Source organism: Macrotis lagotis, chromosome 8 (assembly GCF_037893015.1).
Source record: "Macrotis lagotis isolate mMagLag1 chromosome 8, bilby.v1.9.chrom.fasta, whole genome shotgun sequence".
Classification (NCBI taxonomy): domain Eukaryota; kingdom Metazoa; phylum Chordata; class Mammalia; order Peramelemorphia; family Peramelidae; genus Macrotis; species Macrotis lagotis.
Window position 1 is genome coordinate 116,593,552 of NC_133665.1, and position 70,424 is coordinate 116,663,975.

At 36.7% G+C, this 70,424-nt stretch overlaps 1 protein-coding gene and 1 long non-coding RNA gene across 4 annotated transcripts; one reads left to right on the forward strand and one right to left on the reverse strand.

Annotated features, from left to right (window-relative positions):
- Window positions 1-17,909: 17,909 nt before the first annotated feature.
- On the forward strand, window positions 17,910-51,154 carry C8H7orf57 (chromosome 8 C7orf57 homolog). Of its 3 annotated transcripts, none has more exons than XM_074198254.1 (8): window positions 17,910-17,991; window positions 18,560-18,624; window positions 24,635-24,826; window positions 32,058-32,166; window positions 33,113-33,269; window positions 37,317-37,417; window positions 41,178-41,371; window positions 44,459-51,154. In XM_074198254.1, exons 2-8 carry the CDS (start codon window positions 18,570-18,572, stop codon window positions 44,503-44,505), a joined length of 855 nt encoding a protein of 284 aa, XP_074054355.1. In that variant the 5' UTR covers window positions 17,910-17,991; window positions 18,560-18,569; the 3' UTR covers window positions 44,506-51,154. The 3 variants fall into 3 exon arrangements, 2 of the variants coding, with proteins under 2 accessions (XP_074054355.1, XP_074054356.1); XM_074198255.1 differs by lacking the exon at window positions 17,910-17,991 and adding an exon at window positions 18,375-18,453; XR_012470936.1 differs by lacking the exon at window positions 17,910-17,991 and having other exon boundaries at window positions 18,462-18,624; window positions 44,459-45,869; window positions 46,310-51,154.
- LOC141496112 (uncharacterized) lies at window positions 28,502-40,575 on the reverse strand. The gene is made up of 3 exons (XR_012470937.1): window positions 40,496-40,575; window positions 37,548-37,639; window positions 28,502-28,773 (listed from the first exon to the last, which is right to left on the reverse strand). It is a non-coding gene; the product is annotated as an uncharacterized LOC141496112 (long non-coding RNA).
- Window positions 51,155-70,424: the final 19,270 nt, after the last annotated feature.

A 70,424-nucleotide genomic window follows, 5' to 3' on the forward strand; every position in this document is an offset into this window, starting at 1 on the left:
AAAAAAGACTTTGAAAAGCAAATAAGGGAAGTAGAGGAAAAATTTGGAAGAAAAACAAAAGCAATGCAGGAAAATAATTAAAACAAATCAACAGCTTGGTGAAGGAGATACAAAAAAAATATCAAAGAAAATAACATGTTAAAAGCAAGTTTAGGTCAAATGGAAAAAAAGCAGTCCAAAGGTTAATGAGGAGAAAAATATCTTAAAAAGCAGAATTGGCCAGGTGGAAAAGGAGATAAAAAAAATTCTGAAGAAAATAACACCTTTAAATGTAGAATGGAGCTGAGGGAAACTGATGATTGTGAGAAATTAAGAAATAGAAGAATGAAAAATTAAAAGAAAATGTGAAATATCTCATTGGGAAAAAAACTGACCCGGAAAACAGATGCAAGAGAGATAATTTTAAAATTATTGGACTATCTGAAAGTCATGACCAGAAAAAGAGCCTAAATTTCATTTTTCAAGAAATAATTCAGGAAAATTACCCTGATATCCTAGAAGCAGAGGATAAAATAGAAATTGAAGGAATCCACCAATCACCTCCTGAAAGAGAACCCCACCCCCAAAAAACTGCCAGGAATATTATAGTCAAATTCCAGAATTCCCAAGTCAAAGAGAAAATATTATAAGCATCCAGAAAGAAACAATTCAATTCCAGTCAGGATTATACAGAATTTAACAGTGTCTACCTTAAGGGCTCATAGGGTTTGGAATATGATATTCTGGAAGGCAAAGGAGTTTGGACTGCAACCAAAAATCAACTGCCCAGCAAACCTGAAACCTTTTTCTCAGACTTTCTTGTTGAAATGACCAGAGCTGAACAGAAAGTTTGATCTCCAAGTACAAGACTCAAGTGAAGCACAGAGAGAGTGGATGAGAAGGACTAATTATGAGGGATTTAATGATTTTGAACTGCTTGCATTCCTGCATGGGAAGAAGATACTGATAACTAATATAAACCTCATTTATTACAATAGTTAGAAGGAATACATATAGGCAAGGCACAGGAGAGAGCTGGATATGAAGGTATAATATATTATAAAGACGGAGTTAATGAATAAAGAAAAGAATGTACTTGGAGAAATGGAAAGAAGTATCATGTGCTTAGATATTTCATGTAAAAGAGGGAAGAAAAAACTTTTGCAATGGATTGGAAGAAGGGGAAGGTGATGGTGAATGAGTGAGCCTCATCAAAAATGGCTCTAAGAGGAAACAACATGCACATACAACAAAGTATAGAAATCTATCTTACCTTAGAGGAAAAAAGGAGAGGAAAGGGGTGGAAGAAAGGGGACGGGGGAGGGGGGATGTAGGTGATAGAAGAGAGAAAAGATCATGGGAGAGGGTAGTCAGATACAATATACTTTTGAGGAGCCACAGAGTGAAAGGAGAGAGAGAATAGAATAAATGGGGGTGGGGAAGAATAGAATGGAGGAAAATACAGTTAGCAATTGTAACTGTGGGAAAAATAATATTGAAGTAACTTCTCTGATGGACTTAAGATAAGGAATGCAACCCACCCCAGAGACAGAGCCAATGATATCTGAATATAGACTCAAGTATATTTTTCTCTCACTTTTTCTTGCGGTTTCTCTATCTTCGTGGGGGAGGGAGGTTTACATTTACATTCACAACAAGATTATTGTACTAATGTAAAAACAAATAAATTTTTAAAAAATGAATATGAAGCTTGCTAATCTATTAGATATTGTTGGAGTTTGATTTGAGAGGCCTTTAACAGATCAGTTTTCCAATGTTTTTGACAGATCAAAGTCTGGGAGCTCACATGAGTAATTGGGCATGATTGACCAAGATGAATATATTGTCGATGGTGAAGCTCTAGGGTGGGTGGATAAGCAAATTTTTTCAAGAGACCCTTGTATATCCTCAAGGGATCTCAGGAGGTCAAATTATTATAGACTATTATTAAATAATAAAAATGCTAACATATATATATACATGTGTATATATAAGTATATATATAAATTTAAAGTTTAGGGGAAGCTAGGTGGCACAGTGGATAGAGCACCAGGCCTGGAGTCAGGAGTAACTGAGTTCAGATCCAGCCTCAGACACCTAATAATTACCTAGTTGTGCGGCCTTAGGCAAGCCACTTAACCCCATTGCCTTGCAAAAACCTTAAAAAAAAGTGAATAAAAAGTAAATTTAAAGTTTGCAGGGCACTTATATATTATCTCAGTTGCTCCTCATACACCTGTGAAGTAGGTAAAATTATAGATGATACTGAGACTAAGTAATGTTAAGTGATTTGTTCAAAATTACAAGGTCACTAAATGACTCACAGAAGGGGTTTGAACTGGTCTTCTTCTACTATGTCATATTTCCTTATTCAGCTCATAGAACAACATTTTAAAGTTCTTTTAAGTGATTTTTTTAATGATGTAACTTATTGAATTGCAGAAAAGGGAATTTGATTTGAACTGGTAAATAAGGTTATTTGAGGGGATATTAACATGTAAATTGAAGTACTCTAATAGTTAGAAGTTGGAAGTATTAATTCTGTGAGAAAGAAGGGAGAATGACTTGGGGCCAGAGTAAGTTATTTGAAGTGAAGCTCAAAAAGAGGTTGGTGAGTGATTATGATGGGGATAAAATGGCAATATGGAGCAAGAAATATGCCCATTTTCCCTCCTGGATCAGCAAAAGAAAAAGGGGGAGTATGAGAATAATGGAGTATATATTCAGTAGAAAGGAAGGGGTAGCCCTACATAGTATCTTTTGGGTGAGTAGGTTTTCATGATTGCAAAAAGACAGAAGACATTTAAGAAGGAAAGGTCTAATATAAAAGGTAGTTAATAAAACAATTGAAATTCTATTTTTATTAAATACTCTTGGGGAGTTGGGGTGCTTAACTCAATTTTTTTTAAATCAAAAATTATTTCCATGGGGCAAAATGGAAGGGAAGATTGGGATAGGGACTCGGGAGGTCTAGACTTAATGTAGTTAGATATGAAGCGGTGAGATGTTTAAACTAGTGAAGGGAGCTTCTGTCTAAGCAGTCTATGTTGTTGAACCATCATAGGATAGTAGTTGTAATTTGTTTCCCAGTAGAAATGTCAATGCAGATTTATCATTCCCCACGCAAAGGCAAAAAAAAGCAGGTGTGATATGCATGGTCCCAAGTAGCCTTTGAAACTGGGGCTTGGCTGGCTATAGGGAACTGTTTAATCTACTCAATCTTCACTCATCAGTCAGGGAAGCTCTGCCCCTCAGCCAGCTCCAAGGCTGAGGAGTGGGGCCATGGAAATTCTTTTCTGTTAATGAGGGGAAGGTGTTGTTCTAGAAGAAAAATACAAAATGTCTGCACTGTCCTGGTGCTGATGGTCAAGGGTACAGTGGCTGGATGATGTGGAGGGATCCTGAGGCCCTCTGGCAATAGGGAAATTGAAAGAAAACTAGACTTCTTATCCAGATAATATGGATTAAAGGTAAAGATAAAGACAGAACTATTCATGTGCTCAGAGTGTGTGCTAAGTAGGAGAGGGATGTCTCATGGAGGTCCTAAATTAGATCAGAGATCCCAGTTTTCCGTTAGAGGGTGTCTTCAAGATAATGTTTATATATAAATGAAAACTTGAAGCCCAGAGGGATTGTAACATGGCCAAAGTGACACAGAAGAGTCATAATTAACACACAAATCTTCTAACTCCCAGTTCAATGTTTTTTTCAAAAAATACCACCTTATACTTTATGTGTAAGATTCAGAACAAGATGTTAGAGACAGGGGAAAAAATCAAAACTGTCCTTGCCTTTACATTTTACTGGAGGAGGGTTTTTCTACCATAGTACTTTGTCTCCATTGTTTTCGTTATAGGGAAGAGTAGAAAGATCTGAAATGCTTTGATCAAATATGAGCAAAACAAAGATGAGTTCTGGGCCAGAGGATTTATTAGACAAAAAGGGGGGAGGCTGTCAGATAATCAACAATTCTCATGAAATTCAATCTACATACTATATGAAGGAGAGGATTGCAAAGGAACACTATCAGTGATAGACTTTGTGTACCCTAAGACATGTGGGCTTGAATGAATATTGAAATGCTGGCAAAGTTGGGCCCTGGTGGAACCACTGATTGGCTTAGCACTTCAAATAATGTGATGAAAGTGCTTCCAAAAAAATGAAAGAAATAGATGGCGCATCATAAGGTTTCAAGCTGGCTCTATTGGAACAGTCACAATGAAAAGCCCAGCAGGGAAAACAGCAAAGCAGTTGGTGCTCTTTCATGTTCTCATACCACAAGAAAGAAAGATATAGAGGTACTACTACTCTTAACTTCTGGAAGTATTTCTATGTACTGGATATGTATTGGGAATATAAAAAAATCTCATTTGACCTCAAACTGACAAAGTAAGCCTGAACCTGAGCCCTAAGCAGGTTGGGAAATGATTAGGCTTGGGGAGAACTGGTCATTCTCTCAAGTATAAACAGTCTCTTCAAGTGTTTTCCAGATGTCCAGTTCCTGGGATCCTGTAAAAACCACCCAAAGCAGATCCCACAGCCTCCTTTGTTTGGAGCCTGATTTAAGCTGGGAGGCCAGGGGCCATTCTTTGGAGTCTTTCCTGAAGTTTGGATTCATGGCCCAGAATATTTGACCTTGTGAGACTTTGGAGGGCTGTTCCAGGAACTTTTCAGTTGTATGAATCCAGGTGATGACTGATTGTGATAAGATGATTTTAATGTGACTTGTGATTTTACTGAGATTTTTTCTTCACTGAAACTTACTATTTTATCCACTTAATAATCTGATATTTGTGGTCATTTCTCCTCTGATCTGAACCAAAATTAAATTACAACTGCAGTTATGTAGTGCTGAACTTTAGTGGGTAAACCATAAGTAAATGTTTTTGTTGTTTTAATTTTTTTTTTGATTAGTTAGGCAATTATCAAGTGTCCAAGGCTGAACCTGAACTCAGTTCCTCCTGACTCTAGGATTGATACTCTGCACCACCTAGCTGCCCCACCATAAGCAAATTTAAATTTACTGGTGTTATCAATGCTTTTGTTATGCATCAATATGATAACATCATAAAACTGGAAACATTTGTAATGGAATGTTTTTTCCAATAGTACTTTCAGCTCCATGCTACATATCACACTATCATCTTACATATCATGCTAAAGATCATTGTGGGGAAATTATAAAAAATAACTTCATCCCTAACCCCAAATTAGATGAAACGGGAACTAAAATCAAGGAATTACTAAAATCTTAAGTTGAGATTCTTGAGGTTGATGAAAATCTCTGCATAATACAAATTCTAATGTATTTTCCCACAATATACAGTATTATCATATAAAAATATGATAAGACCAGTATCTTACAGAACATGGTTCTCCTAGTGAGAACCAAAAGCTAAAAAGTGGAACTTATAAGGAATATCATTAAGGATAGGAATCAAATACCACCATGGCAGAAGTGCTTTGAGAGAGCTACTGAACAATTGTAGAAAGCACTGAAAAATTACATCAGTATCTCACTGGTAGAATGCATCGTATCGTACCAGATTAAAGGCAACAAAAAATAAAGTTAGACTTTAGAAAACAAAAATTTAACAAATTCTAGATTCCTTTATCCACAATTAAAATTGAAAGCCTAAAAGTTAAGGCCACATAAAACAAACAATTACATGTCAGGTTTATTTTTTTTTTATCTAAGGCAATGGGGTTAGGTAACTTGCCCAAGGTCTCACAGCTAGGCAATTATTATGGATCTGAAGTCACATTTGAACTCAGGTCCTCCTGACTCCAGGGCTGGGGTTCTATCTACTATATCACCTAGCTGCCTCTCGATGTCAGTTTTTTAAAAACTTGCTACTTTGGTCTTAGGAAGCAACAAATTTAGGGGAGAATGAAGAATCTTGGAAAAGGAAGATTTGTATTATTTCTAGACATTTTTGATTGCATGAAGTGTAATACAGCAAAAATATAAGTCAATAAAGCCACAGACAAAGCATATGGAAAGGGTAGGAAATTAAGTAAAATGTAACCATGGATGGCTATGTGGAGCAATAGAGGTAGGTATACTGATCAGGATGGGACATAGAGTCCAGAGCAGAATTCCAGATATTTTCTGATATGGGCGATAAGGTAGTTGGCAAGGCTATGGAGAAAGTAATAGGGGGGCAGGGGTGTAGCCAAGATGGCAGCTTGAAGGCAACATTTCCCGGGAACTCCTTCCCCCCAACCTCCAAAAAACAAACTAAGATGGCTCTAGCCAAAATATAGAGGGGCAGAAAGTAATCCCAAAATTTAAGGACATTTTATGTGCTGGATACTGCTCTTAGGCACTGGTAATAAAAATACAACAAATAAAATTCCTACTGGCAGGAATTTATATTTGAACAGAAGAGACAACAAGGACATCTACAAACTTATATAGAATATAAAAGAAAGTAGGTCAATATGGGTTTAAGAGGTTGGGCACTATCACTGTGGGAGTATTAGGAAAGTCTTCATGTAGAAAGGAATACTTAAGCTGAATTTTGAAGGGAAAAAGGGATTCTATGAGGTAGAGGAAGAGAAGGAAGGAACTCCAAGCACAGTAGAGAACCAGTGCAAAAACAAAAAGGAGGGGTGATGGGGTATCTTTTATGAGGAATTAAGAGGTAGCCAGTTTGATGATCATTGTTGGAAGGGTTCTGCTCATCTCACTCAGCATCAGTTCATGCAAATCCCTCCAGGTTTCCCTGAAATCCCGTCCCTCCTGGTTTCTAATAGAAAAATAGTGTTCCATGACATACATATACCACAGTTTACTAAGCCATTCCCCAATTGAAGGACATTTACTGGATTTCCAATTCTTTGCCACCACAAACAGGGCTGCTATAAATATTTTTGTACAAGTAATGTTTTTACCCTTTTTCCTCATCTCTTCAGGGTATAGACCCAGTAGTGGTATTGCTGGGTCAAAGGGTATGCACATTTTTGTTGCCCTTTGGGCATAGTTCCAAATAGCTCTCCAGAAGGGTTGGATGAGTTCACAGCTCCACCAACAGTGTAATAGTGTCCCAGATTTCCCACATCCCTTCCAACAATGATCATTATCCTTCCTGGTCATACTGGCCAATCTGAGAGGTGTGAGGTGGTACCTCAGAGAAGCTTTAATTTGCATTTCTCTAATAATTAATGATTTAAAGCATTTTTTCATATGACTATGGATTACTTTGATCTCCTCATCTGTAAATTTCCTTTGCATATCCTTTGACCATTTATGACATCAAATTCTTTAGTTCCATTAAAAAAAAAGACATGAAAATCAGCCTGAAGGAGCAGGAGACTATTTGCCTGATGCCTAACTACCAATCAAAACTGAGAACAACCACAGTTGGCTTCTAATACAATGGCTGACAACTCCAATGTCTTTACCATGAAAAAGTAGTTTAGCAGCACTAGATAGAAGATGATGGGTTTAAATGAAGAAAGGTTTCTCAAGTTCTTACCAATTCGAAACAGTTTTGCCTACAGAAATGTACAATGTTGACTGAAATATCTTTAGGGACAAATTCCTTAAATCCTCAAAAATGTATTCATGGTCAAATATTTCTTAAGTTACTTAGAAAGATCTTTTTTTTTTAAGGCAACTGGGGTTAAGTGGCTTGCCCAAGGCCACACAGCTAGGTAATTATTAAGTGTCCGAGACTGAATTTGAACCCAGGTACTCCTGACTCCAGGGCCGGTGCTTTATCCACTACGCCACCTAGCTGACCCTAAAAAGATCTTCTAACTCAGTTTTTTGTAAGTGGATCTATGCATGTGGTGTGATGGCTATTCAAAGATAGAATGCACAAATAGTCATTATAGTGCTATAGTTTTATAAATAGAGTCAAAATGTAGGAATTGAATTTTGCAAATTTTTAAAGAATTTGATTCCTAAGAAGTCATACAAAAACACAACTTTCCCCCCCTCCTGTGCAGGAATGGAAGGGAGTGTGTCTACGGACATAGAACATTACATGTGCTGATTTGTTGATTAGTTGATTTTTTTTTGTTTTCATCTTTTTTATTTTTTAATAGTTCTCAGGGAGAAGACAAAGGATAAAGCAGAAAATCTAGATGTAAAAACAGAAAATATCAATAAAATTATGAAAATACATATGTTATCAAAAATAGAAAATTAACTCAAATTGCAACTTTATAAAGAATATAGATGTTTTATCTCCTGACTGATCTTTTCAATTAATTATTAGATTTAACTCCTGGATATTCCAATGGCATCTCAAACTTAAATAGTTCTTAATTTAATCCTAAACAAAACTCATTGTTCCCCCCCAAAAAATTTTTTCCTTAACATTTCTAATTTCTTTTTCATGTTCAATTGATTTACCTCTCAAAATCATGTGAAACTGACAAAAAGAGAAAGAGGTAGATCAGACTAACAAGGGAGTATTTGAAGCAATAGAACTCAGTAACCCAGTGGATATAACTAGAAAATACAAATTACCAGTTAAAGAACTCCCTGTTTGATTAAAAACTGCTGGGAAAATTGGAAAACAGGCTGGCAGCAGTGAAGTTTAAACCTCTTTCTTATAACATTTTCCACAATATATTTTAAATGGATTTATATTCCTAATATTAAAGATCATACTATTTTTAAAAATTAGAAGAGAAGCAGATCAAATAACATTCAGAGCTATAAGTAGTTATTCATAACCAAATGATAGAGACAATTACAAAAGATAAAATACATCATTTCAATTATATGAATCTGAAAAGCTTCTATAAAGACAAAATTAATGCACCTAGGATAAGAAGTGGTCAAAATGAGGGGAAAATATGTATGTCAAATTTTTCTGACAAGAATTTTAGAAACTAAGATATACATACTCACTGTATAAAGATATACATGGATAGAGCACCGGCCTTGGAGTCAGAAGGACCTGAGTTCAAATCCGGCCTCAGACACTTAATAATTACCTAGCTATGTGGCCTTGGGCAAGTCACTTAACCCCATTGCCTTATCAAAAAATAGATATACATGCATTATATACCTACATATATGCATACATTAACAACCACATGGAAGAATGTTCAAAATCACTAAAAACAAAATGCAAATCAAAACAATTCCAAGATTTTTACCTCACAAGCTGCAAATTGGCAAATGTGACAAAAGATGACAGTTGTCCATGTTAGAGCAGTTGTGGGAAGAAAGGCACGCTGTTAGAGATTGCTGGTGGAGCTGTGAACAATAGTTTGGAAATTAGTTTGGAATTATACAAATAAAGTGACTAAAATATTCATATGCAAATAAAGTAACCTATAGATTCTAAAGGTAATCTTATAGCTCAAAGAGGCCATTGCTAAGAAGAAAGTCTCCATATACTATAAAATATCTGTAGCTGCAGTTTTAATGATAGCAAAGAATTAGATTGTGGAATGGCTAAACAAATTGGGGTTCTTTTTTTGTTTTTTAGTTTTTGCAAGGCAATGGGGTTAAGTGGCTTGCCCAAGACCACACAGCTAGGTAATTATTAAGTGTCTGAGGCCGAACTTGAACTCAGGTACTCCTGATTCCAGGGCTGATGCTCTATCCACTGCACAACCTAGCCGCCCCATGGAGTTCTTAAATGTAAAAAAAAATACTACTATGCTATAAGATATAACAAATGTGATGAATAGAGAGAATTGTGTAAAGACATGAACTGGTGTAACATAAAAAAAGCACAGCCAAGAAAACAATGTGCACAATAATGACAACAATGTAAACAAAAAGGCAATCACACATGCAAAAATATCAAAATTGAATCTTGAAAATTTATAATACAATTCAAAAAGATGAGATATGAGAAGACATTCCTACCCCATCTCTGTTTAGAAATGACAGGTCAACAAATAGTGCATATATTTTTAAACTTTTCTGATGCATGGATCAGTTTTTCCCTCTTTATCTTTTTTTTTGTCTTAAAAATACTATTTTTACATGGGGTGGCTTTCTAGGAGAGGCAAATGGAATGAATATTGGGGGAGACCATGGTGATGTACAAAAAAGATATTAAAAAAAATTCAAAAGACAGTCTCTTTAATCTGAAATTCTCAATGTCCATCTTCTGTTTTTCCCTTTCTCATCATCCTTCAAAATACATTTTAAAGTTGTTTTGAAAAACCAACAATTCATAAAATTCACCACTAATAGTACCTTAAACTTTGGGTACAATTTAAGATTCAAGGATTATTCTTACCCTAATTAATTTCACATCTGCTATATTCATAGGAGGTAAAGAAGAATTATCTAATTCTTCATACAGATTGCTCTAGAGCAGCAGGTCCTACCAGTCTCCAGATTCTATAAGTCCCTACTACTTTATGAAAGATACAAATCCGTTTTTCTGTACTTGTCTTTTAAGGATTCAGATTCATAGAAGAGTAAGGTGAATTAATAAGATCAACACATGAGGATGGACATTTATTTTGGTCAATAAAAGACCTTAAGAACTACGTGTCAAGGACCAAAGAGCCACCGATTGCCAGTTGAGCTATTTCACCCCAATTTATAAACTCAGCCTTTCCCCATAATCTGGGATCTGAGATGTGTAAAATCTAAGGAACCTTTTTTTCCCCCCATAATTTTGTGACTGAGAATCTGGCTTCCTTGTCTCATTATCTTGTTGTATTATAAAATTATCATAGTGGTATATACTTCTGTACTATAGTAATTATGTATTTCCTGTACTTTTAACAATCCAAGGAATACCATGAGTATTACAGCTCCTGCATGTTTTTAACACAGTCGAAACTTTCTTTCTTCTTTTTTTTTTTTTTTTGGCAAGGCAAACGGAGTTAAGTGGCTTGCCCAAGGCCACACAGCTAGGTAATTATCAAGTGTCTGAGGCCGGACTTGAACTCAGGTACTCCTGATTCCAGGGCTGATGCTCTGTCCACTGCACCACCCAGCCTCCCCCCAACGCTTTATTTCATAGCTTTATTCAGAATTTGTTAATTTGTTTTATGCTTATTTCTTATATTTGACAGAGTCTAACAACTTCAATTACTTAATTTTAGGGTCATAAAAAGAGTATAACCAGGCAAAACTGAACAGTATGAATACAACTAACTTTAGAAAAGAGAGCTAAAACCCTAATGAAGTCAGAAAACTACTAAATTATTGTCCAATATAATAAACAATATCCATAATGATTCTCTGTGTTAAGACAGTAATAAGGTATGTAATATAGTTTTGACTAATTTTAATCAAAACTGGTTCAGTGTTAAAGGGTTAATTTTTAGTGATATGGAAAATTCATTTGAACACCAAGGAGCTAGGATTTTGAAATCAGAAGCACAGATCTAAATCTCACCCGAGCCAGTTCCGTTATGATGCCGGCAAGTCACTTAATATCCCTGGGTCTTAGTCTCATCAGTAGCATAAGGGGGGACTATTTTACACTGACTCTAAAACCTCTCTTAGCTTTGTATTCTATGGCTCCTATGGTACTTCTTTCCCAGAGAATGCTGGATAAAGATAAAAGCTAACACTTTATTTACAATATTCAAATTGTTTTATATGTATCATCTCATTTAATCCTAACAGGCTTGGGAAATGGGTGCTATTATTATCCTGTTTTTGTGGATATAGAAGCGGAGGCTGAGATTAATTTAATTGATTTTCCCAAGGTCACATGGCTAGTAAGTGTCTGAGGCAGCATTTCAGCTCAGGTCTTTCTAATTTCAAGTCCAACTTTCTATCTACTATGCCACCTAATTGCCTAAATAAAAAGAGACAGTGAAGTAGACATGTAAAATGATTATTGCTGGATAGCCTTTGCCAGTGATGAGAGGTTAAGTTTAGTCATGAATATCATAAGTGACTCTTAGATTAATTGCTGGCTCTGGAACAGCACAGGATCTGAATGTGTATAACAGTTCCTCAAAATTCCTTAACTCAGGAAAACATAATCATACTATATGAACTTTTGATTCCTCCAGATATTCAAAATTCAGGACCACATAAAACAGCACAGGGAAAAATAGGAAGGAAATCGTGGCTCACTGTAGCAGAGCCAATTGTGCTTGTTTGGTTATTCACTTCTGAACTCTTCTGAACATCACAAGTTTAACTAAAATATAGAGGAGATGCAAGCCACACACACATACACATGCTATTTATAGAAGCACTTTTTGTGTTAGCAAAGTACTAGAAATAAAGAAGATAGTTACTGGTTGGGGAATGCCTATACAACCTGTGGAATGTGAATGCTATGGAATATGACTGTGCTGAAAGAGATGATGAAAAAAGATGAATAAGCACGGAGAAGATACTGTAAGTGAAGCAAAAGGAACTAGATTCAAGAAAAAAATGTATACCATGAATAAGAAGGTGTAAATGGGAAGAACAACAAAACTGTCAAATTTAAATGGTGAAGAATACTGATCAAAGTTCACCCCCCCAAAAAAGAGGTATAAGAAGATAAATATCTCTTCTTCCTTCTTTTCACATGTGTGGTTATATGGATGCAGAACATGTAATATAAATTCCATTTTTTTCTCTTTGCTAGTTTTTCTGAACTTTTTAATCTTCACTTTTTTAAACTTCTTGTTATAGGAGATAGATATCTATGGAGGGAGAAGGGATAGCAATAGAAAATATAGGTGATATATAAGAACAAGCAATGAATAAAATGTGTGTGTATTTGTATTATGGCAGTTCAATATGCATGTGCCAGCACTAAATGAACTGCAGTAAATCTGCTCTTTCTCAAACCACATATAAGTACAGCCTCTAAGGTTCATCTCTGTTATGTAATTCTGTGTTCCTCTACCCTCATTCCTCTTGGTAATAGAAGAGAATACTAGTCTTGAAGTCAGAAGACCTGAGATCACTTCTGCTACTTAAAAACTTTTGACTATGAACACATCACAATCAAGCCCATAAATGGGATAATTATTTAATTTCCCTGGAATCATTTCACTTTTATTGTTATATCACCATATAATATGTATTTTGAAAAAATATATAAATTGACTTTGCACTACCTTTTTTAGAGGGTAAAATACTTTAAAAGATATGTGACTCATATATGTATATAAAATTTATAGTCACATATATTTATTCATTTTGCCTCATATCTATACCTACATCTAACTATCTATTTATCATTTAGACTCAGAGATTCAAGAGAAGGATCCAGACTGGTCTACCAGAGACTTTTCTACAAGAGAACAAATATTGGCTAAATTGGCAAGTTATTGCCTAGATAGCAATTTGAATCAGAAGCCAATGGAGTAGGGCAGCTAGGTGGTGTAGTGGATAGAGCACCGGAGGAGTCAGGAGTACCTGGGTTCAAATCCGGTCTCAGACACTTAATAATTACCTAGCTGTGTGGCCTTGGGCAAGCCACTTAACCCCATTTGCCTTGAGAAAAAAAAAAGAAAATGTGAAAAAGAGAAGCCAATGGAGTGGACTTGATCCTCAAGACAAAAGAAAGTAAATTAATCCCTCGATGCCCTTGATCTCCTTCTTCATGGCTTCCTCTAGAACCTTGTTACTGTAGTCGTCTACTCTTTCAAGGATCTTCCATCTTCCCCTTATCAATGATTTCTTACCCATTTACTTCAGTTTCATTCAAATCTCCCTAATACTTAACAATGATTTTTAAAAAAATCCTTTCCTTGATCTTCCTTCTCATTCAACTATTATCCCAGCTTTCTCTTCCTTGCAAAACTTCTTGAAAGAAAACGCCTCTCCTCAAAGTCTCAGCACTTACCTTTCTAGTCTTCTTACACTTTATAATCCAGGGAATTGATCCTTGCTTCTTGCTTGCACTAAAGTCTCTGTCTCTCCTCTGGGTATTTTTATTTGTTGTTCCCTTCTACTTGGACCTCTCTCTCTCATTTCAACCTAGAAACTTTCCTGGCTTCCTTCAAATATCTGTTCATGTCTCACTTTTTTTTTCAAGAAGACTCTCACAATATCTCTCTATGCTAGTACTTTCCCCCTTTAATTATCTCCAATTTAGCCTTTATCTAGCTTATCTGTACATAGTTGTTTGTATGTCAGCTCCCTCATTAAACTGTGAGTCGCTTTAGAGCAGTAATGGTCTTTGCCTTTCTTTGTATACCAGCTCTTAGCAAAGTGCTCAGCATATAATGATTCTCAAGACCCTCCAAGCATTTATTAAATGCTTGTTGATTGATATACCACAGCTTTCTCAATTGTAAATAGGTGGACTAGCTAAGATCTATGGTTCTCCCAACTCTAAAATCTCTATTCCACATTCTCTTTTCAATCTTTTGTGATTAAGAATTCCACCTACAGTGTGTTACTGAAACTGCTTTCTCATGTGTATATATATATAACTGACCAAACCCATCAACTTTTTTTTAAATCAGTTTTCATCTTCTCTGAAAGCTTTGAAATGAATGGGGTTAAACTGAAGAGCTGAACTTGGACTCTGAAATGAAAGGGTTAACCATGATATTCTAGTATCTAGCTTTGGGTGGAAAGAGACCCCAGAGAATTACTGACCTAAGGCTGTTTTTGTAAACTGGCCCAAGCACATGAAACACCAAGGACAGATCTCATCCTTGCACCATGATCTCTAAGGCTCCTTGCTCCATCTCCCTTTCTGGGAACTTTGCAAATGGAAAATTCCCCAGCCTATGAGTACCTGGCTGAGGTTCAAGATTTTTCTAACTAGTGAACTTCAATTCTCTTAGACCTCTTATTTCTTGACACGGCTAGCTTTTTATTCATAATAAAGACTGACTGAAACAGATTATTATCTATCACATAATCTTCTACCAACCAAGAGGGGTCCCTCTAACCTTTGTGGGTCCCTTCCCTCAAGAAAACTGTTGACTATCCACCTCCTACCAAATATTATGCTTTCATTAGTTTCAGAAGCATCACCCTCTCCTGACTCTTATTTCTTCAAACCTCTCTATGTGGAAGGCCCATTGGAACCACAAATACCATGTTTTCTCTAGAGTAGTAACCTCTCTCTCTGATGTGACTATTTGTATCACCATTCACTCTATCTCCTGTGTTTATAACTCTAGGATTCTTTCCCTCTCCCACACCTTTTATATTTAAATTCTGTTGATTCCACCTCCACAAAATTCCATGCATACATGTCTCTTCCTTCCATCTCTTCCTTCTTCTAATCAAACTTGTATAGGATTTCATTTGCATTTTCCTAGACTGTTACAGTATATTCAGTAATTTATTCTAATAGATCTGTGTTCTAATAAATGTTGTTATATTCTCCAACAATACAAATCTCATTGGGACTGCTCTCATTTCCTCCTATAATCTTCCACATTATACTGTCCACCCAAAGTGCTGGTAGCCTACCTCTAAATTCCTTGGTATTATTTCATGTGACATACTATATATATATGAAGGAATACTGGAGCACCTACTTGTGAGCCTATCATTTTTTTTCCATCGTTCTGATGACCTCAGTAACTTAAACTGGAATAAATCTTATGGAATGTGTTTTAGCTGGACTGTAAAAGCCTTATATATAGTTTACTTAATAAACATACATGGAGCCACATAGAAGATCATAGTATTTAAGAGTTGGGAGAAACTTCTATAGCATCTAGTTTTAACAACTTCATTTTAATTGGATTGTCATCTATAGTTTCTTATAAAAGATACATCATTAACTGAACCTAGTGGTCTCCTTGCTAGAAATATATTCATTTAGAACACATTCACTGGTGCTCTAAGTTAGTAGAGTATTTTTTTTCTATGTGTGCCAAGCACTGTATGTGCTAGGGGGAAAAAATTCAAGTGATAGCCCCTAGTCTCCAGGAGAGAACATAAAGGAAAGCTGGGGATGAGAAGATAGTTTGTGGTACTACCTGAAGGGAAGGCAGTTGGTGGAGAACAGTTGACTCAGGAGTGAAAAATATACTTTAAAGTTATGTCCTGGAAGCATGGTCACAATTTATCTAATAACCCTTTTTCCAGAGGCATGTGAGGTCAAAAGCCCTGGAAAACTTCTAAAGACTTCTCAGTTTTCTAACTCAGTCTCCACCCAAGAAACTGTGGGAAAATTTTGGTCATTCAGTAGGCTGATACCAATTCACCACATAGGGGGACAGTACAGATGAAAAGGAAAGTTTTAAGGGAAAAACCAATAAAAATTAATCAGGGCCCTTGAAAAATAGGAACCTTCCAAAGAACACCCCTTTCCCAAGGAAACATGTAATTTCCTACCATTTAATTATTGATACTCTTGTGATAAATCCTTGCTCCCATTGGGAATTATCAAGTGATGCTCTCAGTTGTGGCTCATCCTATAGTTCCTTGTGGTTCTCAGCTGGCATTGCCAAGCATTACTCTCCATTACTGCCCCTTCCTCTGGTCCTTGGGACATATAAGGTCTATGAAATCATTTGGTTTGCCTCTGCCAGCAACCACAGGTAAGATATGAAATTCAATAAATCTAGTAGCTTTTTAAGGGTGAATGAATTAAATGCTTGACCAAATATACGAGGTTAATTTTTAAGTTGATAATTTTGTATGGCCCAAGAATGATGGTATAAATATTCAAATGGCCCTTGGCAAAAAGGAAAAGTTCCCCACTATGTTTATAGCTTCTCACAGCAAGGATCCAGATAAGCCAAAAGCAAAAACAAAACATATCTTTCAATACAGCCTTAAACAAGAGAAGACCACTAGAATTTTCTCTGCTTGGCAGGAAACATAATTGTTCCCTGTACCATAATCTGTGATGCCAAATTTAGGGGTTGGTCACACTGAAGTTTTTCTCCCTTTGCCATTCTAGGTAATGTCCAGCCTACTGTCTCCTGGTTGTCCTGCTTTGTTACCTGGTTTCCTTCTTAGTCCCTTCCTATAAACTAGTTGTTCTTTCTCAGTCTTCTTGGCTGAATCTTCATTCTTGTCCCATTCCCCAAGTCTCTGTCCTGAACCCTCTTCTCTCTCTAGCCTTCACAACATCTCCCATGATCTGACAGGCTCTCCTAAATTCAATTACCTTTGCCAAGATGATTCTCAAATCCATGCATCCACTCTGAATTTTCTCTGGAACTCCAGTCACATATCAATGACTGTCTACAGCTACTGCCGGATATATCCATCTCAATGTCCCCAAAGCATCTCAAACTCAACCTGTCTAAAAAAGAATTACTTATTATAATGTTTTATTATTCCCTCTCTTCTAACTCAACCTGTTTAGATTATTTATTATAATTTTTCATTATTCCCTCTCTTCCAACTCAACATGGTTTTTTTTTGGTTTGTTTTTAAGGTTTTTGCAAGGCAAATGGGGTTAAGTGGCTTGCCCAAGGCCACACAGCTAGGTAAGTATCAAGTGTCTGAGATGGATTTGAACTCAGGTACTCCTGACTCCAGGGCCGGTGCTTTATTCACTGCGCCACCCTAGCGGCCCCACCAACTCAACCTGCTTAGATTATTCATTATAATTTGTCATTATTCCCTCTCTTCCAACTCAACCTGTTTAAAGAAGACTATTCATTATAATTTTTCGTTATTTCCTCCCTCTCATAGGCTGTTCTCCAGACTTTCCTAGTTCTACCCAGGGCATTACCTTAGAATCAATCACCCTTTCTCTTTTCTCAATCCCTACTCTATAGGCAATCCAAGTTCAAGAGTTTAAATTCAATTAGCATTCCAAGACCTATTTTTTTTGTATTATAAAGATTTTATTTATTTCGAGTTTTACAATTTTCCCCCTAATCTTGCTTCCCTCGCCCAGAAGGCAATTTGCCAGTCTTTACATTGTTTCCATGTTGTACATTGATCCAAATTGAATGTGATGAGAGAGAAATCATAGCTTTAAGGAAGAAACATAAAGTATAAGAGAGAGCAAGATCAGACGATAAGATATCAGGGGCTTTTTCCTAAATGAAAGGTAATAGTCCTTGGCAAGACCGATTTAAAAAACCGTTATTTACTGTCTAACAGTCAAAGGAAGCCCACCGAGCTCTTCCTCCGCCGTCAGAGCATTAAGGTGAAGTCTGCCTTTTGCTGTCATGGCCCTGGTGAGTCTATGAGGAGCCGGGGAGAAAGGAGGAGAGAAGAGATGGGATGCTGCCCCAAAGGGCTCGCGGTGGGGGAGGGGCTCGCTTTACAGAAGAGGAAACTGAGGCAGGCGGATCTGAGCTCGGGGCTCGCTGGGGCGCCCCGGAGGCGCGGCGGGTCTGCCTCCCGGGGGCCTCGGCCCCCTCCTTCCCGCGGGGGGGCCCCGGACGAGCCTCTGCCCGCTCCGGGCCTCCGCGGCTCCATCGGTATAAGGTGTCCCGGGCCGCGGCCCGGGCTGGAAGAGGCGCCCCGCCCCCGCCCCGCGGGGCCGCGTCCGCGCGTGATTGGAGCCGCCGGGCCCGCGCGCCCGCCTGGGCCTATTAAGAGGGCCCGTTGCCCGGCGACCGCGGCTTGTTGTCGGCCCGGGCTGCGGCTGCCGCGCGCTCCTCCGACGCGCTGCCCCTCCCCCCGGCCGCAGACAGGTGAGGGGGGCGGGGCCCCCTGGCCCGGCTCCGAGCCCGGGGGGGGCGCCGAGGAGCCCCGCGAGTCGGGGCGCGGCGGGTGACGTGTGTCTTGGGTTCGTTTCAGGGTCTCGGCCATGAGGAACACCAGCAAGGACCTGGCGCTCCCCACCAGCCGCTACGCCCCCTGCGGTGAGTAGGCCGCCCGGGCCGGGGCCGGGGCCGGGGCCGGGGCCGGGAGCGGGGCCGGGGCCGGGAGCGGGGCCGGGAGCGGGGCCGGGGCCGAGAGCGGGGCCGGGGCAGGGGCCGGGGCCGGGGCAGGGGCCGGGAGCGGGGCCGGGGCCGGGAGCGGGGCCGGGGCCGGGGCCGGGAGCGGGGCCGGGGCCGGGAGCGGGGCCGGGAGCGGGGCCGGGGCCGGGAGCGGGGCCGGGAGCGGGGCCGGGAGCGGGGCCGGGAGCGGGGCCGGGAGCGGGGCCGGGGCCGGGGCCGGGGCCGGGAGCGGGGCCGGGGCCGGGAGCGGGGCCGGGGCCGGGAGCGGGGCCGGGAGCGGGAGCGGGGCCGGGAGCGGGGCCGGGAGCGGGGCCGGGGCCGGGGCCGGGGCCGGGGCCGGGGGCAGGGCCGGATGACACGGGCCCATCTAGCACGGTTTTAGAAAAGAAAGTTTCCTTATCTCCCTACCTGTACAGAGTAGAGATGGAAAAGGAAGTGCGCCAAATTTGTGGGTTTGGGACAGAACAAATACTGCAGGAACGGCAGCAGACTAGAAGCCGTGTCTGCTAGGCCATTAAAGTTGCTTTGATTTTTTTTTTCCAACTGTAAAGGACCCAGAGGTCCGTTTCTCTCCCGAGGAAGCGAGGAATCCAGTCTGTAACGATAAAGTGCTAGACAACTCCCGCGGCTCTTGTACGGTGCAGCCTCCCTACCGCTTAATGTAGTGATAGGCAACTTTCGTTTGATGGCCCCTCTGCGAACAGCGCACCTTTGTGGGTAATTTTGCAGTTTGCAAAGTGCTGTTCTCACAACCACCCTAGAAAGTTGGGAGTGCAAGTGGTGAATTGTCTGTAGTCTCACAGAATAGCTGGAATTACTGGAATAGTGGACCATGATATAGTCCTTTAAAGTACCTGTGAGTTGTACACCACAAACATGGAGGAAGAGCCTCAAGTTTGTATTTACTTAAAAAAAAAGAACCACTTAGTGATGAAACGCAAAAGAAGGGGGGGAGACAATCTCTGGCTCTCAAAAAACTTAGGTTATGATCCCCAGAAAAAGGGAAAACAAAAGTTCATGGAGTTCCTTGAAATTGTCACGGGCCAGTCTTCTGATAATTAAGGGACTTAAAGTGATACTTTGTAACTGTTACTTCTAAGGGGTGGGGGAGGGAGAGAACTGAAAAACTACTCCAACTTCTAATAGGGAGAGGGAGGAAAGAAAATAAGAAAAAGGTTGATAGAAGCAGAGGCAAAGAAAGGACAGGGTGAAAGAAGTGGGAGAGTCATTATGGAAAGCATCCTGGAATAGTTTTCTTGGCTGCCTTGTGCCTTGTTTTCCCGTCTCCCAGTTCAGTTCCTTGTTGCTGCATACAGTCAGATCTTAAAGGGCAAACTCATTTTATGAATAAGAAAATTGAGACCCAAACAAAGGAGGTGATTTATCAGTAAGTCACAGCCAGACTGGCCTTAGAACTCCTCATCTGACTCACAGGCTAAGATCGTCTGGTTTTTCTGTTTAGAAAGGGGAGGGGCAGCAGCTTCAGAAAAATAATAAAATATTTTTTAAGCCATTTAAGCATTTTTAAGCATCCATTAGTATAGAGAACACCTCGTAATGAAATTCTTTTAATTCATATTGGCACCTGCTCTTTGGTTCATATAGTATAGGGCTGACCTGGATGTAAGGCTAAAGTAATTTGCCCTAGGTCGTGTGTTTGTGTGTGTGTGTGTGTGTGTGTGTGTGTGTGTGTGTGTGTGTGTCTGTGTCTGTGTCTGTGTCTGTGTCTGTGTCTGTGTCTGTGTCTGTGTCTTTGTGTCTGTGTGTGTGTCCACTGTGCTTTGCTAGCTCTGGTTATATCTTGTGACAGATTCCTGGTCCTGAATAAAAGCTTTGATGCTCTGATGCTGTTAGTGTCAGAATTCTTTGAACTTCTCATCTCTATGGGGTACTCAGAATTGTTTAATCTGGCTTTTTTAATCACTTTTTTTTGCAAGGCAGTGGGGTTAAGTGGCTTGCCCAGGGTCACACAGCTAGGTCATATTTGAACTCAGACCCTTTTGACTCCAGGGCCAGTGCTTTATCCACTGCGCCACCTAGCCGCCCCTTTTTAATCTTTCTTTTAAATTTTATTTATTAAGGCAGTGGGGTTAAGTGACTTGCTCAAGGTCTCACAGCAAGGCAATTATTAGTAAGTGACAGAGGTTGGATTTGAACTCAAGTCCTTCTGACTCCAGGACTGGTGCTCCATGCTAGCTGCCCCCACTTTCTTAACCTTAGCTTCTATCCCCTGGCCCCAATGGCTTTTCTGAGATTATCTCTCAATTTTACCATATTTTAACCTGTTTTAAAGTCATGTTCATGCATATTCCCACTACCACCTGGAATATCCTCTTCTGGCATTTTTGCTTGCCCACATTTCTGTCTTCTTTGAAGGCTTTAATAGTTAATAAATATCTGTGTGTATCTGTCCCACACCCCATCTTTTCATGACTGAATTTGTCATCCCATTTCTAGATTATAAAACCTTGAAGATCATATATCTTATCTTTGTTTCCTAAAAAAAAATTCAGAATTACTTGTATATAGTAGTTATTCAACACATATTTATTGAATTATCAAATAAAAAAGGAAAATGAATATTTTTCCATTCCTTATGTTCTTATTATAAATGTTATAAATGATAGAAGACAGGAAAATCTATGAGCCATTAAAATTGAAAGCAAAGAACAATGAACCAGGAATTCAAGATATTTGGATTCCAGTGCCATCTAGATGTACCTTACCTTTTGAAGGTCTTTTAATCTCTCTGCTCTTCAGTTACCTTCTCCAGAATATAAGAAAAATATTACAGAAAGGCAATGTCACCTTGATTCTAGTGCTCTGAAACTTAACTTCTTTGACCTTAAATTTCATTAATTATAAAATGTATAATTTCTAAGGATCTTTCCAGCTCTGGAGTGTGATTTCTCTTGGGAAAAAAACATAAGAAATCTTTGACCTAACAAGCAACTTATTGTAACTTTTAGTAGCCTACGATAATTTTAGATGACTTCATTTTTAAAAATACTGTTCAAAATTTGTTAATTTCCTTTTTCAAGACCCTAGAAGCTATGATTATTCTAGAGAGTTGAAAGTTTGGTTAAGTAATTTAAGAACATGTGTTTAATAAATGTTTATTAAATTAAAAACATTTAACAAATGGGTAAATAGATATGTTAGTTGCGTTGTTTAACAGTAATGGTTAATGATTTATAGAAAGATTACCTAAAAGCCTTAAATGCATTAATAATTACTAAATATATCATTATATGTATGATTAAATACTTATAATTTGAAAACATTACATAATTGATAGATGCTATTTCAACCTCACTCTTCTAGTGTCCCTTGTGGTCAATGGGGGTTATAACAGATTGAAAAGTAGTGGAGAAACAAGGTAAACCTAGCTCTTAAAGAAATCCTTGCTCTAGGCCTGATGAACCAGCAACATTTGAAATTGATTTGAAGGATCATATAAATTGGGAGGAAGGGGGGGGAGAAGGCTTCAACTTTCTAGAATTGGTTTTATTGATCTCTTCTAGATTCATCTTTTTGAAATAAGATTCTCACATCTCACCAGAAAAATCTTCCTTGACTAATTGAGTTCCATCCTCTAATCTACGTTATTCTTGTCTTGAAAGTGTGTGATACATATATTGTCAGATTTGAGTATAAATGTTAACCACTGTAATAAAATGCTTTCCTGGGGCTGCTAGGTGGCGCAGTGGATAAAGCACTGGCTCTGGAGTCAGGAGTACCTGGGTTCAAATCCGGTTTCAGACACTTAATAATCACCTAGCTGTGTGGCCTTGGGCAAGCCACTTAACCCCATTTGCCTTGCAAAAACCTAAAAAAAAAAAACCAAAAATAAAATAAAATGCTTTCCTGCAATGAGAAGATAGATGGAAACTTTTTGTTTATAATCAACATAGAATTGGTTTATTGATTGATTAAGCACCTCAGTGGCAAGTGTTGTGATTTATGTTCTGGTAGTATAAATACGAAAAATGAAGCATTTTATATTCTTTAGTTTATAATAATATACTCAACAAATAGTCTTCCAGCTTTTGCTTCAAGAACTCCAATAAGGAGGAATTCACTGTCTTCCAAGAAAGCCTATTCCAATTTTGAAGACGTTGTTAGATGTTTTTCCTGACACAAGAAAAATAAATTTATTTCTTTAAAATTTCTACCTATTATTTCTAGTTCTAACCTCTGCAACCATACAAAGCAAGTATTTTCCCTCTTTGAGTTCAAATACTGTAAATATGCCCAGGAAATCATTATTTTCCCTTAAGTCTCCTCATGGAAAGCCAGAAACTACCTTCATTTTAATTCTTAACTTAATCTCTTTGTCCCCCACCCTCTTCCCTTATCCCTGATAATTCCTCCTAATTACCCCTCCAGCCCAAAGAAAAAGGGCATCCCTCAGCCATAGCTACCATTTCTTTGCGGATCTCTAAATTTTAACCTGTTGAATGAAAATAATTCAGTTAATAAGTATTTACTACATACCTCTGTCACATGCTCTGCTAGGTATTGGAGACATATGAACAAAGAAAAACAATCACTGCTTTTTTAGGGCACTTACGCTCTAATGAGAGAGAAAACAAATACATATAAGTATGTCCAAAATATAGCTAACATTTATATAGTTCTTTTTATGTATCAGGCACTACGCCAAAAATTTTTACAATTGTTGTCTCATTTGGTCCTCACAAAAATCCTGGAGAAAGGGACTTTTATTATTCCCCATTTTACAATTGAGAAAACTGAAGCAGACAGAAATAAGTGACTTCCCTAGGCTCTCACAGCTAGGATGTGTCTAAGTTTGCATTTGACCACTGTGCCACCTCCCTGCTTCTAGGAACAGACTTTCGATGTTTTTATTTTGCCTTTTATTTTAGATTTTAGAAAACTGAGGTCTAGAGAGTAAAAGGTGGTTTGCTCATTTGAAATTGTTCTTGAACAATTAGTACGATTTCAAAAAACAAAATTGTATATTCTGGTCAAGAAATAGCATAAGGGGCAGCTAGGTGGCGCAGTGGATAAAGCACCGGCCTTGGAATCAGGAGTACCTGGGTTCAAATCCGGTCTCAGACACTTAATAATTACAAGCCACTTAACCCCGTTTGCCTTGCAAAAACCTAAAAAGAAAAAGAAAAGAAAAAAAAAAGAAATAACATAAGAAAAGGCAGAAAATTTAGGGACATCTTGAATGAGCAGCAAAAAGTCCCATTTTTGGCTAAAACATAGGGTATATGAAGAAGATAGGAAGAGATACTAAGTTGTTCTGTTTTAGTATTTTTTTATTTAAATGCCCTTAAAATATGAGTTTTTCAAACCTTCTTCAGATGCTCTGTGGGTTTAGAACATTAACTAGGTTAAAGAAACATTAAAGATCATCTTAATGCTTCCAGTTCTATGCCATTATATGACAAGACAGTGTTTTTTAGGGTTATATCCCATATGTAACTTGTAGTTCAATTATATTCTACTTTTACAGAGAAGAATGAGAGAAAAATTTGATAATACATCTGGGGGGAGGGGAGAAATAATTTTAAAGCACTTAAAATTCACATATTTGAAAATGAGGTGGGAAGAAGGGGAGACACTTAAAGTTTTTTATAAGATATAATTTATTTTACTTAAGTCAATAGTAGGTCTTAGAAATATTAGAACTAGTAATTCTAAAGATCTACTTTGTAATTTTTCATTTCATTTTTTTAACTCAAACATTAAAAATCTAATATTTGTATGGGATTATGCTAGGCTGTAGAAATATAAAAAGAAAGATAAATATTAAAGAGAAGTGAGACAGTCTCAACTCCTAGCACCTACTGCTTGGTCTCATCTCAGAGAAGTCTAGTATATTGTATAAACAAATATGAAACTAATTAATAGACACCAATAATTACATTTATGCCTAATATAAATATTTTATTTCTAGATTGGTATTACCATCTTCCATTGAAAAGATCGGAGAAGTCCTCAGAAATTACAATTCCTCCAACATCCCAGATTCCAGGCCTGAGTGAACTTGCTGAACCACATAATGAGATTACATTTGGCACCCGAAGAAATTGGATAAAAGACACTGACTCAGAATATGTCAAACTAGCAAAACAAGGCGGCAGACCTGGTAAATAAATGCATGTGCTTTATTTCCTTTTGGATATTGTATTTTTTATGACTTGTGATAAGGAAGCTTAATAAAAGGGGAATTTGTTTTTAGCTAATTTCTTTAATATAAATATTTGTATCTGTCAAATTTTATTTTATATTTTGGGGAGGCAATGCAGAGCCTTAAGGATGCTCTCAGAACCATATTGACTGGCTTGAGAAGCAATTTAAGTTTAGTATTAAAAACCCAGCTTCAGCTTTCACTTATTTTTTTTGTTGTTTGTGTTTTTGGATTTTTTTGCAAGGCAGTGGGGCTAAGTGACTTGCCCAAGGTCACAGCTAGATCTGTCTGAGGTCAGGTTTGAACTCAGGTCCTTCTGACTCTAGGGTCCATGCTCTATCCACTGTGCCACCTTAGCTGCCCTCAGATTTCACTTATTACATCAGGTGTGTGACCTTAGCAAGGCATATGCTTCCCAGGCAATTCCCTAGGACAGATTTTTTTAAATAAATTTTTAACACTTTTATTTAAAGTTTTAATTTCCCAAGCTACTACCTTGTGCCCATCAGACTGGCTAATATGATAGAAAAGGAAAATGGTAAGTGTTAGAGATGCATTTTTGGTGGAGTTGTGAATTGATCCAACCATCTGGAGAACACTCTTTAACTGTGACCATGGGGCTATAAAATTGTATATATCATAACCTTTGATATTCAACAATGCTACTACTAGGACTGTATCCCAAAGATAACCTAAGAACGGGAAAGGACCCATACACATAAAAGGTTTGTAGTGCTCTTTTTCTGATGGCAAAGAATTGTAAATTGAGAAGATGCCCATCAATTTGGGAAACAAGTTGTGGTATATTTCAGAAAAACCTGGACTTATAGGAACTGATGCTGAGTGAAGACTATTCATGTAGAGAAAAACTGATGGACTCTGAAGGCAGAGTGAAGCACACTATTTTCATATTTTTGTTGTTTTTGTTTTTTCTTTCTCATGGTTTTTCCCTTTTCTGATTCTTTTCTAACAACTTGGCTAATGGGGAAATATGCTTAAGATGATTGTACATGTATAACCTATAAAAGATTACTGTTTTGGGGTGAGGGGACGGATTGAAAAATATTTGGAACTCAAAATGTTACAGAAATGAATGTTGAAAGCTATCTTTGCATATAATGGGACAAACACCAAAATAAAAGAATAGAATTTTGAGTTCCTAATTCTATCCTTCCCTCCCTTCCTCACTGCTCACTCAGAGGGTAAACAGTCAGATAGAGGTTATATATGTGCAATTATGTAAAACATTTTCATATTAGTCATTTTGTGCAACAAGACTTAAATAAAAGAAAAAATGAAAGTGAAAAATAGCATGCTTCAGTCTGTATCCAATCAATAGCAGTTCTTTCCCTAGAATAGGGATACTTCACCGTTAGTGATTTGTGATTGTCTTGGCTCCTTGAATTGCTGAGAATAGCCAAGTCATTCATAGTTCTTCATTGAACAGCATTGCTGTTACTGTGTGCATCATTCCCCTGTTTTGTTCACTTCACTGTGCATCATTTCCTGTAAGTCTTTCCAAGTTTTTCTAAAATTGTCCTACTTGTCATTTCTTAGAATACAATAATAATTTCATTATAATTATATTCCATTTGTTTAGGCATTCCCTAATTGATGGGCATCACTGTTAGCCACACGAAGAGCTGCTGTAATATTTTTGTACAAATAGATCTTTTTTCTTTTTTTTTTTTTTTTTGTTGATGTCTTTGGGATGCAGAGCCCAGAACTAATCTAAGTCAAAGAGGGCTTTGATAACCTGACTTCAAAGGTGAAAGTTTGTCACCTGGAGTTTAGCAGGCTGACAAATCCTGGTTCCTTCCAGTGTTTTTTGAGTGTCTAATGAATGGCATTTATAGTTGTTTTGGGGAGATTTAGCTTGATATTTAAGTTAATATGACTTGTGTGAATATATATGTGTTCTCTGGAGTATTACTATAAGTATTTAATATTCTTATAATTTGACCTTGTCAATTTTATAGACAAAATACATTTTAAAGAAATTTGATTGCTTTTGTATCATATTCATTTCCAGTAATAACTATCTATTCTTGTCCTTCCACAGAGCCATACCTTATAATATAAAATAAAGAGGGGGGAGAAATTTAGCAAAAAGCTAATCTACATAGCACTTAAGTCCAGTGTATGCATTCCACATTTATAGGTCCTCCAGCCCCTTTCAAAGAGAGAATATATCATACTTCTTCCTCAAAATCAAAACAGTATTGCATAATTATAACATTGCCTAAGACATAATTGAAGGATTCTTCTCCATACTATACCTAACAAATAGTCATCCTCCTTCTGCTTTAAGATCTTCAAGAAAGGGGAATATACCATCTCTCAAGGATATTAATATCTAAGGATATTAATTTCAACTCATTCCACTTTAGAGAATTGTAGGGAATTTTTTCCTGACATCAAATCATTAATTTTCCTTCTTTTGAAATTTCCTCCCATTCATTGCTCCTGATTTTTCCTTCTGGTTAAATAGAATAAGAATATTCTTCCTTTCCCCGACCCAGTCTTATTTTAACCAGGCTAAAGATGCACAGCTTCTTCACCTGACATAAACATCAGACCCTTCCCCATCATGGTTGCCTTCCCTGGCAAGGTGCCTAGTACCAAACACAATAGTCTTGTTGAGGACAAAATACAGTGGGACTCTCAATCTGGCTTTATTTATTAAAGGCCTACTGACGTCTGGAGACTGTACTGTGGTAGAAGGCTGTGGAATGGCAAAAGACAGCTCCTGCTCCCAAGGACTATGCATGGGAGACATCACCAACAAGATAGTTTATAGATTAAATCACAAATGGACAACAGTGAAAATTAAGGAGAATCAGAAAAGTCTTCTTGCAATAGGTGGGATTTTAGATGGGACTTGAAGGAATCCAGGACATGGAGATCAGGAGGCAGAACGTTTCAGACAGTGACATTTCCCAGAATCGAGATGTATACTGTCTTGTTTTAGGAACAGCAAATAAGTCAGTGTCCCTAGATCACAGAGAACGTGGGGGAAGAAGAGGGAAACATAAGTTATAAGAACACAGGAAAGATGGTGGGGTTGGTTATAAAGGGCCCTGAATGCTAGAGGATTTTATATTTGGTCCTAGAGGTAATGGGGGAGGGGGTATTAAATAGGCTGAAGAGGTCAGGAAGACTTTGGCATCTGAATGAAGGATAGACTCGACTAGGAAACACTTGGAATAGACCAAACAGTCTATTATAATAATTTCATGTATGTCTATAATATAATTTAGACTATAATTATAATAATAGTCTAGGTGTGATATGAAGAGGACCTGGATTAGGATACGGGATAGACCTTATGGGGAATGGGGGGATGGAGGTGGAGAAAGGGAAAGGTTATTATTTGAGTATGAGTGACTCAGGATAGTGGTTCCCTAAATAGTCATAGGAAGTTAAGAAAAAGAGGGTTTAGAAGGAAAGATGTTCTGATATTTCAATTTTTAACACTTCTTTTAAGATGTCTACAGTATATCCAATTAAAGGTATTCAGTAGGTTCCTAGAGATGTGAGAGTAGCGATCACCAGAGAAGTTCAACCTAGATAGATTTGGGAATCATCAGCAGATAGATAAATTGAAATCATGCTCACTGGCCTATAGTTTGCAAGCTCTTTTATTCTCCCTTTTAAAAAAAAATTGACATTTGCTCTTCCTTTAATCTGGTAGTAATTCTTCCTTTTCCCATGATCTTTCAGGTAACACTCAACAAATACATCTTCCAGTTCTTTGAGGTCTAAGGATATTAATTTCATCTGGGCCAGGTGACTTGACTTTATCAAGGGCAGCTACTCTCTTCTTGTCTCCTTATTTGTTTCTATTTGACTCCCCTGTTAATCATTTTTTTTGCCTTGTCATCTCCAATGTAAAGGTCATTCTCCTTTGCAGAAAAAATAAAAATAAAATAAGAATTAACAGCTCTGTCTTTCCTCAGCTGTCAGTTATCGTCCTTTCTCTTCGGGCAAAGGTCTCTTCTTTCTTGGATCCTCTCTTTTCTCTTGGAATCATTAATAAATCCTTTTGTGACAGCCTTAACTTCTTGCTGACCTCAGCTCATCCTGAATGTCAGCATTTCTAACTTGGTTTTTACAGGTGTCACATTCTTATCCTCAGTTTCCTGACCTGACTTCCATTTTCTATACTTAACTCTCATTTTTTTTTACATCTAAGTTCATTGGTGAGTTCCTAGTACATCCACATCTATCTCATCAAACAAATTCCATTTTTTCCTTGTGTTCATTGTTTTATTAATACAGGACTATTTTTGTTTTCATGGTTTAAATTCAACTTGATCATACTTAACCTTTTTTTTAGATATTTTGCTGATTTAGCCAGGTTTTTACTTAGCCTTTTTGAATAATTGTTCATTTTCCTTCTTAATGTCTTAGAATAATTTGTTTAGTACAAGTACTAATTATTCTTTAAAAGCTTATTAGAGGGGCAGCTAGGTGGCGCAGTGGATAAAGCACCGGCTCTGGAGTCAGGAGTACCTGGCTTCAAATCCAGTCTCAGACACTTAATAATTACCTAGCTGTGTGGCCCTGAGCAAGCCACTTAACCCTATTTGCCTTGCAAAAACCTAAAAAAAAAGCTTATCAGAATTCACATATAAATCCATCTGGATCAGGGTTTGCTTTGTTTTTTGTTTTTTCCTCTTCTCATTCTTTATAGTTCACTTATTTTTTCTGACCTTTGATTAAGATATCTATTTTATTTGCTGTTAATTTGAGAATTTTGTATTTTCAAAAGCCATTTCTCCATTTCTTTTAGCTTCTCAGTTTTGTTGGCATATAATTGTAAATAGTTGGTTCAGATGAGTTTTATTTCTTCAGAGAAGCAAAATTAATAACTTATCAGAAAATAATCCGTTACATGAAGTGAACTATTTGAATAAAAAATCTTAAATTTCTCTTTAAAATTTGTAGATTTGTTTCTTTTTTTCCCATCTAATTTCCTAACCTTATAGTAAAGTATGCAGTAATTTCTACTTTCTAATCATTAATTGGTGATCTGCTTGAATTGCCAAAATGTTTCTGAACTTTTATAAACTACACTCAAACTGTGACCATTAACTTCTCCAATCTGTGAACAGTTTAATAGGATCATACATTTACAGCTACAGAGGACCATATCATTAACCAGATGAGTAAACTGAGCCCCAGAGAGTTGAAGTAACTTCCCTAAAGTCACACCAGGTGATAATTGTCAGAGCTGAGATTTGAACCCAATCATGTTTTGCATTCATATTATTTTCTTCATGTAGTTTTGAACTATGCATGCTAGTAATTAAGACACCAGTTTCTAGGTGTTACTTCAGGAGTGAATACTATATACAAATATGAACCCAAGGTTTAGCCATGGACTAAAGATGATCATACCATTTTATACTAGGCATGTCTGACTAAAAGGACCAGAGGAAACTTTCTAAAATCTATGTGGAGTAGCTTTATTTTATTATTTTTTCTTTCTCTACATTTTCCTCCAAGAATTATTTTGTGAGTTTTTGAGGAAAATTAATTGTATGTCAGATAATTTGAACCTCTTCTTTCTCAGCAACTTAAAACGACTTAATATTTACTAAATTTCTTGAAATAAAAACATTTGATATATTAAATATTTTCAGTTTTTTGTATGAAGATTTTTACCAGGTTCTCTTTTAAATCTTCCCAACTTTTGATTTAACTCTTGCAATTTTGTAATATTCTTTTTTGGGGGGGTGGCAAGGCAGTGGGGTTAAGTGACTCTTGCCCAAGATCACACAGCTAGGTAATCATTAATTGTCTGAGGTTGGATTTGAACTCGGGTCCTCCTGAATGCAGGGCCGGTGCTCTGTCCACTGTGCCACCTAGCTGCGCCAATTTTGTAATATTCTGAATCTCTGAATGAGATGTAGTTACCACATGTGAGCATTTTTGAGTTTCTTGGAATTGACCCCCTCTTGTCAAGAAGGCTGCCCTTTGTCCAATTCTACCTCAGATACTTTTATCAGCCCTGTGACCTGGGCAAGACACTCAATAGTTCTCTGCCTCACTTTCCTCATCTATCAAATGGTAATAATAATAGCAGGCCCCTTGCAAGGTTGCACTACAGATCAAAAAGGATAACCCAAAAGCATTACATAGATGCTAGCAGTTGTCTTGTAGTTGCCTCATCATTAAAGAAAGGCTTTCTGTAGGGAGGAGATGGGAGCTGAGCTTTTGAAAGAAGTTCGGCTTGCTCAGAGGCGGAGGTGGAGAGCATTGCCAAAGCCTGAGGGTCAACCTATGCAAAAAAGTGGGGCATTGCACAGAGGAATAGTGAGGAGCCTGTTTGGTTGAAGGTGGGGTGGGAAGTGTAGATGATGCTGGAAAAAAATGGGTCTGAGCCTTGGCCTTCAAGGAGCAAAGGGTTGTTTCCCATTCTGCCCCAGACGTCCAGGTAAGCTTGGGCAAATCACAACTCTCTTTTCCTAAATTTCTTCATCTGCAATAGGAGGGAGCTGGACTCTAAAGTCTCTTCTGTCTCTAAATCTCTGATCTTTTTTGATCTAAGAGAACATAAAGAGCAACTGGGATTGGCCTTTATTTAGGTAAAATAGGCAAATAAGTTTTAAAAGCTGGCCAGTTTTAATCAACTCTGATATATTCTCAATACTTAAAATGTAATTATTCCATTAGTTTTAGAACACTCAGTTCTGAGTGTAAATATCAAAAGAAGAAATGGGGGGGGGAAGAACACAGTTATAAACTCAACCTGCTTTTTGTATAATTATTTCAGAAAATAGCCATATTTTTATGTTGGAAAATAAGTAAGTTTATTTGGTAGCAATTTTTAAAAAACTACAGATGTGATTTAGAAAAACAAATGAATTTTATTAATTACACGGCTCTATTAGATTGCTTCCCATTGGGGAGGGGGGAGGGAAGGGGAGAGGAAGAAAAATATAAAAACTCAAAACTTTACAAAAAAAGATGTGAATGTTATCTCTAAATATGACCTTTATCTATTAGAGGTTTTAAGTTTTCAATAAACTAGCAGGTGTCAGTGATATCTACAGAATATTTGCATGATAAATAGCAGTAAAAACAGTAATTTGAATTTAGTTTTCAGTTGTTGTTGATAATAGCTATAGCTGTCCCTTGGTAATGAGGAAAATCTAAATCTTGTCTTAATCTTTAATTTAAGATTTACTGAAACATTATGGTGCTGGTACAAGGAAAGGATCTCCTGTTGCATATTCCATGCCAGAGTGGTATACCCATCACAGTAAACCACCAACAGCCGAACAGAGAGAGTAAGTGCCCTTGAATTCCTCTTAAGATCTTGCTCACCCATTTGATGGGGGGGGGGGGGGCGGTAAAGTTTTCTTTCACCATATTTTAATTGAAAGACAGACTTGCCACAATGCATTTGCCATGACTATTAAATTAAATATGATTCTGGAAAGTTGATCAGATACAGCCCTGAGGTTCAGGAGCTTCCATAACTTCTAGCATTCTGCCACTGAAGAGTTTGTAACCCTGAGCAATTAATTCAATGATAAATGTTCTCTCTTTATAGAAGGAGACCTTTATATGCCCAGCTAATATTTCTTGGAATAAATGATACTCTTTATTCAAGGTATCTGATTGCCTTAGTGAAAAAAGGTAAATCTAAAATAGCCTCAGACTTAATACAGGTCATTTATTTATACACCATGCTGTTTACCAAATCCTTTTAGTGTTCCTGGACATTCTGCTTATGCACCAAGTTCCACCTACCCCAGGTAGTTAATATTTTCACATATCAGTTTTATTTATTTATTCATTCATTCATTCATTCATTTATTTATTTAGAATTTTATAATTTTTCCCCTAATCTTGCTTCCCTTCCCCCACCCCCCACAGAGGGCAGTCTGTTAGTCTTTACATTGTTCCCATGGTATACATTGATCTAAATTGAATGTGATGGGAGAGAAATCATATCTTAAAGAAGAAAAATAAAGTATAAGAGAGACATGCCAGTTTTCCTTAAAAGTGGTACACTTTGTTTTTTCTTCTGGAGGGTCATTCCAGATCCAAAAAAATAGGTGCTGAAAAGAAGATAGACTATTTATTTGGGCAAGACAAGAAAGGGAAGAGTAGACTTCAAGGGCTGAAGGCAAGAAAGGATAAAAGGGCAAGAGGGAAAATATTCATTGAGAAAATGTTATTTTGGAACTATTATTTCAAATTATTAAATCCCTTTATTTTTTCCTGTAGAATACATGTAACTTCCATGCCCGACTATATGGTTTATGAAGAATTTAACCCTGATCAGGCCAATGGTAACTATGAATCCAAAAGGGGGCCTTTTGATTTTGATATGAAAACAATTTGGCAGAGGGAAGCTGAGGAGCAGGAAAAGGAGAAAAAAAAGGTGACTCCATCTCGAGCTGGGATTTCGTTGTTCCCGTGTGCTTCAGAAACTGTGTTAGGAGCTTCAAATGCTTTAATGTTATTTAATCTTTTAATATTCTGTATTCGACAAAAATGTAGAATTGTCTACCATGTTCTGCCAACTGTGCTACATGCTGGAAATGTAGAACCCAAACAGAAGACAGTCCCTCCATACCTGCAAGAATTTCACTTTCTACTGGAATACAGATTATATTACTAAAATTGAAGTATTTTGGTGAATTTCAAACTCATAATCATGTGCCTTTTTAAAATTTCTTCTAAAACTTGCTTTCTTGAGGCAGGTAACTTGCTCTGCCTCACTCCAAATTCATTTCTTTTTATTATTATATTTTCAACTAACCAAAACTTGATCTAGAAAGAACAAAGTGATATGATGCGTGTATTTATCTATCATAATGAAATTATGAAAAGAAAATATTATATCTTTTCTCCAGGTCCCTTCCAACTCTTAATTTAACAAATCCTCATTCACAAAATTTAATTCCTAAAGATGTAAAACCTGTTGATAACAGGATTACAGAAACCAAGGCAGCCAGAGGAGTCTCATTAGAATAAGGTCATAATCTTGCCTTTTCTCCAAAGTTTTGCCTTTTCCTTACCCCTTAATTGAAAGACCCATTAAACTAATTTAAGCTAAAATGCTACTGAGGCTTAACTCTTGAATATTTTGAAGGAAAAAACCTATTAATCCCAAGTGCATTCTGTCACTGGAACTGGTAGGATCTTTCAAAGTTTAGACTGCTGACATGGCTCTCAAGTGCCAAGATTCCCTTCCTCCATAAGATAGAAAGTAGAATGAAGAAAATATTTTCCTCTGTTGACAAATAATGAAACTTAATTCAGGGGGAGTGACTGCCTTTTCCATAAGAAATAATTACTCGGTAACTGACTTAAATTATAACCTAATTTCTATTCCATGTTGTCACATGCTGAATTGAAAAATGGACAGTTCCATTGGACTGAACTTGGATATATAATGATGCTGATATGTCATCATTAGAGAGATTGTAAAGATATAATTATAAGCAACAGAATCAAATGCATTTATGATTTCCCTATCTTATATTTTGATTCTTTGTGCAAAAATAAAGTGGGGGGGGGAAGATATTGACTCTGACTCATATAGATGAGGTTAAAATTGTAAATAGAAAATAGGAACAAAAGAAAGATATGACAGTAACATTTAATACATGTATAGAGAGTAGCATGTTATGTGAGAGATGAATGTTCTTAGTAAAGCAGTGAATTGTAAGGAAATTAGGGACTTAGATCTGTGGGAAGTCTCCATTCTCTAATTAGTGAAAGTTTTATTAAGGGCTATTATTTGAAGAATGTTCTCAAGCAGTTGAAGGGTAAGAATTCGATTATCTGGTTGTAGATATAGTAGTATTTGAGGCAGGAAGAAAATCATGGAAGAAGTCTTAGAGACAAGAATAGAATGATTAGGAAAGAACTTAGATGTGCCCAAAAAGAACAAGATGATCAGACAAGGGAAAGAGAAGAAATTCTAACAGAGAAACTGATAAAAGACTTTTAAGAGCAGTAAGAGTCATTTCTTTTACTTCTTAGGAAATTGAAAAATCTTGAAGAGGAAGGAAGGATATGGTTGACATATGAAAATGATGAAATTGTTTTTAAAAATTGCAATAGTTTTGAGAATCAACTAAATGCAGATTGTTCTAGAAGTCAGGAGACCAGCTAATAGGTGACTTATAGTAATCTAATTGAGGAGGAAATATTTCAGTATATTTTTTTAAAGTTTGATTTTTTTTTAATATAACCCACATTTTTGATAGAATTTCTTCTCTATACTTACCCAGAAGGCCAATTCTTATCATTTTTAGAAGGGAATATAAAAAGAAACAAATAAAACAAAACTAATTCATAAAAAGAATTAATGTTATATAAGTGTTTTTCATATCTGTGATCCTTAACTTCTCCAAAGAACTGTGGATTGGCATCTTCTCATATCTCTTTTTTTGGGACCCCAAGTATCTAATATAACTTAAGATCATTCAGTTTTGATTGTTTTGTTGTTGTTTCTATTTACATTGGTGTAGTCATTGTGAGGTTTTGTTTCCTTCTTTCTGTTCATATGGAAACAATTTTTACTTCTATATATTCATCATTTCTTAAAACACAGTCATACTCCATTGCATTCATCTGCCAAAATTTTCTTAACTATGCTCCAAATGATAAGGATCCTTTTTTGTTTACAGTTCTTTGGTACCACAAAAAAAAAAATGAGGCAATATTTTTGTGTATATGGGACATTTTGTTAGTTGCTAAACTCCTTAGAATATAGACCTTGAAAAGAAGAAGAAAAAAAGAATATATTGCAGTGAAATCTCTTGATCAGAGATTTTAGATATTTTGTTAATTCTCTTTTCATAGTTCTAAATTGCTTTTCAGAATGATTGGAGCAATTCTTCTCTATAGCAACAATACATAGAGGTAGCTAGATAGTTAAGAGCATAAGCCCTGGAGTCTCAGACACTTATTAGCTGCGTGACCCTAGGCATGTCACTTAACCCTGATTGTTTCTGCATAGAAAAAGAAAACCCAGTACATTAACGTGTCTATTTTTCCACAACTATTCCAATATTTGACTATTAATTTGGGGAAATATTCATGAGAATGAGATTTTAAAATGTGAGGAGCAATTCCTAATTTAATAGCATTGCCCATTATAATGGAAAAACTAGATACAGGATAGGGACATAGAAGGAAAATGAGCAATATATAGAAGACATAGGTAGTTCTGATTACTTCCTACTTAACTTTAAGGAAAGTTACTCTGGGCCAATGACATTCAGAAATTCCCCTTTTTTCCAAGCTGGAATTCTCCCCCCACCCCGTGTAGAGCCCACCAGCCCCCACAAAATCACCATGCTATAACCGAGAGCAGTCTGCAGTTGAAGGACTGGAGGTAGCACATCTGATTCCTGGACCTTCAGTCACAGCAGTTAGGGAAAAGGACCAGGCTTGTGGATGATGTGATGTTACGAGACCTAAGGAGATGAGGGGCTGAAGCTGGACTAGCCAGCAAGATCAGTAGACCAAACTGAAGGTTTGTTCTCTCCTTCCATTCATTTTTACCTTTCTCTCACAAAAAAAAAAAAAGCAACCTTTTGGAAAAATGTTAGACTTCAAATTTCAATCTACAAAAGCAATGTACAAATATTGCTATTGTATTGAAAATACCCTGCAGTACAACATATTTCTTAGGTGTACTGATGAAGGTATTTATTTATACAACAAAATTGTACCTAACACCATCAAAAAAGTTTAGTTTGCAGTATCTGGGATGAATGAAAAAGCATTTATTAAGCTTTACTATGTATAAAGCACTATGCTAAGATCTAGAGAGATATAGATGGAATATGATAACCTTTTTTACACAAAATTGGTTGCTCTGATATTTAAATGCAAATGCTTTCTACATTTAGCATCTAAAATGCTTGTTCATTCATTAGGTTGACTCACTCAAAAATACATATCTTATTCTAGTTAAATATAAATTGCGGTGTGTGGCCTATAATATTGATGTAAGTAATTATTACTTGAATGAATAACAACTCTTATCCACTGCCAACTAACTGAGCTAGCTGGGCAACTCGTTATTGGTGTGTCCTCCCTTTTTTCTCTCTTTTTCTTTTCCTTCTGATTCTTTTATACCTTTGTCTACCTGAAATGGCCTGAGGTGTGTTATGTCCTTCTATAGATTAAACTGAACTAAAAAATGTGATGTCTCTTATTCAGATTCTTATTCAGAATTTGTACTTTGGGGGATATTCATTGGGATTTTCTTGAAAGAGATTTTGTCAAAGAATATTCTTCCTGAAATAGTATGTTATTTTGACACCAGTAGTAGTATATGTATTGTATTGCAAACAAGACAAATTTTGATCATTTAACTGTTATTTTCTGATTTTTTTTTCTCAATTAGTATGTGGTTTCTGAATGCTTTACTAAATTAGTGTTATGTGTGCTCTTTTAAACACAGGTGAAGTTGCCAGCAATTAACTCAAGGTACCCAAGCAGAGCAGGATCTACTGCCGGTTCTAGAGATAACAATGCAAGGAATAGGCTTTCCTTTCCTCCTATGTAAGTTATTAGAGCAATGGTAATTTTCTTTGAATAAACTTTTGAGTCTTGATTCTACCTTTAGCCATTTGTATATAATAAAACAGAGCTATTAATCTTATTAATTACTTCCAACAAACACTGTTCTTACCTTGTCTCGACATTGGAAATTTCTGTTTTTTCCATTTATTTTATTTTCTATCCTTTCCAACTGAAATGCTTGCCACTGTCCTCACACAGCTCCTGGAAGAGAATTAGCCCTCAAATATTTGCTGATTGATTGCCACTTGTTTCTATACTTTTCTTCCTTTCAAAATCTGGTTGAAAATGAATTTTCAGGAATATTTTGTCATTAATCCAACCACTCGGTCTGTTTGTATGATGCCTCTTTTCCACACTTTTGTTTAAACTTGTAGTCTGTAGCTGTAAAGACTTTGTAGATGTGCTCTAGAATATTACTACAGTATAAGCTATTTAAGGACTATTGTATCTTTAGTTTATCTTCTTTTTTTCCTAGACACCTAATTTGTTATCCAGTGACAGACTGGTTCAGATTTCCCCCTAGTTGCTATTTGGAATTTATTCATTATCCCTTTTCCTTTTTTTGAAATTCATTATATATATATATATATATATTTTTAGTGATGGGATGGGGCAGCTAGGTGGCACAGTGGATAGAGTACCGGCCCTGGAGTCAGGAGTACCTGAGTTCAAATCCAGCCTCAGACACTTAATAATTACCTGAGCTATGTAGCCTTGGGCAAGGCACTTAACCCCATTGCCTTGCAAAAACCTAAAAAAAAAAACCAAAAGTATTTGGTGCAGTGCTTTGATGCAGTGTTTGATACAATCAGCATATTCTGACAAGTAAAGACATATGAAGAATCTCACTCATTACAGGGAATTCTTCCATATAAATTCTACATTGCACATCTACAATAGTGTCAGATAATTTTGGCAAGAAGTTTCACAATATTTAATGTTTCACTTGATATTAATAATCAAGTCATTAAAGTTTAGCATTAGATTTTTTTTCAAGGCTCTGATGATTTTACTTCAAGTATAAGGGATAAAATTTTGGAGGAAAGCCTTAAAGTTAGAATCAAATGCTCAACAACCAATAAGCTCAGTGGGATCTTGCCTTCTATTACCTTATAGACAGTCAACCATAAAAGTGCAGTGTTCTCTTGATTGTATCTTGCAACAGTCTACCTTTTCTCCTCTCAATACTTTTATCAAAGATGATGTCCCCAATGCAAACATGGATTATTCTCTTTTTTTTTTTTTAAGATTTTTGCAAGGCAATGGGGTGCTTGCCCAAGGCCACACAACTAGATAATTATTAAGTGTCTGAGGCTGGATTTGAACTCAGGTACTCCTGACTCCAGGGCCGGTGTTCTATCCACTGCACCACCTAGCTGCCCTAGCATGGATTCTCATAAAAATATTATAGTGTTGGGGAGTCAGTAATGTACTGTTACTATTTTTTCATAATATGATAAGTATTTTTGATTCTGGATGCATAATAAAACCACCTGCTAAATCCCCTTTTTTTACCTTTCCAAATAGTTGTCTGTGAGCCATCCTTTTATTTATCTGTAACTTTAGGAATGTTTTGTGATCGTTACCACTAGAGGGAACATGCACTTGAATGAAATCCTAGTAAATCCATTTGAATTTCCACATGGGCTATATTTAGTAAGTTTTGAATACATACATGTAAATTATATATTTATGTCATATGTTTATAGCCACATATATGCATTAATAAAGCAGCAATATGTACATAATATGTATGTATACATACATATGTGTGGGCACACATAAATACACACATCAATACACACACTAAATTTGTTGAGGTTGATACCCTGGGGGAACAACCTTGCCTTTCCCTCAAAACTTGATAACTTTGTCATTAGAGGAAGAGGTATAGGGCATTTTTTTTATGTTATGTTTTTCTTTTAACTTACTTTTTTAAAGTCGTGTGTTTTATATTTGCAGGGAAGCAGTAGGGCATAATGAATAGCGGGCCAGGCTTGAAGTCTAGAGGACTTGTTCATCTTTCTATGATAGATTCTGACCCTGTGATCATAGGCACTATACTTTATCTCAGGGTGTCAGGAAGTTCACTAAGAATACTTAAGTTAAGGGCAGCTAGGTGGTGCAGTGGATAGAGCACCGGCCCTGGAGTCAGGAGTACCTGAGTTCAAATCCAGCCTCAGACACTTAATAATTACCTAGCTGTGTGGCCTTGGGCAAGCCACTTAACCCCATTGCCTTGCAAAAAAAAAACCTAAAAACAAAAAAAACAAAAAAGAATACTTAAGTTGTGGAAGGGTTACTGATCTTTACAAGTGAAGGGAATTTCCAACTCTATGAAATAACAAATTTTGAATGGAAGTATTTCAAAACATTTCCTTGGAAATATTAGTCTACTTGACTGGAATACATTTCCTTGAGAGAGAGATATATATATATATGTATATATGTATATATGTATATATATATGCATATATATATATAATGTGTGTATATGTGTGTGTATACAGATAGATATCCATATATATGTACTTATATATATGTATATCTACATATATATCTATATTGAGTTATATATAGATATCTATTTTGAGATAAATATATATTATCTCAATCATAAGGGTATCATTTATCTAAGCCAGCTTACAATTATATGTGTTAATGGAGGAGTAGGAGCTCATGAAACAAGAATGAAAATATTTTAGCCAATAACTTCATCTTCCTTTTTTCATCTTCTTTATAAAATTTTTAATTGGAGGAACTGATAAGCAACTAGATTTCTCACATTTTATTGTAGGGCCATGGAGAAAAAGAAATTCCTTAGCTGTTCTTCCCAGAGCCTGAGCAGGTGCCATGGTTTCTCTTTGATGAGACTGAATCTCTTCCCTTTCTCAGCCTTCAAGGCCTCTTTTCAAATAGTAGTGAGGGACTTGGTACTGTGGAGGATGCAGAGAAGGATGTGAAGCTGTCCTTCTACAGAAGCATACTGAATTGAGTTAAAGAGACTAAGATAGAAAATAGGACAATTCAGTATAGGAAGAGAGAGGACTGACTTACCTAAGGAAAAATTGTTTAGCTCCTTTTAATGACCCCCAAACTTCTTCCTGAAACCAAGGCCAATCTTTATAATGCTGGTGTTCTTCTGTTGTCATGGTGAAAACAAAACAACGTGTCTGCAACAGAAGATGTCTGGTGTAGACTTCTGTTCCTTCCCAGTGTTTTTTCACTTGATCAAGAGAAGCATGGAGGCCCTTGAATTCTGTCCTGGGCTTGCTTAATACTTTGCTGATTTCTTAGATTTTATTACATTAGATGATGGCAGATCATTGAGAGGTATAAGCCACGAGTAAGCCTTTATGTTTATAAAGTCCATTCTATCACTTCATTGAAAATCCCCCAGCACTTAGACTGTCTGACATAGCACCAGCTAGAACATTTTCATCAGCCATACTAGGAAGAACCAGGACATTGGGAAATGGTGCAGGAGAAGGTGAGCTAGGTAGAATTTGAAACTCCTGAATATGGACCACATTTTGTCATATCAAATTTTTTATTGTTGCTGGAGTAATAGATCAGTAGATGTACAAGCTAGTGTAGTCTTTCAATGTCTTCATAATTTTGTCATAATCTAAGCTAGTACCATTTTATGTTCAAAGAAAAAAGATTTCTACCAATATATACTTTTTCAATTTGACACTTATACTTAGTTTTGCCTTTTTCTTTCCTTTTTTTTTTTGAGGCCGGGTCACAAAACCAGTGAACCAGTAAACTTCTCCAAACTAATTAGCAACGGTTATAAGGATGAGTGGCTACAACATCGTGGAGACACAGGAAAAAATTCTCCAGCAATATCTAAAATTTCGGAGGCATCTGAGTCATCTTCTCCATTGCCTCAAGATTCAGAGGTTCCAGAAAATGCTAAGAATCTTGAAGGTAGAGTATTCTATGTTGTGTAATATCTCTAAAGTCTTTGGTAAATATTGCAGGTGACTTTCTGGAACTTTCATATTTTATTATGGAAGGCAGTTGGAACATCAGTTTTTAAAAAGACCACTAGGCCTTCAAATTTGGTACTAAAGATGTATGTTCTTTTAATTTGGAAAACATGAAAGGGATTGCTAAAGGTGTAAGTGGTTTCATATTTTCTTTTGTTTGATTTGAAAAATGTACCATATTAGTTATCCAAACTATTTAGATCATTCTTTGCTGGGAATTCATAGCAAAATTAAATATAGTGAGGACTGTCTGCAGGCACTGTCCCAAGAGCTTAAAAAATATGATCTCACTTGGACAAATCAAATTGGCTGGTAAGGTACAACTGTAGGTCTTTATTTGCTTTATTTAACCAGTGAGACTATTTTGCTTAACTGGAGATGTCCAAGAGATAGGACCAGGCACCAGAGAGACAAAAAATGCACTTCAAATTAGGGAGTTTTCTTGAGAGTCGGTGTAGGAGGGGGGCAGTGATCTGACTTCTCACATTGTTATGCCAGACTCTTCTCTCTTCTCCTACCCTGTTGTTGCTTTATGCCTCAGGGCAGTTCCAAGGTGTGGAGGGGTAGATGTGCTGCTTTGGGGGCAGCTGGTAGCACAATGAGCAGAGCACTGGATATGGAGGCAGGAAGACCCAAGTTTAAATCTAACTTCAGATACATGCCAGCTGTGTGACCCTGGGCAGGTCACTTTACCTGTTTCTTCAGTTCTCAGGTGGGGATAATTAGAACACCACTGACAAGGTTCTTGTAAGAATCAAAGGAGGTATTTGTTAAAAAACAAAACAAAAAAAAACACTTGTAAAAAAACATATCTGGTACATAATAGGCAACTAAAAAAATTCTTATTCTCATCTCAGCCTCACCTTTGATGCAATGGTTAGGGAGATAATGGAAGATAATTGTTTATGAAAGGGTCCCAGTAGATAACAGAAAAGGAAGAAGATACTGCAAGAAAATACAACAGAAGGGACCTGTCACAAATAAGATCAACCTTGAAAAGCAGGTTTTCTGGCCAGGACTGGCTACAGATCTTTTTTCAGGAGGAAGAAAAAGAACAGTGACCCTTAACTTCTCATCACAATCAAATGGCACAAACTAAGATTTTGCTTAATTTTTTGTAAGACAGTCCTTTGGAAAGAATTCACTCTCCTAAACCTGTGAAAAGACTGCTCATCTGTGCTTTAATCATATTAATAAAGTATCAGAATGAATAGAGGTTCATCAAATAATCCTCAACAACACAAAAATACTTTTATTTTTGAAAGCAGTAACATTACTGATTTGGTTAGAATTCTGCCTGTCATTTTGAGGCATCTGTGTTTTTGTAAGAGGCTGCCGATGAGAGCAGGAGCCTGTTCCTCTCGGGCACCAGGGCTTGTAGAGAAACATGGGTATTTTGGTGGAGCTGTTTGAGATGCTTTGATGCTCTTTCCCCATGGTCTCTACTTGCTGGGCCAATTATCCAGCTGCTAACTACAGGAAAATACCAAGACTAAAGATGTTGGAGAAGAAGATTAGGAACTCCATTTTTAGTAGAAGACTGGTCACAAAACCAGTGAGTGATGATCACCAGGATCAGTGATTCTTGGCCAGCATTGTATTTCAACATCAAGTCAGCCAGACTACTGGTTCTCATTTTATTTTGTACTTTATTTCTGGTAACTAGGTTCTTGCATTGTTTCATATAACCTGACCCTTCTTTGATCCATCCATTCTTGCTCTCCAATACTGTATTTCAGAAGTATTTTCTGCCCATCCTCAGTTTCCATGAGGTCCCTGACTGTCTGTCCTCTGGCCGGGTTCCTGCTGTGATCACTATATATTTGCCTGATTTCCCATCACTTACCTTTACCTTCACCTGGTACCAGTTGCCATAATCTGATGTACCTATCCATTGACATACCTGACTGTTACCTATCTTGCCACTTTCCTGAGGCTAACTATCCTTTTATTGGAACTTCATTTTGCTGTTGGATGCTAGAATTCTTCCTTAATCATCACAGGAAGACCTCTTGGTTTCTATGTCCCAGTGAATCATCATATTACAGCCTCCTGGTTTTATCCTTTATCTTTTTTTATCCTTATCATTACTAATCTCTTGAAAAGGTTCTCTCTCTGCCACCAGGAACACTTTGTTCCCCTTCTTTCTGGGTTTGAAATCATTCTAGTTAGTTGGGAGTTACCATAAAACTGGTCTAGAAAACTAAGGTTTTACTGTGCTTTGAATAGGGTCTGTAGTAATAGAAATATCAAATTGCACAAGTGAATTAAGCAAGAAAAGTCCACAAAGCAATAGGCTCAGTAATATTAGTGAAGTATGCAAGTTTTAAAACTGATTAGAAGAACCCAAGGCAAGAAAACCAGGATCTCTCTGATCAGGTTCATTGGGTTCTGTTTAATTCAAAATGGAGAAAAATTCGAACTTATTTATTTGGTGCCACTTTTCAAAGTATATTGTTACTGCTTTTGAATTTTCATAGTCCTAAATAGTTCTTTGAACTTGACAGCGCATATAGTTCATTCATCATCATAAGATTGAGCTTTGGAATTCACATCCTTATTAGTGTACCTTCTGTTTCACTGCCCCTTGATTGGAAGGATGGAGAATGGAACCAAAAACTTCTCTCATAGTCTCTCATTACAGACAGTTCAAACTCCTAGCCATCTCTTCATTTTCCATCCATTTTTCTGCTTGATTCTGTGATACCATCATCATCATCATCATGGCCATCCCTTACTCTCCACAGGACCCCACTCCCTCTTGTATTGTGTCTTTTCTTATTCTATTGTAATATTGAGGCCTTTATCTTATTTGTATTCCCAGTGCTTAGCAGAATGCCTTGCACAATAAATGGTTATTATTAAATAGCCAGACAGGATTCCAAAAATGCACCACATTTATAAACATGTAGTTAAACAAAATAGAATTGTTATTGAATTATTTCAATTGAAGAAATTGTATACTATGTTGTAGTTGTACTTTTAGTTGATTAATATATACTTAGATCTTTTTCTTTCATTGCAGGTATACCAGCAGCTGAGTCTGGAGAAACACCAACTGAACTCAAATAAAATCTATAGCTAATATTATAAATATTTTTTTAAATGTAAAATTTAATAATACTGTGAGCAACTATATTTATGAAACCTTTATTATTACTTTTATATTAAACTAGGTTTTTAAGGGATTATCTATCTTGCAGTGAAATTTTATATGCCTGCAGTATAGATTGTGTATTTTTCTTACTTTGTTTCATTTTTCTGGATGGTAACATAAGGTCAACATATTAAACTAAGACCTTTTTGTTACCTCTCTCTCTCTCTCTGCTGAACTATGAATTCCCCACATCATTGATACCAATTATTTTTTTTCCCTGCAAAATTCTTTAGGTCAACTTAGCTACTGCTCAAAGTACTATTTGGTGGCATTTCTACTAAAAATAGACTGTTGAGATTCTAACAGCCTCATAGGTTATAGTGTTGAAAGTAAAAGGATATAAAAACAAGCATATAAGATGCTATACAAACTCTAATTGACACTTTAATTCCTTTTAGAAACAATTTTTTATCTTTTGAAAGTTGTTTTCAGACTGTTTAATATATTTAATACTAGAATGTTATGCTATTGGTTCATGTTAAGTAAAAAATATTTTGTTAATTGTATCTGTCTTGAAGTTAAAAGATTTAATATGAGACTTTATAATTTTTGTTTGTTTTAAAAGTTTTTCAAATTTTTTCAATATTGAAAATGTAGAACATGAAATATTTAGTACCATAATGTTTATTACTTTAAGAAAAATTGTTTGATTTTAATATTTGTGATGTAATTGAAAAGTCTTGCTAGAAAAAAATGATTTCACACTAATCACATTTTTGAATTTGTATTATGGATTTCATTTTAAGTAAATTTATATTAGGATGTGCTTTTATAATTTGAATTCAATTCATGAGGGAATTTATAGTTTTCCATATTAAGAATTTTAGAAACTCAAATAGATTTTTCAAATGGTCTGGTTTTTTCGAGAATCCACTTATCGTGCACATGCTCATTTGAAATTAAATCTTTAAAATTAATTACTTAAATGAAGCATTTATGTGAGCCATGATATTTGGCAGTTTGAATTGATAATATAGTGGGATACATAAAAATTGAAATATAAATATAAATTAAACAAGTGAAAATTGTAATGAGAACATTGTTTCTACTTAAATTTAGAGGTAATAGGGAGAGGGATAAAAATGAATGACTAGAAACTTTTATGTCAGAATTAGAATGGTCTTTTACACTCTTAAAAAAACTTAAATTTTTCAGTATTTCAAAAAATCCTTAATTTACTGATATGGTGATTCCTTCCATGAACCTAGATCTCAGGGACACTATGCTGTTATGAAAGAAGACTGGATTTAGAGTCAGAGGATTCTGCCCGATTGCCCAAGTAGGTCTCAGCTTCCTCATTTGTAAAATTAGTGGGTTGGACCTGATTATCTCTAGGGCCTCTTATACATTCTTTGGTCTAAGTTCTAAATCTATGATCAAACCTCCATATCTTAGTCAACTCTGCCAGGAGCTGTTATGATCATTCTGGTTGGGGATGAGTCTTACTGGACTTAGCAAAGCTGATCCTCAGATGACAAACTAAAAGATCTTTGTACTCCATATAATCAGTCAAAGTTTATTCATTTCTTACAGAATCATAGACATCTTCACTATAGTAAACTTGGAAGAAGCCAATATCCCAAGAAAAAAGCAGGAGCATGATTTAAAAAAAAATCTTTTAAAATTATTATTGACAATTCCTATTTATTTACAGATCTCTCTCTCTCTCTCTCTCTCTCTCTCTCTCTCTCTCTCTCTCTCTCTCTCTCCTGCTCAAAGAGTCATCCCTTTCAACAAAGAATAGAAGGGGGAGGGGCATCAGTTCAGCAATGCTTACCCACATATCAACAGAGTCTGAAAGTATATTTCGTGTTCCACAGTCATAGTCCTCCGTTTCTTCTCTAGAGCCGACTTGAGCATTATAATTTCATAGCATTCCATTTATTTCTTTTTTATTTTTGCATATTGTCTCTCATTGAAATGTAAACTCCCTTGTAGGCAGAGACAATTTTACCTCTGTGTTGCCAGCTCGTAGCAAAATGCCGGCACTTAGTAAGTACTAAATAAATGCTTGGTGATTTAATGACTCTTTCAGTTAATCCATTATTTATTAAGCTTCTACTATGGTTCTAGGAACTTTGCTAGGCACTAGGAATATAAGGGTTAAAAATGGAACATTTCCTATTACTAATCAGCCTGCATACCAATAGGGGAAGCAGCAAATACAAACAAATAGACAAAATATAGAGTGGATAAATATATTAAAGGTAGTTTGGGAGGGAAGGCTTAATGTAGAAGATAGTGCCAGAGCTTCATCTTAAACATGAAGATGAGAGGAGAATGCATTTTAGTCCTGGGACATGGTCTGTACAAAGGCCTTAAGATAAAGTTGGAGTATATGAGTGAAGAATAGAGAGTGTGAATTGAACATGAAGATAAGAGGAGAAGCATTTTAGTCCTGGGGGGATGGTCAATACAAAGGCCTCAAGATAAAGATGGAGTATATGAGTGAAAATAGTGTTTTCTGTTCTTTTTATTTATTTTATTTTTTTAATAAATATTTAATTTACTTATTTAAGTTCCCATACTTCCCTTTGTTCTTTATATTGTTATATTATTTCTTGTGGTCCTATCATTATTAATGACATTCATGTACTATAACTTGTTAGGGCCATCCTCCAATTGATGGGCATCTGCTTTGTTACCAGTTCTTTTCTACTACAAAAAAATGGCTACTATAAATATATTCATATTTATATTCTGTATGTTTGTGTAACGATAGGTTCTTTGGTCAATTAGTTAGAAGAAAGGAATATTAGAATATGATAGTTATTAAATCTACCTCTTGTGAATAATATAGTAAGGAAACTGAGGTGACCAAGGAGGAAAAAAAGCAAAAAAAAGAAGAAAAAAAAAGATGTGGTAACAAAGCAGCAAATTCAATAAAAGTGGCAACTAAGAGAGCTTGTAAAGGGGAGAAGAGAAGGTGGTACTTGCTCTTCCTTGACCCCCAAGGGACTATATTAGGAATACTATCACTATTACTCCATGGAGAAAAGAACTAGGTACATTGTCTTACAATTATAGTCCTATTCATATGTATTAACATATGACCTCTGCAGTCACTATAGTGATAGGTAAAGGAATGAATTAACTGAAAGTTCTGTTGACCCTAAAAAAGGAAATTGTAAAAATTCTTTATAAGTTGAAAATGAGGAGAGAAGTTTTGATGAAATAGTGTGATTTTTGGCTTATCCATGTTATGATATCAAGACTCAAATTATTTTGTTGCTTCTAGTCAAAACAGAGATGTGGAAAGTGACCATGATCTTCACACAACTAAATTTAAATTCTCAGACTATGTTTTGTATATGTAGTTCTCAGTGAAGCAATCAGAAGTAGACCAATATTTTTAAAAATGTTATTAGCAAATATACTTACTCAAATTGTAGATATTTTGTGAATGTCGAATACAAAGTTTTAAGGTAAGATGTCAATTCATTACTTAAAGAGTACCATGGCTTATTCATAATTGTATCTTTTATTTCAATATGCATTGATCTTTTATTTTGTGAAATAAATTTGAAGTTGATTATAAAGTATACATACTTTATAGCTTTACAGCTATAAAAGCTTTTATAGCTTTTATTTTTATAAGTTAGCAATTTTATATACTTTATTCCATTTGATCCTTAACAATAATTCTTTAATGATAATTTTATCCTTGAAAAAACTGAGGAACCATTCTGGATGTGATCCATAATCATTAGGTAAAGTGACTACTGAATCTTGAAGTTTGTGAGGAGAGCATAAAACTAGGCATAATCTGATATTCACTCTAGATTTTCAAAGGGTTCAAAGAAAAGCTGAACAGAGTCCTACAGAATAAAATACTTATAAAAGAGAAGTCAGCCCTGAAGAGTTAGGAAGCATCCATGATTTAAATTCTGAAGACAACAGTTCAAAGGAGATGATTATTTGAAATATCTGAAGAGTGCGCACGGAACTCCCCAAAATAGATTTATGGATGCACTGTGAACTCTTTAATCAACCTAGATCTATAGGTGTATGGGAACTTAATCTAATGATTTTTGAAAGACATGTATTGGGGTTTTACTGAAGCAAGGAATTCCCAACATAAAACAACACACAAGCTTTAAGGGGGGGTCAGTGAATGAGGAGAGGAGGGACAGACAATCCTGCCAACTATCCCAGTTTTATGGAGGCTGATGTAGAGATAGACCCTCCAAGAAAATATTGCAATACTAAGGTAGGAAGGACCCATGCCAGCTTGGTAGTAAATAGGTTTCATTAGGGTTAATTGGGGGAGTTTACCCATGGGATTTACTTCTTGGCAGCAGGAAGAGAAGAATGCCGGATCCTTGTACCAATCCCAGGTTAGGCCAGGTCTAATAGAGAAAATAGAACAGAAAAAAAGCATATCACTATGAATGGATCCAGAGTCAAGTGCAGTTGTCCCCATGAGACAGATGGAGCTACTTTTGCAGTTAACATTTATTCAGGTACTTTACGTTAACTCTGAGACTTGAGGTCATATTCCCAGGCTTTGGCTATCATTGCACATACAGGTAGGGGATAACTCTTAACATTAGGGTCAGCCAAAATGCATACTCCAAATCCTCTGCAGATCATTTAAGACATACCAGTTATAAAAATCCAATTCTGCTGCAAATGAAGACAGGCTACCTTGAGAGAGATTGTTCAAAATCTATCAGAAGGAAGCCTAGGGATTTTCACACCTGTTTATATCATCTGGAATTGTAGAATTTTAATTATATGCAAGCAGTAACACTCTGAGGGGTAACATATTCAACTGCAAAAATAGAGATAGCCAGGGCAACTAGATGGGGCAGTGGATAGAGTACTGACCCTGGAGTCAGGAAGACCTGAGTTCAAATCTGTCCTCAGATGCTTAATTACCTAGCTGTGTGGCCTTGGTCAAGCCACTTAACTGCATTTGCCTTGTAAAAAAAAGATATCCACCCATTTCATAGGGTGGTTATGAAGAAAGCATTTGTAAAAGGATAAGTGCTATATTAATGTTACCATTATTACTGATGCTCATATGGTCCCTGGAAAAATACCTCAGAGTCTTGTAGTCTTTGAAGTACTATTGGCTGTGAGTGAAAGAAGTCCCTATGGTCAGGTCCAGCAATACTTGGTTAAAACCTTTTGCAATGTTTCTTTTTATAATTTTTTTCTGGTGCTATTAAGATAGTGCCACATTATTCTAGATTATAGTGATTATCCAGTTAATATTGCTGGAAGCTGGGTTATAAATATGCAGTATAACTCCTTCATGGATGTATTTCCACCAATCATTTCCAAAACAAAACTGGAGAAAAAGCTTCTTAGGACATAACTGGTTATTATAAGCGGTCAGTGTCATAATAATAGAATTAGCTTGAATACAGGAAGTTGGTATTGCTTTTCTGAGACTACCTCCTATGAAAATGAGACTTTGCCAGATCTCAGTCTGCTTGAGGTAAAACACCCCATTTAGTGATTAAGGCTGGGTAAAAAAAAAGAGGCAAAGATGTCTTTTACCTACTTAAAAAAAATCCCAAAATTCAAGATTTCTGACCAGAACAGAATGCTGTTTATGTTCATTCTGTGTCATCAAACCCCAAACAATGGCTGGTATAATAGGCCAGTCTGTGAGAGTCAGAGTGATTTGGGTTTAAGGCATGGTGAAGTAGCACCATGAATCCCAGTTATCAAAGCCTGGCTGGAATAACTCCATTTGAATCCCAGGTATCAAAGCCTGACTATGAGTAGCTCTATTTAAATCTCAATTATCAAAGCCTGATTTTCTAGTGCTGTATTTCAAGAAATAAATGAAACTTCATGGGACAAAAAAAGAGAAGAAAACTTGCCTATAAACCCTTGAAATGTCAAAATTTATAATTTGAGTAGAACACCCACAGGTAAGAGTATGGATGGATGGAGAAAAGGAACTGGCCAGTTGGATCCCCAGTGAGGTAGCTACTACTATTCACAGATTATTTGTCATTTGGACCAATGACATCAGGAAGGCCTAGACAAACAGACCTGGGAAAGACCTTAACTTAAAAAGACCTAGGTCTCCCATTTCATCAGGGTCATCCCTAGTCGTCCTGATGGATACAGATGGCTTTGGAGGAGAATGAGACTGATGACTTTCCACAGCCCTGCGTCACTTATCTAATTCACTTATAAATCAAGAAATCATGTTTCTGGCATCATTGGTCAGGCATTAAGTATCCTTAAATCAATTGGATATATCCAGTGGGTTATATAAACTGTTCTGGTACTAAAATATAATGATAAGGTGAAACTAGAAATTTCTGGATTGTTAATAAGGGTACTTAAGCTGCTCATGTTATCAGTTATCACTGAAGAATGATTGGAAGAATGTTGGAAAAGAATGCTAACTGGAGTCACTCTATGACCTTGGACAAGTTACTGGATCTTAGTTTCCTCATTTGTAAAACCAGGGGGTTAGATAACTGAGACCCCTCAGATTTAATCAATGATCCTATGGTTAAAATATGTTTAAAGACATTTGTCTGGGATGATGTGGATGAAGGAATTCACAAATAAAAAGGAACTGGAATTAGATGATACCCTGTCTGAGTAGCTTATTTTATTTAATTTTTTTCCCCAGTTACATGAAAAAAAGAAGTTTCAATATTCATTTCCAAAACCCTGCAAAACACTGCAGTTAGGTGGTACAGTAGATAGAGTACTTACCCTGAAGTCGGTAGGACCTGAGCTCAAATCCGGCCTCAGATACTTTAAATACTCAATTTAGCTAAATAATCTAGGACAAATCACTTAATTCCATTGCCTTGCAAAAATTAAAAAAACAAAACAAAACATTGAATCCCTAATTCTCTCCCCTCGCACCCTACTCCACCTCATTGAGAAAGCAAATTATTTGATGTGTAGTCATGAAAAATATTTTCACAATAGTCATGTTGTAAAAGTAAACATAACCCCCCCCCAAAAAAAAGAGAAACCTCAAAGAAAAAGGTGGGGGGGGAAATATGCTTCAATCTATATTCAGACATCAACTCCATCTGAGATGGATAAAGCTATTCTTTATCATAATTCCTTCATATTTGTTGGGTCACAGCATTGCTGAGAAAAGGTATGTCATTCAAAGCTGATCATCATCCTGCAGTATTTTGTATACAGTACATTTCCCAAAGGATCTGCTCATGTAAGTTTTTTACTGAGAGCAAACTCCATTTCCCATAGCAGAATCTCAATCACATACCATAATTTGTTTAGCCATTTCCCAACCAGTTGGCATTCCCTTAATCTCCAGCTCCCCATCACCAGCAAAGAGCTACTAGAAATAATTCCTCTTGGGGCGGCTAGGTGGCATAGTGGATAGAGCACCGACCCTGGAGTCAGACACTTAATAATTACCTAGCTGTGTGGCCTTGGGCAAACCACTTAACTCCATTTGCCTTGCAAAAACATAAATAATCCCTCTACATAATGGTTTTTTTTTCTTCCTGTATTTCATCTCTTCTGGAATATAGAGCTAGCAATGGTACTGCTAGGCCAAAGGGGAAGTATGACTTTATACCCCTTGGGTATAGTTCCAAATTGCATTGAGTAGTAGCTTTGTTGTTATTCAGTCGTTATTCAGTCATTTTGTTGGGGGGGGGGGGGGTTAAGCAAATATTCTGGAGTGGATCTTTCCTTCTCCAATTTATTTTACAGGTGAGAAAATTGAAGCAAAGGAGACCCTGACTGACCCAGGGTCACACATTGAGTAAGTGAGGTCAGATTACTTTTTTAGGGTTTTTTTTTTTTGCAAGGCAATGGGGTTAAGTGGCTTGCCCAAGGCCTATTTTGTCTGAGGCCTATTTTGAACACAGTACTCCTGATTCCAGGGCTGGTGCTCCATTCATGTGACGCCAGATTTGAACTTGGGTCTTTCTGACTCCAGGCCCAGTTATCTTTATATCTATCTGAGTCCATTCTTTTTTGGGTTGTTTTTTTTTTTAGGTTTTTGCAGGGCAAACGGGGTTAAGTGGCTTGCCCAAGGCCATACAGCTAGGTAATTATTAAGTGTCTGAGACCGGATTTGAACCCAGGTACTCCTGACTCCAGGGCCGGTACTTTATCCACTATGCCACCTAGCTGCCCCTGAGTCCATTCTTACTCTGAAAAACCAATGGAAAAAACTCACTGGATTGGCTACTGAGCCTCAAATTCCTGGTCTTTAAACTAGTGGATTAAAGTAGATTGTTTTATCTTTAATTCTTAAATTCCATGGCTATGATTTTTTTTATTATTGAATATGATTTGTATTTGAGAACACATTTAGAGATGAAACCATGTGTTAGATCTTGATTTTCATCTTGTATGATGCATGCTAGGAATTACCTAGGAGAAATTTTATTGTATGTAACATACACCAAACAAACATTTTGAGTTATGACATGACTGTGTAATGCTTACTGAAATTCAGTTCTGTGGCTTATTTTTGTGTCTTGTGTTTTGCAATATGTGCTTTAGCCTCAAGATCCCCTTGTAGTGTATGCAAATGTAGCATATTCAGATTCAGAATACTATTTGTGTTATATCTTCAAATCTTACAAATATATTCACCCATGAATTTATTATGGTAGATCATGACTGGTGACACATGAATTTTATGTAAAATGCACTTAATGAAACAAAACAGCAATTATTAGGAGTGGCTCCAAGACCAGCAATCTCTTAAATTGGTTCGCTTTTAGGAGGAAATGAAGCAATGGCAGGACCTTGATTTACTTTACCTTGACACAGCAAAGATACAGAACAAGCCTCTCCCTGACCATTCCCCAGGCCCCAAAAACACACTCATCTCTTTATAGAAATATACCTGGTCATCAGGGCAGGACATGGTGAAAACAAAGAAGCTACTCAGTAATTTAGAACTAAACCCAAGGTATTAAGCCATACATTCTCTTTGGCCTAGCAGTACCATTGCTAATCCAACTATACATAGGCAGTATCTTTTAATGCCTGTTGGGTGACCAAAAAAAAAAAATAAACAGGTGCCAATTATGTCTTCAGGACAATTTTGTCTCCTTTTAGAGAGACAAAATTTAATTGTAGTCAGTAGAGGGAAAGAGGAGAGGTCTAGGCAATGTGAGTGGCAGCAAAGAAATTGCTGGGAGAATACTTGTAAATATTGGTTGTATCATATCCTAAAAATCTAGATCACTGGTGTCAAATTCAGAAATAGAGCTTACCAATCTATACATAAGGAACCTTGTGGGACGCACATTTAAATTTTTTTATTTTTTATTCTTTTTTTAGTTTTTGCAAGGCAATGGGGTTAAGTGACTTGCCCAAGGCCACACAGCTAGGTAATTATTAAGTGTCTGAGGCTGGATTTGAACTCAGGTACTCCTGACTCCAGGGCTGGTGCTCTATCCACTGCACCACCTAACCACCCCCCCTTAAATTTTTTTTTTATTAACATTAATATTAGATAGGAACAACATTTTTTATCTCTTTGGGCCATACTTGGGAGTGTTATGGACTGCTAAGTCCACAGGGATGTTTAACATCCCTGTTCTAGAGGCCTTCATTATTTAAATGATTTTAAGATCATTTTTTGGGCAGCTAGGTGGCACAGAATGCTAGGCCTGAAATCAGGAAGACTACTGTCACTGTGTGACCCTGGACAAGCCAATAACCCTGTTTGCCTCAGTTTCCTCATCTACAAAATGAACTGAAGGAGGAAATGGCAAAACACTCCAGTATCTTTGCTGGACATGACTAAAAAACAAGTTTAATAGTCCTGTTACAGCCACTATAATGGGGGGGGGGGGGAATTATACTCCTCCCTTTATAGTGCAGAAAAAGAAAAAAATATCAAAGAGAACAAAATTCATACATCCTTGTTTTTTCCTCTTTTTCAGGATTCAGTCTCTAGGGGCTGGTGATATAATCAATCTTTGTAGTTTGCAACAGGTCTCCTAATGCAAGCTGATGAAAATGAAACAGAATACACCAGGAATAACAGATCCATAGCCCATTTGTACACTTTCAGTATAGTTACACATTTTCCCAGATTTGAGGTACTGATGATGAGCAGGAATAACTCTAGGAACATCAGGCTAATTAAAAAGAAAATTCTGGCATAGTCAAATCTTCACAAATCAGGTCGTCTGAAGTAAGGCTATTTAGAGGTCATAAGCCTCTTGCGTGTAACCTTTCTTGACATCTAAGACACTGGCAAAGCTTTCACCTTAGCATGAGCCACTCAGTATTCCTCAACCCATCTTCTAAGGCATCAAGAGAAAGATACTATTGAGGAATTCTTATCACAGAAGGCCTAACAGCCTCCCAGAGAATGATTCTTCCCACCTTAAAACATTTGACTGAATGTCAATAACTTAGGAGGTCAGGAGGTATAGCTAGAAGAGAAAAAGTCCAATAAGATTAAGCTAAGAACATTTTATGCCACCCAACGAGGTTACAGGTGACAAAATGAACCTATCAATTAGACTTGTTAACCACTTCACTATCTGGATAGTTACTATTTGAGAAGTTGAGTAACAAGATATCAAATGATTTTATTTTGGGGAAGAATGTGATAACCTTGGGGATCTCTATGACTTATCAAAGATGAGGTTTCTTCTAGTGGGGATGTATTCTCCTTAGTTAAAACATCCTGATTGAGCAAGAAATCCCACTTCTGGGAACCAAGATGGTGGAATAAGCAGTAAATTTCTGCAACTTAATTATATTTACCAACAACTATACTTACCAGACACCATAAAATAGTGTCTTTGAACAAATCCTGAAATAGTATATTTCAAGGGAATGGGATGAAATAATCTTTTAGCCCAGAAATTTGAGAGAAACTACAGAAAAGCTCTGTCACACTTAAGTAAAGGGGGAGCTGGGGAGAACAGTCAAGGACAGGAAGCATCCCAGCAAGCCAACAGCAAGCCCCACCTCAGCAAACCGATGGGAGATCTTGAGCCTACGTGGTGAAGCAGGCAAATAACAGCACCAGGACTCTCCACCTGCCATAGCATAGCCAGGGGAATGGGCAGATTTCAGCTTGAAGAATCACCTTATGCTTCTGCACAGCAACGCTGGGAAAATGGTAGCTTCAGAATCGCTCCACCAGATCTCAGCATACACCAGACCTCACCACAAGGATCTCTGCTTAGCACCAGGAAAGCTGTCAGACCCTTATTCCCTCCAGAAGCGACAGCCATTCCCCACCCCACCACCTCAGCACAGCACCAGACATGAGCCCCAAGGACGCATCAGCACAAAGAGAAGAAAAAATTGAAGGAATTGGAATAATCAATAAAGAAACAAAACTCACTCTTTGCAGATAATACAATAAGGTATACTTAAGAGAACTCTAGAAATCAACTAAAACATCACTCGAAATAACTTTAGCAGGGTAGCTAGGTGGTACAGTGGGTAGAGCACTGGCTTTGGAGTCAGGAGGACCTGAGTTCAAATCTAGCCTCAGATACTTAATACCTAGCTGTATGACCTTGGGCAACTCACTTTAACCCCATTGCCTTGCAAAAACCTAAAAAAAAAAAAAAGATAACTTTAGCAAAGTTACAGAATATAAAAGAAACCCATATAAATCATCAGTATTTATATGGCATATATAACATAGTCCAGCAGCAAGAGATAGAGAAATTTCTTGAGAGTCTACCTTCCAGAACCCACTAAGGAACTTTATGAACATAATTGCAAAACACTTCACACAATAATAAAAATGACCAATCTGCCTAGGTTAATTTACTTATTTAATGTCATACCAATCAAGCTATCAAAAATAGGGAAAAGACTACATCTGGAAGAACAAAAGCATATCAAGGGAATTAATGAAAAAATGACCAAGGAAGATAGCCTAGCAATATGAGATCTTGAACTATTATAAAACATTAATCACTGAAACTTTCTGGTATGGGCTAAGAAATAGAAGGGTATATCAGTGGGCCAAACTGGGTACATGAGTCACAGTAGCCAATGGCTATAGAAGAGAGAGTTCCAGAACATACCCAAAAGGAAAATCCCCACCATGCCTCTTAACATAGTAAACTGGGAATGGGACCATAATCAAAGTTATACATGCTGGCTTCTTCCCAGACTCTTTCTCCCTTCAGTGACCTATTAAGAGATGAACATGATGCATCTCTCTTGAAACTCAAAGAAGAACCAGAAGAGTCTGGACCTCTCTTCTTTCCCAGTCTCTCCAACTCTGCCTGTCCCTTACAGAAACTTGAAATACTAACTAATCAATCTCCACCAACTATATCTCTCACCATTCAAAGCACAGCTCAACGATGCTATGAATAATAATTTTCCCTATGTATCAAACCCAGTATGAATTCAGATTTAAATTATCCAATTTAAAACCATTCTAAATGATTCCAACTACTTTTCAACTCTTTCACAAAGAAATAACAATCTGTGGAATGTAGCTCAAAAATCTTGAGAAATCCCAAAACTAATTTCCTTGTGATATAACAAACATTTCTTCAAGTGGAATTTTTAAATTGATCAGCATGAAAATCTTCCTGTTATGTCCTTTTCTCAATAGTCTAAAGATATTAGGTACAAGAGACCTATAGAAGTGAAAAGGAGAAAGATAATAGGTAAGACTTAGCCAGAAAGTCTTGATATCAGATTCTCTACAATTGCCAAAAACAAAACAAGAAAAACTAGACTGTCCTGACTCAGATTTTTGCCATTTGTCTCCCTAATAAGTTTCTCCTCCTCTAGTTGTGTTTCAATTGGTCTTATATGGTACAAAGAATTAGAGCAAGGGGTGGCTAGGTGGTGCAGTGGATAGAGCACCAGCCATGGAGTCAGGAGTACCTGGGTTCAAATCCGGTCTCAGACACTTAATAATTACCTAGCTGTGTGGCCTTGGGCAAGCCACTTTACCCCATTGCCTTGTAAAAACCTAAAAAAAAAAAGAATTAGAGCAAAATGTCACAGTACCTTGCAGAAGATTAGGGACAATTGGGCTCCACAAGGTTGATGTGGATATTAAATCTTACATAGTAAGTGCTGGATTTCTATTCTCCCTGTCCTGCCCTGAAGTTGTAGCAAACCCATTAACTACCCCCAATTTTTTTTTTTTAGAAATTGAGAGCATGGGGGTGGCTAGGTGGCACAGTGGTAAAGCACTGGCTCTGAAGTCAGGAGTACCTGGGTTCAAATCCAGTCTCAGACACTTAATAATTGTGGCCTTGGGCAAGTCACTTAACCCCATTTGCCTTGCAAAAACCTAAAAAAAAAAAAGAAATGGAGAGTATGCCCACCAATTGGGGAATGACAAGAAAATGTCAGTATAATTAATTATATCAATTAAAAAAACTATCAGAAATCACATGATTAAATCAAAAGATGCTGAAAAGGCTTTCTGACAAACTACAGCACCCATTCCTACTAAAAACACCAGAGAGAGAGAGAGTGCGTGTAGGAATAAATGGATTATTCCTCAGAATAAAAAGCAGTATCTATCTGAAACTATCAACAAGCATTATATGCAAAGGGAATAGGCTTGAGGCATTCCTATAAGATCAGGGGTGAAACAAGGCTGAGGATTATCACCACTACTATTCAATATTGTATTAGAAATGTGAGCTTCAGCAATAAGAGAAGAAAAAGAAATGGAAAGAATTAGAATTGGGAAGGAAGAGTCAAAACAATCTCTTTGCAGATAACATGATGGTATACCTAGAGAATCCCAAAAAATCATCTAAAAAACTACTAGAAATAATTAGCAACTTTAGCAATGTTTCAGGATATAAAATAAATCCTCATAAATCCTCAGCATTTCTATATATGACTAGCAAGATACAGCAAGGAAGAGCTAGAAAGAGAAATCCCATTCAAAGTAACCTCAGACAATATAAAATACCTGGGAGTCTACCTGTCAAGACAGACTCAAAAACTTTTTTCAAAACAATTACAAAACACATCTCACACAAATAAAATCAGATTTAAATAACTGGGCAAACATCAACTGCTTATGGATAGGTCAAGCTAAAATAATAAAAATGACAATTCTACCCAAACTAAACTACTTGTTTAGTGCCTTACCAATCAAAATTCCAAAAGATTACTTTAATGGGTTAGAAAAAGTTGTAAATTCATAGGCAGAAATAAAAAGTCAAGAATTTCCAGGGATTCAATGAAAAAAAAGTACAAAAGAAGGGGGCTTAGCCTTACCAGATCTAATATTATAAAGCATCAGTCATCAAAACTGCCTGGTATTGGCTAAGAAATAGAGTGGTAGATCAATGGAATAGACTAGGTGCAATAGCAGGAAATGATTATAGTAATCTGCTGTTTGATAAACCCAAAGAGTCCAACTATTGGGATAAAAACTGTTGGGAAAATTGGAAGTTAGTATGGAAGAAACTTAGATTAGACCAACACCTCACACCCTTTACCAAGATAAGATCAAAATGGATGTAGGATTTAGACAGAAAAAATATTATAAGCAAACTAGAAGACCAAGGAATAGTTTACCTCAGATCCATGGAAAGGGAAGCAGTTTATGACCAAGGAAGAGATGAAGGACATCATTAAAAACAAACTAGATAATTTTCATTACATTAAATTAAAAAACTTTTGCACAAACAAAACCACTATAACCAAGATCAAAAGAAATGTAATAACTTGCGAAACAATTTTTACAACTATTATTTCTGATAAAGGACTCATTTCTAAAATATACAAAGAACTGACACAAATTTAAAAAAATTAAACAAGCCATTCCCCAACTGACAAATGATCAAAGGATATGCAAAGACAATGTACAGCTGAGGAAATCAAAACAATCCATAGTCATATGAAAAATTGCTCTAAATCATTACTTATTAGAGAAATGCAAATCAAAGCTTCTCTGAGGTACCACCTCATACTTCTCAGACTGACCAGTATGACCAGAAAGGAGAATGATCAATCCTGGAAGCGATGTGGGAAATCTGGGACACCAATATATTGTTGGTGGAACTATGAACTCATCCAATCTTTCTGGAGATCAATTTGGAATTACAACCAAAGGGCAACAAAAATGTGTATACCCTTTGATTCAGCAAAACTGCTACTAGGTCTATACCCTAAAGAGATTATGAAAAAGGGTAAAAAGATCACTTGTACAAAAATATTCATAGCAACCCTGTTTTGGTGGAAAAGAATTGGAAATTAAGTGAATGTCCTTCAAATGGGGAATGGTTTAACACATGGTATATGTATGTGATGGAACACTATTTTTCTATTAGAAACCAGGAGGGATGGGATTTCAGGGAAGCCTGGAATGATTTGCATGAAGTAATGCTGAGTGAGATGTGCAGAACCAGAAAAACATTGTTCACCCTAACAACAACATGGGGGTGATGATCAACCTTGATGGACTTGCTCATTCCTTCAGTGCAACAATCAGGGACAACTTTGGAGAATACCATCTGTATCCAGAGAAAGAATTGTGGAGTTTGAACAAAGACCTTCAATTTAGGGTTAAAAAAAGTTATCTTATTAGGTAATTTTGCTATCTCTTATACTTTATTTTTTTTTCTTAAGGATATGATTTCTCTCTCATCACATTCAACTTAGATCAATGCATACCATGGAAACAATGTAAAGACTAGCAGAATGCCATCTGTGGGGGGTGGGAGGGAAAATTATAAAACTCAAAATAAATAAAATCTTTCTAAAAAAAAGAAATTGAGAGTATGCCCACCAATTGGGTAATGATGGAACAAATTGTGATAAATGAATGTAATGGAATTTATTATTCTGTAAGAAATCAAGTAGATTTCAGAAAAACCTGGAAAGATTTTCATGGTCTTGATGCTAGGCAAAGGGAGCAGAACCAAGAGAACACTGTACACATTAGCAGCAACATTATGTGATGATCCACTATGATATATACTTGACTCTTCTCAGTAATACAATAATCCAAGTTAATTCTAAAAGACTTATGATGGAAAGTGCCATTCACATCCAGAGAAAGAACTATAGAATTTGAATGCAGATGGAAGGAAGCGTATACTATTTTCAGTTTTCAAATTTTTTTGTTTTTTGTTTTTTGAGGTTTTCCTTTTGTTCTGACTCTTCTTTTACAACATGACTAATATGGAGATATGTTTAACATGATTGTACATGCACAATATATCAGATGGATTAGGGAAGGTAAAGAGGAGGGAGAAATATTTGGAACTCAAAATCTTAAAAAAATGAATACTGAAATCTATCTTAATATGCATTTTTTAAAAATATCCCAAAAAGTGAAAAAATATTCTGGTTAGTCAAGAAATTTCTGAGAGAGTGGAGGCTTCCTCCAAGATGGAATTGGCTTATCCAATTGTTGAATAAAATGTAGACTGAAGGTTTCTATTTATACAAACTAGTAGCTCTGTTTCTTTTATTTCTAAGGTCAAAGCAAAAAATTGTTTTTCCAATTACATGCAATGGTAGTTTTTATCAATCAATTTTTGGTAAGGTTTTGAGTTTTACATTTTTCTACCTCCTTCCCTTCCCTCCCCTCTCACTCTGTCAGAAAGCAATCTAATAAAGCATCTATATTTACAATCATGCTAAACATAGATCCATATTAATCATGTTGTGAGAATCAAATCCAAATGGAAGAAAAAAACTCTAAAGTTTCTCTAAAGAAAAAAATTATATGACAACTTTTAAAAATTGAAGATAAAGGTCGCTTTTTTCCCTGGGGAAATATTTTCTCAAAATTCATAGTCTGCTTCCCTCAAATACAAAATCTTTGCTCCTGAATCGAAACTTACTGAGGTAGACCGGTGCCACTTGAATACAGTTTTAAAACCTTTCTTGCCAAATCCTGTGCTTCCTGACTTGGCGCCAGGAAGACCTGCTTGTCAGTCTTTCTTCCGTCACTTAGTTGTGTGCCCTTGAACAAGTCTCTCATTTTTGGGGGTTTTAGTTTCCTCATCTGTAAAATGAGGGAGTTAGACTTTGTGCACTTTCAATATGACACTGATATTTTCCTGAGATTATAGGGGAATTCTGAACTCTACCAATTCTGGACTATTACCTCTCTCCTTAAACATTCAATGAATCCATCCATTAATCAGATCAACAGTGATTTAGAATCTACCGTGATCTCTTCTGAAGCCTGTGCAGGATGATAGGGATAGGGAGACAAACAAAACACAACTGGTTCTCTTGAATCTTGCATTTTAATGAGGGAAACACAATACACAAGTGTGCTCCTCAAAAGAGGACAGGGCTTCACAAATCTTCTTTTATGTCAGTTGACCATTATTAGAAGATAAAAGATGAGAAATTATGAAATAGTCATTTTTTCCCCTTTACAATTTGTTGTCATCTACATTTCCAATTTTATTTATCATAACTTTCTGTTGTTTTCGGTCAGAACTAGGATAAGGACAATCAGAGATTTGCTTCAGAGTTCCAAATTCAAAGCCACTGGCAGTTCCTGGAGTCTTTCAATAGGGTAGAAATAGTTAAGCTTGTCCCTAATTTGCATGAATAATTTGTTAAAATTAAAGGCTACCAGAAGGCAAGCAAGGATGAGTTCATCCCCTGCCCATCACTGAATGCAGTACCTCACTGACATCCAGGGTCTTGGTGCACTCTTAAATGGATGATTGGCAAATTTTTCCCAATTGGATAAATGATCAAAGGATATGAACAGGCAGTCATCATACAAAGATATCAAAGCTATCTATAGCCATATATAAAATGCTCTAAATCGTTATTGATTAGAGAAATGAACATTAAAACAGCTCAGAGACATCATCTTATACCCATCTGATTGCCAATATGACAAAAAAAAGGGAAAGTGTTAGATTTTAGAGGAGATCTGGGTAAATTGGGGGGGACACTAATGCATTCTGGTGCTGTGAACTGATTCAACCATTCCGGAGAGTAATTTGAAACTATGTCCTATGGGTTATAAAACTATGCTTACCCTTTGATCCGGCAATATCACTGCGAAATTTATATACCAAAGACATTTAAAAAAGGAGGCAATGGGGAGACCTATTTGTATAAATCTACAAATATAGCAGCTCTTTTTGTGGTAGCTAAGATTTGGAAATCAAAGGGATACCCATCAATTGAGGAATGTCTAAACAAGCTATGGTATATGATTGTAATGAAATATTATCGTACTATAAGCAGGATGATTTCAGAAAAACTTGGAAAGACACGAATTGATGTATAGTGAAGTGAAAAAAATTAGGAAAACATAATACACAGTAACAAAAATATTGTTTAATGAAAAACTGTGAATGACTTAGCTACTCTGATGGAATGATTCAAGTCAATTCCAAAAGACTAATGATAAAGCATACTATCCACCTCCAGAGAAAGAATTGATATTGATTGAATTTGGATTGAAGCATGCTATTTTTCACTTTCTTTCATTTTTTTTTTCTTTTGAGTCTTCTCGAACTTAAGAAAGAATGAAAATGACTAATATGGAAATGCTTTACATAATTGCACAGGTATAATTTTATATCTTATAGTTTATCATCTTGAGGAGGAAGTAGGGGAGGGAAGGAAGGAGGGATAGAATCCACAACTAAAATCGTTAAATAAAAATGTTAAAAATTTGAAAAACCAAATGTTAAGAAATTGTTTTAACATGCAATTGAAGAAAAAAAGAATTTTTATTAAATTTAAAAGGATGGTTGGCTTCTTCTCTTCAATCCCAGTGCTTAGTTTAGAGGCACAATTTGTGGTATTAGGACCACTGTAAAAATTCCTACTTATGACTTTAGTTCTATTCATGCCTCACCTTCCGGCTTTTATCTTTGTGATTTTCTTACCTCTGGCTATTATTTACAACTAACTTCCTCCCCATCTCCTCCTTACTGTTCAGTCAATTTAGCCATTTCTAACTCTGATCCCATTTGGCAAAGATACTGGAGTAGTTTGTCATTTTTTTCTCCTGCTCATTTTACAGCTGAGACAAACAAAGTGAAGTGACTTCCCCAGGATCACAAAGTTAATAAGTCAAAAATAAAAGTTTGAGGCTGGATTAGAATTCAAGATGAAGTTTCAAAATTCCATGTCAAACACTCTATAGTGTCACCTAGATACTCACCTACTTAACTACATCTCCACCTACTGATAACTTTTTTTTCCTCTTTAAGATCCAGCTCAGATACCATCTCTTCTAAGAAGCCTTCCCTAATAATAGCCTCTGGCTAGAAGTGATTTTCCTCTCCCTAAATCTTCCTCTGTTTAGCCATTCCTAAATACTTATAACATTTTAACTTGTATTTATGTTATTTTGTATACAAGTTTTTGCTCACCACTGGAATGCAAGTTTCTTTTTCTCATTGTAAGCCTAGTCTTATGTTGTATTGCACAGAGAATTTTCTTTTAAAAGTACCCACAATAAGAAATAAGAAAGGAGGGAGTTGAGATCAGCAATGGCAACCTTGGAAAAATATGGAAGTAACTTTTGCCATGGATTTACCATAAAGAATGTGATCCACCCATGACAGAGTTGTTGGTGTTGGAACACAGACTGAAGCACATTTTTTATTATTATTATTTGGGAGAGGGTGCAGGGCAAATGGGGCTGGGTGGCCTGCCTAGGGCCACAGAGCAGGGTGAACTTTGGGTGTCTGAGGCTGGATTTGGACCCAGGTGCTCCTGGCTCAAGGGCCAATGCTTTATCTGCCACCCAGCCACCCCTACTATTATTACTATTTTATTTTGGGTCTTTTTTCCCCCCTTCTTTTTGATTTTTGCAGGGCAGTGGGGATAGGGTGGCTTGCATGGCACACGGCTGGGTGATTGTTGGGTCTTCGGGGCTGGATGTGGGCTCAGGTGCTCATGGCTCCAGGGCTGGTGTTTCATCCATTGCACCACCTGGCCATACCTACAATTATTACTATTTTTTTATTTTAATTTTTTTTTCTCTCCCCTTTATCGCTCAAGCAAGTCTATATTCATGGGGCGAGGGGGTATTTCGTTTACTCTTAAACAAGAATGTTTTATTAATGTAAAAAAAAATTTGTACAAAATGAGAATTAAAAAATTAAAATTTAAAAGTACCCACAATATAACTAATATGGAAATGTGTTAAACATGATTGTACAGGTATAATCTATATTGGATTACTTGCTGTCATGCAAGAGAAGAGGGAAGAGAGGATGGTAGAAAATTGTGGAACTCAAAAGTTTAACAAAAGATGAATGTTCAAAACAATCTTTGCATATTAAAAGTGCCAATAATTCTATGGTGCTTGTGAATTAAAAAAAACACATGGGGGCCATAAACCTGTGCTATTCAATAATTAAAAACTACCGTCAATATATATGAGAGACGAATTATTCAGTCAATCAATCAACTTTTATTGCACTTCCAGGACTTGCCACTGGATTGAATGCTACTAGGGAAATTATATAAGATGGAGAATAAATGACAGAATTTATAACCTAGAATAAATAAGATAGCCAACTAAGAAGATAATGAACTCTTTCCCATATGGGAGAGGGATTACCTATATTGACCAGTTCCTGAATCCTTCAAAACAGCAAATCAAATTTAACATATGCATTCAGTAATGAAGGAGAAATATCCTAAATTGCCCTAGAAGAGTGATCCTTGAGCTGGGCTCAGAATGTATTGTAAGAATGGAATATAATAGAAAACAGCAATAGTTGTCAGTGAAGACATCCAGCCAGATCTGTTGGATGAACATGCAAGAATTCATAAGCAAGTTAGCAGCTGACCCTGGATAAAGAGACCTCTGATGAAAACAAGGGGATGAAAGATGACTTTGGAAACCCATTTCAGAATTTACTCATTTATCACATGCTAAACCAAGAACAACTAGGTGGTAGAGTGGATTAAGTGCCCAAGCCCAGAGTCAAGAGGACTCATCTTCCTGAGTTCAAATCTGGCCTCCAACACTATCTGTGGGACCTTCAGCAAGTCCCTTAACCCCATTTACACCAGTTTCTTCATCTGTAAATGAGCTAGAGAAGCAAATAGCAAACCACTCCAGTACCCTAGTCAAGAAAATCCTAAATAAGTTCAGGAAGAGTTGGACACGACTGTACAATAAAGCACAAAGCAAAGAAAGGCTAAAAGAGTAATGAAGTATTTGGGGAAGATTTTAAGAAGGGGCAAATGTGACTAAAATTATAGACTATGAAGAAAAAAAAGGCTGCTCAGTTAGTGACCTGGATTGTGGTAAATATTTCCTTTAATGCCCTCCTATGTGGGGATTAAAATTGTCCAACATACAATAAAGAGACTGAGGAAAAGCTCTGAGCCACTGGTACTTACTATGATCACCTCTAATGAAGTGAATCCTCACATCTCAGGTTGTAAAATGCTGTTTCCTTCCAGGGATTGATACCAAATTTTACCTGGACTTTCTAGAGCCACTCTACAAAATATAGAATAATTCAATTGGTTGATATATATAATGCATTTGTTAAAATAGGCAAGAGTTATGACAGAAAGGCTATGAGTTGGATGAAGCATGGCTAGGTGGTTATAAGATGGACAAGAGAGATGGCCCTGAAGGTACAAAAGTAAATTGTGGGATTTTCCATGTAATTGAGCCATCTCTGGCACATTGGGCTTGATCACCAAGATAAGGAAAACAAGGGTAGAGGGCCTCTAGCTAGCTTTCTATGACTATGAAGGTGTTCTCACCATCTGCAGTTAATAGTTCTGAGGCTTAATATCCAGAACTTATGATCATTACCACTAGAGAATCATATCAAATTAATATTCATTAGAATAGAGTAGGGGTCCTCACTCATTAAATATCAACTTTCTTCACTTTATTTCCTTCTTGACTGTCTTTCTTCTTTGTATTTTCCTTAACTAATCCTTTCACTTTCTGATTTATCATCTGTAGTAATGAAACTTCTATGACCCTGGGACTATCCCTTTTTTCAGCCATTTAAAAAAAAACAATTTCCCTTAGCAATGTTTTTCTCATTTATTATAATATTGAAATACCAGTAATGACTCTATTTTGCCTTTATCCATGTGAAGTTAAGTCTCAAAGTCACCTAAGTTTGGAGTCACAAGATTACTCCCCCCAACACACACACACACACTCCCACTCTACCCCTAGAGTCACCAAACTTAATGTTTCAAAGCTATCCCTTTTCCTTCTTTTTCCTCAGTGTCTTTTCATCCTTTCCCAATACCTTCCAGATCTCCTCCACTAAAAAAGTATATGTCTTAAGTTTCCATTCTGTTTCATTCTGTCCAAACTATATATTAACTGGATTAAAAACCATAGTTCTGGGTCCTTAGCCCCTGAGAGTCCTGAATCTGGTTTGTTTTGCAACCACAGCTACTGTTAAATAAATAAATAACTCATTTATCTGGAAGATACTCATAGGGCTAGTAATATTTAAATTATCTTTTATAACTGGGAAGAAAAGTCTTGTAGACTATAAAACACTATAGAAGTGATAAGAATTTGTGCAGCGATTTTAACACTTTCCATTTCTGATACTTTCACATGGAAAAATAATACAGTTCGTTGGAGAAAATTGCTGTATTTGGAGTCAAGGCATCTGGGTTTAAATCTAGACTCTGCCACTTTGCTAAATCCAATTCTAGGGTGGATGAGTGGGGAGGGAGGTGAACAGGTGGGACTAGGTTGGTGAGTTCATCTGGAATTTGGCAGATGGGGGTAGAAGGAAAAAAATCATACTGTTGAGGTTCAGGATACTGTCTCTTAAAAATTCAGGATTACCATATTTCCCCATGTATAAGAGGCGCCTTAATTTTGTGGCCTGAAATTTGAAAAAAAAAGTATTACCTAAAGTTATTGAACTGAAGTTTTATTCATCATGAAATTCAGGGGCCCTCTGCTCCTAGCTTTCAGGCATCTTTTGGGCAAGTCTGGTGTGTAGATGCATGAATAGCCCATTCTGTTTCACAAACCTTTGTCTTCCTTTGAAATCAGTCCCATCTTTTTCATCAGCAATTCTTCTGGCCTCCTGCTGAACCATCTTGGTGGACACAGGAATTCTAAGGGCCTTTTGCCTTCAATCCATCTCTTCAATTTCCTTTCTAACTCAGGCCATTTGGAAGACTTGCCTCTCATGGCCTTCTTCTGCCAGGGAGTTTTAAGTAGGGTTTCTTCTTCCCATAGACAGTTTGAGATTGTTTTCCCAGTTGGAGGAGGACCAGACTGATGTTCAACAGCATGATTTCCATTCACATTTGCAAATTGGATCACTTTGAACTTGAATTCAGCACAGAACAGAAATCTTTTCTGAGTCATTTCTGGGCAGTATATGGCAAAATATCACCTAATATACCCATAACATATGTGAAACAATGGGGTGGCTAGGTGGCCTAGTGGATAAAGCACGGGTTTTGGAGTCAGTAGTACTTGGGTTCAAATCTGGTCTCAGACAGTTAATAATTACCTAGTTATGTGGCCTTGGGCAAGCCACTTAACCCCATTTGCCTTGCAAAAAAACAAACAAAAAAACCCCTAAAAAAAAAACAAAAAAAAAAAGAGAAATATGATAGATTTTTCTCCAACTCTGGCTGGTCTCCCAAAGGGAGACAGCAACTTAACTGAGCGTGGGTGAGTTTTTAAAGGAGCAAAGACACAGGAAAATGAGGTATTTAGAGACTTGATGGGTTGGAGTTTAGGAGGCACAATCTTTTCAGGCTACTGAAGGGGTGTATGAGTATGTCTTATGCCTGGGATATACTAAGGTTGGGGAGTGGGGAAGGGGTTTGGCAAGTTCTTAGACTCTGAAGTCTAGTTACCTTATCACTGCTACTAGTAGCTTTCTATTTTAACTCATTATTCTTGCTAGTTAGGTGCTAAATTCAGTTGTTTTTGTCCTGTTTCTGAAGAATGAAAGTTCTGTTTCTAAATTTTATCATCCTACTCAAATCCCTGATTGCCTTGTCCTTGTTATAGTCCTAAAAATCACAATCCTTGCTTCAGAATGCTGCAGTAAATGATCTTTGGAAATTTATGTGAATGAAAAACTTATCACTATGAAGCCAGTGTGTTCTGTCTGTGCTGATCATGACCAAAAAGAAAATAAATTGCCTTTTCTGCACTGGATACCTTTCCAATTTGGCAGGATATTCAAAAGTCTGCATCATTTTAGTAAAAAAAATTTGAGAACTCAGAGCTGTCTGCATATCACAATGAAGCCTCAAATTAAGAACTACATTGTTTCATATAGGAAAGACAACTGGTGCTGGAGACAAAATCTGGGTTTCAATCCCTTTGACACATAACCTACTTTGGTCTTAAACATCATTTAACTCATTTTGCTCCTCTGAAAAATGAAAACATTTGACAAGTTGTTTTGCATACTATTTAGCAAATAGTAGGTGCTTAATAAATGTTCATTGATTGTTCATTGATTGATTGATAACAATTTGGAACTCTTTTCCAGATCTAGATCTATGAGCCTATGATGCTAATTTGGTATGCACAAACTAATAAAAAAAATAATAAAGAAGTGGAAAGCTTGAAGTGATGAATTGAGTCTGTTGAGAATTGCCCCTTCTGTCACTCGGACTGGTAAATCCCTGCCCACAGGCAGAAGATAAGCCCCTATCAACAAAACAATAAATCCCTGCCCTTGCCTGAAAGTACTATCTTTGAGCTATTCACCTATTTCCATTCCATTGTTCAAATCTATCAAACTACTAAAAGCCCACCTACTCCCATCTCCTCCTTAAACCCATCTCATCCTATTGACTATCCTACTGAAACTACTTAAAAATACTACAAGATATTCACAGTCTATACACTACCTTCTCTTTAATCAAAATTTGGCTATCTGGATACTGGACAATGCTCTTGAGTTTTCCTGGTCACCAGTGTAGTGAAACTGGACTGTGCTTATTTCCATGCTTTTTAGCATGTTGTTTTCAACCATGTTGTCAAATACCTTCAATGAGGATAGAGGTGTCAAGGTCAGCTACAGCTCTGATGGAGATTCTGTGTTTTCTTGGTGTTAATTGTTAGATCAAAATAAGCACAAGCAACAAAGTATGGATCGATTCTCTGTGGCTAGTGCTTATTTTGGCCTAATAGTTAACACCAAGAAAACACAGATGCTCCATCAGCCAGCATCCCACCATCCATATGTATTACAGCATATGGAGAAGTTTTGAATACTGTGGATGAAGTTCACTTACCTTGGCAGCATATTTTTCAAGGCTATACACACTGATATTGAGATTGACACTGGCATTGCCAGAGCTAAATCAGAGTTGGAAGACTGAAAGAAAGTGTGGAAGAAAAGAGATAATAGCCTGACTACCAAACTGAAGCTCTGCAAAGCTGTTGCACTGATCCCATAGATACATGCCTGTGAAACCTGGGAACTAGGGCTGTCAGGAAACTGAATTGCTTCCAATTGAACTTTCTTAGGAAGATTAGATACCACACATGGAGGTCCTTTCTGGAACTAAATCGCCAAACATTCAAACTCACTTCAGAGAGTGCAGCTCTGATGGGCTGACCATGTTATTCTAAAACCAAACCTATGTTTGCCAAAAAGACTATTGTATGGAGAACTCACATAAGGCAAGTACTCACATAGTGGTCAGAAAAAATGAATCAAGGACACCCTCAAGGTCTCTTTTAAGAATTTTGGAGTTGATTGCAGCATGGGAGAAGCTGAATCTGACCCACCCACCATGGTGTACTGTCATCAGATCATTTATTCAATGATTAAAGCAGAATTGAAGTAGCTCAAAAAAAAACCCATTTTGCTCAAATTAAGAGTATCCACTTCAAATATTCATATGACCAATTTGTACTTAACTTGTGGTAGAACATTCTGAGCTATTGATCTGATCAATCACAGTAAGACACACTGTAATTTGACTTTAA

Bases quoted from the DNA above. Each gene is read 5' to 3' on its own strand.
- C8H7orf57 (XM_074198254.1), top strand. From the start codon at position 18,570: ATGAGGAACACCAGCAAGGACCTGGCGCTCCCCACCAGCCGCTACGCC. The intron at 24,827-32,057 runs GTAAATAAATGC...CTTTAATTTAAG, and splicing joins AAAACAAGGCGGCAGACCTG to ATTTACTGAAACATTATGGT. The intron at 33,270-37,316 runs GTGACTCCATCT...TTTTAAACACAG, and splicing joins AGGAAAAGGAGAAAAAAAAG to GTGAAGTTGCCAGCAATTAA.